The 53,958-nt window shown below is 39.4% G+C and overlaps 1 protein-coding gene across 1 annotated transcript; it reads left to right on the top strand.

Moving 5' to 3' along the window:
- The first annotated feature begins 12,515 nt into the window (after positions 1 to 12,515).
- On the top strand, positions 12,516 to 38,633 carry IL31RA (interleukin 31 receptor A). Its single transcript, XM_054398054.1, has 15 exons — positions 12,516 to 12,567; positions 13,785 to 14,081; positions 15,426 to 15,546; positions 17,581 to 17,744; positions 18,997 to 19,148; positions 22,473 to 22,638; positions 23,242 to 23,324; positions 23,885 to 24,101; positions 25,495 to 25,677; positions 28,064 to 28,165; positions 29,623 to 29,769; positions 34,122 to 34,262; positions 35,561 to 35,654; positions 37,161 to 37,239; positions 38,046 to 38,633. Exons 1-15 carry the CDS (start codon positions 12,516 to 12,518, stop codon positions 38,631 to 38,633), a joined length of 2,586 nt encoding a protein of 861 aa, XP_054254029.1.
- The last annotated feature ends 15,325 nt before the right edge of the window (positions 38,634 to 53,958 follow it).

The raw sequence follows: 53,958 nt of genomic DNA on the forward strand, positions 1-53,958 counted from the left end.
AGCTGAGGAGATAGCCATTGAGAGACATAAATGGGAAGAGGGGAGTATCTGTATGACAAATTCTTCTTCACCTACATTGCCTTTTTTTTTGTTGTTGTTGTTTTAAACTTTTGGTTTTGTTATAATGTAGGTTTGTGAAAAACTAGTTTTCAGTTCAGGGGGTTGTTACTATCATCTATTGTGACCCTCCTCATTAGAGGCTCTCCATTAGGAGTAACTCATGCTGGTTGTGGTCATTATCAGGAGTTTCTGCTTGGTCTTGGGAGGGAAGATTGGAGGAAATGGCATCTTGTAGTCCTGCTGTTAAAGCCACACCGAATTTTCAGTAATTCCCTTAGTCTGTTTGCACAAATGGGCTTAATCACGTTCCTCTGCCTTTTGAAATTGTGGTAAAAGTTTTTTGAAGAAGTTTTAAAAATTTCTGTATTAAACTTCGAAGGGCAGCACTCTGGGAATAAAGTGTCCCTTCTTTGCCAGAGTTCTACAAGATAGCAATTACAGCTGATATGATGTTGTAATACTGTGAAGGAAGATCTGAAGAAAGGGAAGGAAGTATTGCACAGTTCTGTTATTACGAAATGGATAACGGCTCTGTGGTCTTCTTAGGAAAACACCTGATTCTTTTCTTGAGGAATAATTCCTGTCAAAAACAGAGATTAAAAAGATTCACAAATAACTACACTTAGGTGTTAGAACCTTTATGTGTATATTAAACGTGGGCAGTTCCTCACTGAGCACTGTAGCGGTTGGCACATCTCTTATCCCTTCTGTTAGGTTAGGACAGTTTGTAGGTCTGCCTCTAAAACTGTGTGAAATTAGTGTGATAAAGTTGTTGCAAATTCAGTCTTAGGAAAGTCATATGCTTGGCTGTTGTATTGCATCAAAACTAAAACTGTATTCATGGCTTACTATTTTATACACACACAAGCCAGTTCAGTAGGGAATAGAAGGGTGCTCACGGTTTTCCTATGGTTCTGCAATGGCTTAAGGGCCTCCTGTTTACATTTTGGGGGAATAAGGTGGTTCAGGAAAATAAATCAACCTAACAAATTATATAGGACCAAGTTAGCTCCTACACAGTCTTGTGGGCACAAGCACTGGCACGAGGGATGAGCCAGGAATGTATGTGAGGTAATGGAGGGGCTGGAGTAGTGCTAGTTTTTAATTGGCTGGCATTGCTATAGAGTTGTACCTTTTATAAACTGATGACAATACATCTTTATAAACAGAAGAAAGTTTTGTCCTGCTGCTGACAGGAAAAAAAAATCCGTTATATGGTATACAGCCACACAACGAAATACAGCTATGTATTTGGTTGTGTACTGCTCATATTGCAATGAAACTGCAAATCCATGCTGCTCATTTGACATCACATTAACCTGCCAGATCTGGAGTCATAACAACTGTAAAGTTACTGTGCAAGGAAGCTGTAGGTTCTGAGGCAGTTAGAATTTCTAAATGTGAAAAACATACTTCCCCCCCTTTTTTTTCCTGCTGTTGTGTGTCTCAGGCAATCGTTTTTTTTTTCAAAGATAAGCTGCTGTTTGGAAGCTAGAACTGTAATATAGATACAATTTTAAAACTATGTTTCTGTGCAAATAATTAAAATAGTTAAATAGAAATTAAGTATGAAGTTGCAGACTTAACTACACAAATCTCTGTTCTGTGCTAAACTGCTAATTTACAGACATACTGTAATTGTACAGTTATGAGCATTTTTATATGTTTGGGAAGGGACTTTTTACAAGGGTTTGTAGAGATAGGGTGAGAGGGAATGGATTGGAGGGTAGATTTAGACTGGATAGCAGGAAGAAATTCTTTACAGTGAGGGTGGTGAGACACTGGAACAGGTTGCCCAGGGAGGCTGTGGATGCCTCCTCCGTGGAGCTGTTCAAGACTAGGCCTTGAGCAATCTGATCTAGTAGAAGGTGTCCCTCCCCGCGGCAGGATGGGAGATGGAATTTGATGATCTTTAAGATGAATCTATGAATCTATGGTGTGGTATGTGTAACACAGAAGACAAACATATTTTCTTTTCTTTTTTCTTTCCCCCCCTCTCCCCGCCCCCAAAAAATGAGCTATTGTAAGGTAACAAATGAATCATAGAATCATAGAATTGTTAGGGTTGGAAGGGACCTCAATGATCATCTAGTTCCAAACCCTCTGCCATGGGCAGGGTCACCTCACACTGCATCAGGTTGCCCAGGCTACTTCCAGCCCGACTTTAAAAACCTCCAGGGATGGGACTTCTACCACCTCCCTGGGCAACCTGTTCCAGTGTCTCACCACCCTCATGCTGAAGAACTTCTTCCTAACATCCAATCTGAATCTACCCATTTCTAGTTTTGCTCCATTCCCCTGTGTCCTGTCATGACCTGACACCCTAAAAAGTCCCTCCCCAGCTTTCTTGTAGGCCCCATTCATATACTGGAAGGCCACAATAAGGTCTCCTCTTCTCCAGACTGAATAGCCCCAGCTCTTTCAGTCTGTCTTCATAGGAGAGGTGCTCCATCCCTCTAATCCTCCTTGTGGCCCTTCTCTGGACACGTTCCAGCATGTCCAGATCCTTCTTGTAACAGGGGCTCCAGAACTGGACGCAGTACTCCAGGTGGGGTCTCACCAGAGCAGAGACGGGGAGAATCACCTCCCTTGACCTGCTGGCCACACTTCTCTTGATGCAGCCCAGGATCTGGTTGGCTTTCTGGGCTGAAAATGCACACTGGTGGCTCATGTTGAGCTTCTCATCCACCAGCACCCCCAAGTCCTGTGCAATGAGAGTTGTATTTTTAGCAGTAGTTTTGCAGTGGACTATCTCATCCTGCCACCAGAGAGAGCACAGCTGCCTCCCTTCAAGAAGGAGTAGCATCTGGGATCATCCAGTCCCTGGTTCACCAGTCAAGAGAACACTGGTGGGTAGGAAGAGGCAGTGAAACCAGAAAATCTTCTTTTTGAAGGCCCTTTCTTCCTCTGTGTTTCAGGAGTAGCAGCTTCACTTTCCTCCCACCCTCAAGACAACATTTTTTGTTCTTCTAGAGCATTCAAGTATAAACTGGATATAAGTGCAAGTGTAGACGTGAAAACACATTTTTGGCACAATTTCTATTATACTATAAAGATTTCCTGTTTTCTGTGGCAAACACTTTTGGTAAGTCACACCACCTTTTTCTGTAAGATGTTTTTCCCTTTACTAATCATTACGTGGTGGTAGCTGGAACAATTACTGACACTTTCATTAAGTAACCTCTGCATCCTGAAATCTCCTGAGTGTTACAAGCACAGTCCACACCAAAACATTTAAAACTATTGGAGCTTTAATTTAAGCATGTAAGTAGTCCTGAGGCCATCAGAAGGATGAGTCAAGGTTTTTAAAAGTTAAGCACTTGCTTATCTCCTTTGTTAGGTCCAGTGCAACTTTTAATCACTGAAAGATTGTGCAGCCATCTTTTAGTAATTCAATTAAAATAATGTATCCATCTGCCAGCACAGGCAACTATGAGATCAGATGCAAAATATATGTCCAAATAATTAAAAAAAACCCATAAGGGTCTAGCTCTGCCCTTTTCTTCATGCTCAGTAAAGAAGAAAATAAAACTTTTGGTATGTCAAGGAGAGTTTAGGTTGAAGTTTGGGTCTGCTTCTGTTGAATAACATTTTTTGTTCCATGTGTTATGTAGTAGTAGAAGTTTTCAAAATACAGTATGCATACAATGTATCACAATACTTTTAAATAGCAGAAGGAAATCTAAACATCAAAGCACTTCATAGTGCAGCCTTATACTGAGGTCATGGATGACAGAGAGGTGGCAGCATCATTATTAGCTTAAAGAGGGTGCAGGCTAATGAGTGCACTGAAAATTGGAGTGAGTGCTGAGTTTGTGTGTTCAAATGGCTGCTGTGAGGGGAAAAGGCATGCAAAAACACGATCTGGATGTCACAGCAGTAAGAACAAGTCAATGAAGTGGGTGTCAATCCCTCAACAGCTTGTCCTGAGCCATAGGGCTTAAGATGGGGAAATTTTGCCCTCACACAGCCTGAGATCCACAGGGAGACACTAGATTGGGTCATTATGGTAGGGGAAAAAATAACCAACCAAAGCCAAAACCAAAACCAACCAACCAACTGGAAAAAAAACCCCGAACAACACACCCAACAAACAAACAAAAACAAATGGAAAAGGAAAGGCTTAAATTGTGAATGTGGATTATAATTTCCACAGGTAATCATGGTGCAAGTATAGGGTGAGGCTGTGAAATGGAACCTTTGAAATCTTGAGTACAAACCTGATGCTTGCTATCTACCTGAACTAAACAGAAAGGGCATTTCCTGAGTCTATTAATGAATACGCATGAATTGGTAAGTAGGATGATAATGCTTTGTGCTTTTGCATGGGGAAGCCAGGGGCTTGGGGCTTGAAAAGAAGGTGAACATCCTGCAGGGAGGAAGGTCTTGGAAGTGAGGAGAGATCCTGGAGATGGGAGAGAGACATGGAGACTAACGTTGGGGCAGTGTGAGTACTCTGACTGGGGCTGCCACTTTACTCCGCTCTGGTAAGACCTCATCTGGAGTACTGCATGCAGCTCTGGAACCCTCAACACAGTAAGGACATGGACCTGATGGACCAGGTCCAGAGGAGGGCCACAAAAATGATGAAGGTGTTGGAACATCTCTCCTACAAGGGTAGGCTGAGGAAGCCGGAGTTGTTCAGCCTGGGGAATAGAAGGCTCCTGGGAGACCCAGGACTGGCCTCTCAGCACCTAAAGGGGGCCTATAAAAAGTCAGGAGAGGGACTGCTTGCAAAGACCTGAAGTGATAGGACGAGGGGCAATGGTTTGAAATTAGAGAAGAGTAGATTTAGATTTGATGTTAGGAACAGGTTTCTTACCATGAGGGTGGTGGAACACCGCAACAGGTTGCCCAGGGAGGCAGTTGAGGCCCCATCTCAGGAGATAGTCAGGCTCAACAAGGCTCAGAGCAGCCCAGTCTAGTGGAGAATAACCCTGCTCACTGCAAGGAGGATTGAACTAGATGATCTTTGGAGTCTGTTCCAACCCAAACCATTCTATGATTCTACAATGGTAAGCAGCTATGGAGCAGGGAGCCAGCACAACCATCCCAGACCTGTGGCATCTCCCTTATGTGGAGGTGAATGGGAGAGATACTTGATTAGGATGACAGCTCAGGAGTCACCAGTTTTAAAATAAACGTATGTTTTGAGACGTACAGCTTATCTTTCCTGTGGCACAAGTGTAGGATAAACACATTTATTTTCTGTTATGGATGTCTTCCTGAATTGGGGCCAAGACCTCTAGATGACATCTGTATTAAGATATTAAAATACAGTATATGTTCTCGGTGAGTGTGTGCTTAGAAAGGACTGTCAGTGCTTAGTAAGAGGCATATTATAGCGGACTTTGGATTCACACTTACTTATTTAACAGTATCTCTTTTAAATGCAACATCCCTTCTCATTCCCTTTATTCCTTTTCATGTTGCTGATTTCAGTTTTCTTCTAAGCCATTAATTAGAATACATTTGTTAGCTTTAAAAGGGATTGTGTTTCAGTTGTTTCTCTGGTAGTTAGAGGTATGAAATATGCAAGCGTCAGTGCCCCTCGGTGATGGCAATGACCTAAAGCGCTTGTTTCACTCTGCATGTTTATGCAACTTAAAGACGTTGTTCTATCTGTATCAAACGTCGCTGTGCACATCAGTGTACAGCAGACTTAATGCCCTCTAAAACTATTTGTGCCTAAACATCTGCAGCGCGGGAGCTGCACGCTGTCCCCAGGCTGGGACAGCGCTCGCGTCCGCCTGCCCACGGCTGCCTGTCTGCGCCCCACCTCCGCCCCAGGCCGCAGCCCCGCTCGGCAGGTGGGGGTCGCCGCGGCGGGGGACGGCCCCGCATCCCTCCCTCAGCTCGTCGCGGGTCCGGGCGCGGCGGGAGGCAGTGGTAAGAAGCCTGGTGAGTCGGAGAGACTTTGCCCTTTGGTCCCACGACCGTCCTCGGGGCGGTGACTTAGTGAGGCGGGTGTAACCGTGCCCCACGGCGCCGCCCCCTTTTAGGGAGCTCTCTCCGCCGGCAGCCTGCGGAAGCAGGGCTTTCGCGCTCGGCTACCCTACGGCGGCGTCTGTGCTCCCTCGGACAGCGGGACTTCGCGCCGGTGCGGAGGCAGCTGGAGTCGGTGCAGTCTGGCAACGCTCCCCGTGAGGCGGGGGCGGTGGTTTTTGTTTCTCAACAATTACTGGAAAATGTGTTGATAACGGTGAGCCTGCTAACTTCCTATTTTGTTGTATCTCTCGGCAGTTGCGGGACCGCAGAGGTCCCGGTGCTGCGAAACGCGCGTTCACCAACTGCGGTAAGTGAAAGGCAGTTTGTTCGTTTGTTTGGCTTTGGCGTGCCTGAGCAGAAGCCCCTATGCTTAGTTTTGTTAATATGGAGCAGGGCTAGTGTGATATTCAGCCCCGCAGATCCACTCGAGTGGATTCTGACCAGCAGTGATGCTTGGTTGCATTCACATCTCAGTCTCTCCAATTACCTGTTGGTCACAGATGTGAGGCAGTGCATGTTTCTGTCTCCTTTCAGTTTCTTTCTTTCCGTGAGACTGTGAAAGTTGAAACTTCCCGTTTAGCTCTTTGCATTCGTTTAGGGGAAGAATGTAATATAGATTCTTGACAGTGGGGTTTTTTGTGTGTGCAAGAGTAAGAGCTAGTTCTCAGAATGTTTGCAATGTATGCGGTCATCAAAGACAGAGGGAGAGCTCTTTCCTAACTGCTGGGTTCACCCCAGCTTTCTCAAAGTGACATATCAGCTTTATACACACTAGCCCCATGCTGCTTCTGTGCTCGAACAGTTTCTGCTGCCTGGGGAAACATAAGTTTATATTATGTTTGTATTATGTTATGTTCTACCTGTGAATTAAGAAACCGTGCAAGTGAATGTTTTCATGATTGAAGTAAGCTTCATGTATTGTGCAAAAGAATGGAAAGGCCAGTTCAAATCCTTCTGTCAAAAGTCTCATCAGTAAGAAAAGAAGTCTCAAAAGGGGTAGTAACAGGTTTAAGTTTAAATTTATGTCACAGAGGTAGCAGTACTGAATGTTAAACATCTTGATTTTTCTAATCATGTAAGTCTGGTAATCTTGCATTATTTGGTGCTTTGGGGAACATGCTCAATTGAAGAATGTTGTACCAGCAGCTCTCAAAATGCAGCTGTTCACAGTAGATTCTTTGAAGTATAGTTTCACACTACTAAGCTGCGTTTCAGCTGGCAATGTTGATTAACAGATACAAATACTGTTAATAAAATTTACCATGTAGGTAGCAAACAGAAGAAAAACAGGATACATAACATTTGCAAGACAATCTGAATTAGCAAGGTGATATGGCAGCTATCTTACTCTATTCAGCACCAAGATAAATACACTTGGGACCAAAGAATACAGAGCATGTTCAACAGACTCTTAGAAAGTAGTAACTTTCAATTTCAGATGAGTGCTGTTGGAGAAAAAAGGGCTAATGTTCTGCTTAGATGTAAGTAGCAGGTAAGTGTTTGATAGTGATCTGGTGTTCCTATAACAAGGTACGTGAAGTGTTAGCATCCATCAGTGAAAGGTCATAAGGAACACCTAAGCCCAAGGTTAGCTGTGCAAAGGCTTCCCTGTTACGTTATATGTTTGCTGCATTAATGCAGCAGAGGCTGTAGCTCACTTATGTAAATCTAGCTCTGACTGTTTAGATACTGTGTCTGCTCTTCAGGATGGATGCAAAATATTGGAGAACCTTCAAAAGAGAATATAAAAAATGTACCAAAAAAACCCCCCAAAACCCCAAACCAAACCCCCAAACTGTTTAAAGAGTAATTAGTTATCTCTCAGGTGGACTTCTGTGTCCAGAACAGACTTTGTAGTCTCTCATACACAGGGCCAAAAGAAGGCTCCAGCACCATACCCATGCATGAAGCCTGTTTATGCCCCAACTTGACCATTTTCTCTTTCTAGTGAAAAAAAGAATAAGGAATACAATGCCACTCCATGTGCTGCAATTCTCTCTGGTAGTGTCACCAAAATTCAGTTCTAGAATACAGATGTCTTGGCCTTTTTTTTAGTGACCATTATCAAATGGAATATAATCATGTAGTTAAAAAAGTGTCCAGTATGTAAAAATAAATTAAATCTTGTTTTGGGTTTGTACTTTTAAGCTTTCTCCCTGAAAATTGAGTTCTTATTATATGGTATAATATATTAATTAGCAAACAAATAATTGGTGTCATGGTTTGAATCAGGACAAAACGGGTCAAACCAAAGCAGCAGGTTAACCTGGCTATTTTCCCAACACAGAAGTGAGGGAAAGTAACACTCAAAAACTCAAGATTGAGACTAAAAAAAGTGAGGTAAGAATAGACTGAGTTGTGAAAATCAGATAAACATAGCATAAAGTGCGTAATTACCTTAGCCTATATTCAGAAAAGGCATGGAGCAAAGCAGCAGCAAGCAGAAGCAAGCAAGCCAAAAGCCGAAGGCAGAAAACTACCCCATCCCTCTTTGTCCCACTGCCATCTCAGCAGAAAAGACCGACACCCAGGCACCTGGAACCTAGATGCAGCAACTGGAACAGCAAGCTTCCCATGTTGCTATCTGAAGTTCAAGCCCCATAATAGTTTGCTCCAGTTAGCTCTTTCATCTTTTGAAGCTGGCATGGCTGCAGCATGGTGTGAGTAACAGCAGCAGGTTCAACTCAATCCATGACAGTTGGTTTGCAGCTTTTTTGTTGAGCTGAGCATTTTTTACATGGTATATTTAGAAGTTTATTTCTTATGCTTATTCAGAGGATTATGAATTATATTCTATTGATTAGATCCAAATTCATTATTTTTCACTATTAGAACATATCAAGATAAATCTAGGTAGAAACTGCATTTAAATTCCAATTTATAGTGTTTTATATGAAGAAGTATTAATAGTGAATATGCCGTTAAATACATGTCAACATGTTTGGCATCTTTAGGGTATACTAAGCAAAATAACTGTTATCAGCAGTTATTAACTGAACTGACCTTTCCCAGTCACTGTGTCCTTCAGAATTTTAGAACAAAAGTATCTTATTCTTTTGTGCCTATTTTTCAAATTCAGAGACAGAAAGAGGAAAGCAGCTTTCCTGCTTGTTCTGTTTCCAGTTAATTTGAAGCTTTTAAAATCTTTGAACTTGTTGAATACATTCATTGGGGGTTTTTGTTGTTGGTTTTGTTTTGTGGATGTTTTGTTTGTTGGTTGGTTTATTTGGTTTTGTTGTGTTTTTTGTTTTTTTTTTTTCCTGCTCTGGCATTTTTAGAATAAGCGTCTGTGGTCAAAAGTTGGCACAGTATTTCAAGGGGAAATGCTAGGGAGCTGGGAAAAGACATTAGCTGTCTCTCATGTTTACTGCTTCCAACTACATGTTTAAATGTCGTTCTTTTTTTTTTTTTTCTGATTTACATAGAGAAATCTCTATTTTCCTCTTCTGATTCTCACTGGTACTAAACCTTGATAGAATCCTGACCAAGACTGCAATCTGATGCTTCTACACCTTGTAGAAGTAGGAAGGAGACTGAAATTCCCGTTTGTGTCATTGGCCTGATAGTGTTCTCTTTCCCTCTAGGATTTGTGTCAAAACTAAGGGATTTGAATCTTGGAGCTGTGAAAACTGATGGTTGTGACTTTTGCAGTTTCATCTGTGAATAACATTGCAGCTGGGTGGTCCAGTGGGGCTCAGCAGAGGGCCATGCTCCTGACATTCAGCATTGGCTGATATTACATAGGGCAAGGTCTGTCTTGCCATGTGGTAGCTGTTGTGGCAGTGCTGTAGCAATTGCTGCTAAAAACTAAATAGAAGACAGCAGTAACTGTTCAGCTTCTTTCTTCTTGCATAGCTGTTAGAAAAGTGTCTGCCCTGTCAGGTTCCAGCAAAGATGTTGGAAATTCCAAACAATGACTGAGACTGTTTTATACAGATTAAAGGCATGTGATTAGGTTCTTTATTCACAGTATAACAACTACACTGCATGCAGAAGTACATGCTGGTGTAGTCAGAATTTGATCGAAATGGAAAAAAGCTTTCTTGTCCCAAAATGAGGGAGAATGGTGATTAGGAAATACTCCTAAATAGAGTTTGAAGAACAGTTTCTTTGGGTAATTCTTTTTCCTGACTTGCTTGAAATTTTTAAACCACAGCTCTTGCGAACAACACAGATTTCAAAATGAAAATGGAAAAGCCCTAGATGTTTTGGTATTAAGAAAGCCTTGTTTCATCAACTATGTTGCACAATTTTTTTTTATTCATTTAATACAACCTTCTGTGAGATTGACCCTGCCTGCAAGAAATCTGACTTCGGTGAATCAGCTGGTTTGTTTTTGTTGTTTGTTTATTAAATCACCGAAGATAGTTCTCTGCATGCTGTTTGTTTGATTATCAGCATTTAGCTTTCATAGAGTTCTTGAAGTGAAACATTTCTGAATTTGCCATGTGACTTTCACTCAGGAATGTTCTTTTGTTGCTTTTTGTGTGTGCAATCCCTTTAGCAAACATCAAAGAAGCTATTTAATCATATATCAGAGACAAGAGATGAGCAGGGTCCTAACCAGCTGAATTGCTACTCTGGTCTCTGATATGTAGGCATGTTGGTATGTCAAATAATTGACTGCTAATTGTTATTGGAGAAAGGGAGATGAAGCACTGAAGGACTGAACAAAATTAACAGTTTATGGCTGGGGAGAAATCACAATAGCACAGTATATCAGACGTTGGAAGGGACCTCAAGAGACCATCAGGTCCAACCCCCCTTCCAGAGCAGGATCACTTAGGATAGTCCACATAGGAATGCATCCAGGTGGGTTTTGAAAGCATCCAGAGAGGGAGACTCCACAACACTTTTTTATCTGTTTGGTGCTATTTTAGCAAGGGTAAGTGATTTACTGTGTGATGAACACTAGCAGAGCACAAGATGGGTACAGATAAGGGTATAGAACAAAGAGTGCTCTCTGAGCATGGATGGGATCTTTGACTGTTTAAGGTTTCTGGTGAGTATGTAGAACTAGAATTTTTAGAAGGTGTCGCAGCCAGATTTGCTGTGCCTTTTTTCCTAGTGCTGAACATTCCACTCGTGGAATATGGGCAGTGCTTATCTTGACATGCCACACAAAGGATGTGGTATTCTCATGAATAAATACATTCTCCAGTATTAATGCTGTATTCATAGAGATTTTGCTAGAACATTTTAATTGGGTAGTGATTTACCTTTTTTTTTTTTTTTAATGTTTATGCTAGTGTAGCATCTCCAAGTCATTACTGGTTTGTCTTTGGCTTTCCATTCTTCAGTTCTGTAGGGCAGTTTTGATTAGGCACCTTATCTTCTAGTACCCTTGGTTATTTTACTTGGATTTGTATCCCTCTATTGGAATCTATCCAGTAGTTCCCTCTCTCTCTTGAACTGGGGAGGCCAGAACTGCACACTGTACTCAGACACTAGGGCAGAGTAGAGAGGAAGGGGAGCCTTCCTTGACCTGGTGGTCACAGTTGTCTTAATGCACTCCAGAATACCACTGGCCTTCTTGGCCATAAGAACACACTACCTGCTTATGGTTATCTTGTTGTCCACCAATATTACCGGGTCCTTCCCCACGGAGCTGTTTTCTAGCAGCTCGACCTCTAACCTGTACTATTGGATGGGAAATTCATCATTACTGCTTTGTTCCTTTTTTGTATACATCCTGCTATTTTAGGAGTGTGTCACTGAACAAACTCCTCTCGCATTTGTCTTTTTATCCCATGTGTCCTTTTTTTCTCCTCTTTTTGTGCTGTCATAGCCTGAAAGTTTATAAAATACCTACTGAGACAGACTGAAAATATGTGTAAAGTAAGTTCTGGTATAAATCAAGCAAAAAGCATTTTTCCCCCCTATATTTTTCTCTCTCATTGCTCTATTTTGTAACAAAACTGCCTTGCCTTTGCAAGAGACACTTATCTAGGATAAACCCAGTGTTAATTCACCCCATATTTTGGGCTGGTGATGACCTGGGACTTTTGCCCGCTTCCTGAAAAATTGTTTTTTTAGGTGGTGATGCAGAACAGATGTGGATCGTTCCTTTTGCAACAGACTTCCTTTTCACTCTGCTAGGTAAATCTGCTCAGGGGAAGTGGAATTTTAAGTGGATGTAGATATGTGTTTACCAATTCTCTGTGGTCCTTGGAAGATAAATTACCTGGGTAGATTGGGTTGCCCTCAGAAAAAATTCAGGTGCACTTATCTCCCTCTTCTTTATAGGAAACACACATACTTATCATAAGGAAAACTGCATCAAGTTTTTCCCACTGTGCAGGAAAGTAACATGTAGACAAAGCAATCCTTCAGCACAAGTGAGAAACACTGAATACCTGTATTAAATCCTATGCAAATATTTATTATAGGGGCATCTTTACTTGAAGTGTATTATTTTCATTTTTATTTTATCACAGCATTTCCTGCCTATAGTTAATGGAAAGGAGATGTTCAACTATTTGATTTGGCTGTTTATCCTACTCTGCAGCTCTACAGCAGGTATGTTTCTTGCTATTAGCACCTATTCTACCATAAGAGAGTTTTCCAAAAGGTGAGTTCCTCCAAATGAAATATTAAAGGGTTTTGGGGAGAAAAAAAAAAAAAAAGAAATAGAAGTTAGTGTATACATATAAAAATAGCTAATTTATGGAGCTTTGGATGTCTTCTTTGTGGAATGTTAGTTGTGATTATGATAGCCTGGATTTTTTCTTTTTTTTATTTAAAGTATTAAAGTATTTAAAATATTAAAAAAAAAAACCCAAACAAACTTACTTTGTTAACTGTTTCCCTGTTGCACACAATATAAATGAGTAATTTGCATCTGGAAGACATATCATAATTCAGTTCTTGTTGGATTCTGAACTAATGTTTATGACTTTGGAACATGGTGAAATTGCTTTGAAACAACAAGGAAACAAAAAGAAACAGAAAGCAGTTTACAGTTAATATGCTCCAAAGGAGACAATTACAGGAAAACAAGGAAGTTTTATTTTTTGATTCCTTTTCATTCCTGTGTTCTAGCAAAGTAGTGCTACCTATAAAACAGGGTGGTGGTGGTAACAGATTTATTCATGAAATTTGGCATCAAGTAATAAGTAACAGAAAAAAAACCCAAACCAACAAAAAAAGCGAGCTCCTTGCAGGACTTTTAATTGGTGATACTTGAGCTGTTTGATAACTTGTTGCTGAATTGATTCATTCAGCCTGCTTCTGTGTATTTCTTTTACACACATATAACTCCTGCAATGTATCTGGAAATATAAATTCTGTAAGGGGTACAAGTACTAAGGGGATACTGAAATACATTGCAGCTTAGTTGTAAGTGTTAGGCTTACCAGTTCAATGTATTTTCTGATAGAGTAGTTAGTAATGATAACATCTCAATGGTATGCATACCTTTTACATATAGGAATGGTTTTAAAAAAATGAATGTAAGAGACAAAAGGCTCTCTTCATTTTCAGCTATTAAAAAGCATTAGAGCTGAAATTTTTCACTATTTCTATAATTATAGAAATACAATTTTTGCATGTGGTAATATTAATGCAAATTGAGTTTCCTTACAGCAATGTCTGATTTGAATGACTGAGCATTTTATCTGAACTCTATATGAAAAAAAATCTAATCAAATCGATGTGTAGAGAACAAAACAAATTATTGTTTTTCCACTGGCATTTTAATTAATTAGGTTATGTGATATCCTTGATTTTGTTTTTAGATGAAAACTCTGTCAGAGATGCTGACATCTTTCCTTCATCTCCTGAAATTGAAAGAGGATCCACCCTGAAACTCTATTGTTCTCTTGGAAAACGCTATACACCTCACAGAAATGCAAGCCACATAATCTGGAAATTGAATCATGAATTGATTGCTCAGGAAAACTATAACATTGTGAACGAGACTGTATCTAGTGTAACCATCCATAATTTCACTTACAGCAAAGCTCATGTGAAATGTTTCATGAAGTACCTGGACGAGGAACAACTTCTGGTTCACACGGAAGTAGAATCTGGCCGTAAGTAGAAAATTGTTTAAAAAAAAAAAATTTAACATCTTCTAATAACTTATTGTCAACTGCATACTTTTAAAACAGATTTTTTTTTTTTTTTAGCCTGTGGCATTGTAAGACACCTGTATTCATGTATCTCCTTTGTGTTTTTTTCCCTGAAATAAAGTATGAATTTGCAGACATTCTTTACTGACACTGGTTCATAATATCTTTCGCCCTGACTTTTGGATAGCTGAAGTGAGTGGAGGTTTTCCACTGAGTTGAAAGGATACTGGGTTTGTCCCTTTGGCTCTGTCTTCTATCTAGCCTAGAAAACTTCGGCTTTCTCCAGGGAGGTTTTCTTCTCTAATCCTCAATTCTGAAAAAATTGTAGTTACAATTTCTAATGAGAACATTATAGGATACATGTGTATGTGTACATATGCATATTCTCTAATTTATAGAACAGATTTAGTCCAGGTGATACTATCATATGCCCATGGGTCCCATCCTAGTAACAAAGGAATAAATGCAGAAATACATGGATGGAATAAAAAGCAGTAGAAGGTATTAGCTGTCCACATAGTTTAATGTATGCTAAGATTGTAAATAAAGGAAAGATATTATGAGTGTTATATTAGGTCTGACAGAAAAATTGTATTTTGGAGAAGGGACTTTTCCAACCAATTTATGTGCACTTGTTGCAATTCTCTTCCTTTCAAGTCTAATTTTTCTTATAGAGTGAAGAAGTCTGGCTTTTACAAAGAGGTCTTATAAAGCTGTTACACTTTTATGGATGACTTGAGACTGCAGAGTCAGAGATTGCAGAGTTGTTTCCTTTTTGCTACCTTGCTTATAAGAGAGGCTAGAATTAGTGATCTCTTCAAGGTCATATAGGTATGCTTCCTAGGAAGTTGTCTTCTGTACTCTGAGGTCCTGCAGGCTCCTCAGACTAGGGGTTTTCATGTGGTGAGTCGTTAGACATTCTGGAATTTCAGAGAATGCCTTTTCCTAAACTTTTGTCCTGTTTCTTTGTTTTCCTCTTACTCTCTGGAATGAACTTGAACTACAGGTGCATTGCAGGGTGTATACTTAGAGGTTCAGGACAATGCATGTAGCGGGTTTAGGTAATGATGTGCTGAAAATACGGTCAGGCTCACTCAGTTAAGTACTTCTGGGAAGTAGTTGGAGAAAAATCTCTCTGTCTCCCCAGGGGAAGAAAGTGTGGGTGTGTTTTGGTTTTATGAGGAATTTCGAGGGCAATAAGGAAATATAAAGTGAAGTAAGCTGTAATCTGTTTTTTGACCGAGAAAATCAGTTGTACATTAAAATGACTTATTTTGGATTCTTTTTTCTAAACTCTTGTTGTAGTTCCACCAGATACACCAAGAAATATTTCCTGCACTTTTTACTTTAATACTAAACTTACCTGCACCTGGAATTCAGGAAGAGAAACATATCTTATGACAAACTATACTCTTTACCGCAAAATGTAAGTACAGGATGTATTTGGAAATGGACTTCTGGGGTTAGACCACTAGTTCCTTTCCCTTCATATACTGACTTCTGTTTAAAAGAAACCTTGGAAGCATGGAGTTCAGAGTCATATGGTTTTGCCAGTAGTTGAAAGAAGTTTCGATCTGATACATTTTAAGTATGCTGTGTAATGGAAATTAGCATCTGAACCCAGTATTCAGTAGACAAATGTTTATGTCAGAATTGCTATTCACTTGAAGTAGCATTACTACTTAGATGAAAAGCTGTGTGAGTGTGGGTACAAATGGAGAATGGAGGCTCTTTGTGGAACTGTCAACCTGAAACTTTCTGTGTAACTAGCTATCTTCACTTTGGGTGAAAAAGATTATTTCCTCCTGTACTTTAAACAATTCCAAGTTAAAACTATTGAAATCTCTTATATTCTGCTTAAGACCTGTAGGATTTAGCATAGGGACCTTTGGAGTCATGGGGTTTCAGTGAAAGAATCCAGAGTTAGTTACCCATTTTGGATTGCCTCCATCCTGGGATTTGTATTTACAAACTACATAGTCTCCAGTTACAGAAACACAAATGCTTGATTCTTTCATGTCTGTTAACTTTTAAATACTTCTAAGGAGCTTACTTTTTCATAAGTTACTGTGAAAATGGTGAAATCAGTGTTGTTCTGTAGCAGATAGTTTTGAAGGTGATAGCACAGATTTTGTCCCAAACACGCTTTTCAGTCTGTTCTTCATAGTCATGTTGCTTGTTGTGCTCTTTAATAAAATTTTATGAAGAGTTTTCTAAAATGTCTAAAATTAATTTTGAGAACTGGAAGGAATTCACATTCTAAGAGATAGAGGCTTGTATTCTAATTATGCTAGCATATGATATATTTTTTAGTTAAAATGGTAGGTAGGGCAGGAAAACATCTTTAGTTTTATTGCCATTTTAGGCTTCTGTCTTCATTAGGTGGAGCATTCATACTGGTTTTAGTGTTGCTATATTTTACAACCTAGCTGAGTTTGTGAAACTACAAACTAGAACAGCTATTGAAAGTAAGTTTCAATACTGTTTCTTTCTGTACCAGCATAAATTCTTAATCAAGGACTGAAGTGGATTGCAAAACTATTTTCAGTAAAATCCAACCATTAATTTTAATCTAGATAACTCCCAAGATGAGTTCACCATATGACTACAAAAGCACTGGCACAAGGGAGGAGAGCTGTGGGTGGAAAACAAACCGGTGTTCGTGTTAGGGAAGGCAGAACTGCTTCTCTTGGCAGCAGTGCAGGCTTACACTAGCTTAAAAGTGTCCATGAAATACCAGCCTCAAACTGTTTATTACTTGCACAAATATCCATGTGCTTACTGCATGATATGAAATGTTTAACACAGGGTTCACATATGATTTTTTGTTTGTTTGATAGTTTCTCTGGGGCTTGGTAAAAAGAAATAAATGTTGTTAGTTTTGCATCCCACATACTTATTATGTAAGTATATGCTGTAAATACAGAATATTATCAATGTGTTCTTTCAGGAAAATCTGTCAAATTTCTGTTATCTTGGTAGTGGTACAGTTTGGCTTTATTTATTTAATACTAAAAAAGATTAACAAAAGCTTGTTTTCACATAAATCTGTGCCATGTGTTACTAGCTGTATCTACCCGCCTGTATTTTTAAAGAAGGTCTTCCATGGAGTGACATAATTTCACTACTTTCTGAGTTTTTAATCTAAAATAATAACAGCAGATGGACCCCCCATTAAGACATGTTTTTACTTTTCATTACTGGTTCTGGAAAGTCGTCTTAATAATTGCTGTTAGAACTAATTGAGTCTGTGCAGGCTATTCATACGCATTTACAGGAGCGGTGAAATTAAGAAAGAGTGTTTGTTTGCACAATCGTATTGTGTAAGGAGATGTTCACTGCTAAGAATTTCCTGAAACTTCAAAAACATACTGATAATGATTAAACAGTAGCCCAACAATCAATTGAAGTTATTAAAAAAGAATCCTGTAATTTATAATTATTTTCTTTTGGTTTTTAGGATGTCAGAAGGAGGGGTATTCTGCTGTGAAAGCAAAACAGAGTCATGTTCGTTTCATCATCCAGATACTCCATATAGTAGTTCGTCTTGTTTTCAGGTGAAAGCTGAAAACATTTTGGGTGAAGCCTTCTCAGACTGTGTTCCCATACGTATGGAAAACATAGGTAATTAATAGCAAGAGTTAAACAGATGTAAAGCATCATAGGTTGAGCTGACTGTGCCCTCTGCAATTCTTTTTTCCTCCTTACAAAATGCAGGTTAGAGAAATTTGAAACAAATTGTCTAATAAAAGTTGGTTTACATAGAATAAACTAAGGAAAAGATAAATTTTCAGTAGCATGGTTTTGAAACTATTATTCAGGCTTCATCTGGTTTTAAATTTGTTCCAGTTTTCAAGTGCTGTCTGATTTTAATTGTTAGTTAAAATTATGAAGTCTCTGAAATTATATTTAAGGTTAAATAAAATATTTCATCCTTCCCAATTATTTTGTCGTCAAAACTGGATGTTTCTAATTTGGTTGAAGCAAGTCTCTTTTTTACATGGTCTTTCACAGCTCTTTTCAGCAATTTCTTTTTAGAGTACTGTACACAGACTGTGAAATGTCTAACTACAACATGTTTATAAGATAATGTTTGACATATCCATTATAAATTACTAAGTTTTACATTATTAACAAGTACAGGTCATATACTGAAACTTTTTATTGAAACTTGGACTGGCTGTAAATGAGTATTGTAATTTCTCCATTCCTGGATAGGAATGTTAAAGAATTACCTGTACTGTGATTCTCAGGAGCTTGAACAGTTTTGTCTGCCTCTTGTCCCTTTGTACTGTGCTGCATTTTCTGCTGCTCATTTTAGTGTAGTTAATCAACAACCTTTTTCAGAGTTTTTTTGCTGCAGGACTTCATCTGCTCTTCAGCCATACACACTTTACTCCCTGTGTTCAGACGTGCTGTGCCTTCTCATTAATTTCCACATCCTCTGTACCAGCCATCTCTTTTCTCTGTGTTAGTCCATTCTTTTCCTATTGTCTGCTTCAAACTTCTATCTCCCTCTAATCCTTTTCAAGTGAGTTTGTCCCTCATGTGCAGTTTGGCATCCCAGCTCCTCTTTCTTTCTTTCCCCTGCTGTGCTGTCTGGGTAAAATTCTTCGGTGATGACCTGGATAAAAGAAACCTGCACATCAGTTTGAGAGCATGTTTGTCGGCATTTAAATAGGTTGTGTGTGCAATCTCTCATGTAGATAACTACCCATATATAGACTTGTGCCTATAAACTAGACTGTCATGTGTGTGGTCTGATAGGATGTATGTTATTGGAGAGTAATTTAACTTCGTGGAATACACAGGGGGAACAATTTTGAATTTTTGTAATGGGGAAAAACGCTTCTAATGTTTTTGTTTCTCCATTTAGTGAAATTAGACCCTCCTGAAATACTTTCAGTTAAAAGAATCACTGATATAAAGCAGTTGCTTACAGTAACCTGGAAAATGCCTGAGAAGATTATCTCTTCAAAAAAATTTTTTTGCCAAATTCAATACAGAAACTTATATTCAAACTCTTCGGTAAGCTATATATATATTTTCTTCTGAGTGTTAATTTCTAATTTTTTAATGTTATATAAGGCTAAATTAAAAAAAATACAAGAAATAGTTGGAAATAATGATTAAAACATTGTTATTTTAGTGGAGCATAGTTAAGTATACATGATATTAAGATAACTGTTGGCTAGGATTAATTGTTCTCTTCCTTTTAGTCAGTGACTGTTTTGGTACATACCATATTTCTGAATACATTTCTAAAGGATGACCTTAGGCTCAGGGATTACACACACAATCGTAATGTTTCATCTTTCCATTGCATTTTGGTGTTAAAACCTGCTTTTACTCTTGACCAGAATAGATGAATCAGATTAGGGTGCACTAATGATACACTGATTTTCATGTGAATTAAAGTATAAATTTTTCAGGATGGAAAGTAAAGGAAGTTGCTTTTCTGCGTTTGTCTTTCTGACACTTAAATGGAACTGTTAGAGAAGAAACAGCTTTTTAGCCATTTGCTCCTTTCAAGTGGCCTATTCCAATGCTCCTCAGTATGGAAGTGATTTTATTTGCAGTATTGCTATTTCTTCTTCCACATGTAAGAATGGGTCAGGTTGCTTGTCTTGTTCGTTGTTTTTTTTTTGTTTGTTTGTTTGTTTGTTTTGTTTTTAGTTCATTAAACTGAGATGTCTGCCCTGACCTCACTATCTTATACATTAAAAGCATAACTCTGAGAGAGGAGAGTTCTTAATACTGAAGGTGTTTCTAACTAGCATTCTCATCACGTCCTTACAGCAAGTCTCTTTGTGGTAAATATGGCATATTAGGCATTTTTTGTGATGTGATGGGTAGGCTGGCTCTGGTCCACCCAGAATCTAATATTTGATATTAATTGTGAGAAACAAGCTCACTACTAAAAATTTGTTGAGGGACAAAGTCTGTTAAAGAAGGTTTGTTTACAGCACTGGTTGCATACCTTCCTGCATCTACACCTTTCCTTCCCCCTCTGGGGGCTTTTATAACATAACTCTTCCCGTGCAACAACCTGATTGGTTTCAAGAACAAAGAACCTCTATGTCACAACAACAGTTCCCAGACTGCATGTCTGGTGGTGGTCTCTTCAGGGGTCAGTGAAATGCTTGAACTTCTGAACTCAAGTGTCCCAGACACACTGACCAGTACCTGACCTGGTGCGAAATTTACTTGGCTCCCGCCTTGGGGGCAGGATCCTCACATTCTTCCCACTTTCTCACCTATACCCTTAATTAGCTGAAGCAAAATTACTTCCCCTGTCTTTATCACATTAATAAATTAATATTGAAAAGGTCTTTTAACTATTAATTTATATGTTTATCCCTTTGGAGTCAAGACACTGGTGTTCTTGTGATGCTTACATACATAGGAGATCTTTCCTAAATGTTGAAAGCATTTAATTTTTTGCAAAGTTGCAGCATTATTGTGTATTGTGTCTATCAGCACCTGCATAAGAATTACTCCATCTACTTCTTTCACTATCAAGTGCAGTCTACACCTGTTGTCTTCCTCAGAACATATTTACATTTTTCCACAGACATTCTAGAGAAAAAGTTGTTGGTTGTGATCAATAAAAACAAAAATTTCCTGAGTTTAGTTCCGCAGGATCTTATTCAGGCATGATTTGTATTTCTGCCTGTAGCCAGCCAAATGGCAGTGGCTAAGAAAGACAGCCTTGAACCATCAGTTAGATACAGGAGCTGTTCTTCTCTCAGCACATACATGGAAAGGACAGATACTTCCTTGACCTGTTAAGCTTTCCTACCAAAATGATCCAAATAGTTTGCTCTGAGCCATTTTTGTGCTGAATGAAAAGCAGATGACCTCAGTTTGGGCTTGCATTTAGTAAGTTTCTTATTACAATTAAATACACTTAACAGCCTTTTGTCGAGAAAGTAAAAGCTAGTTTGAAGTGTCTGTAATTCATTGTGAAGTTCTGCGGGAGGCTGATAATAGTTTTGAAGCCCTTTTTATTTCAGGTTGGCTAAAGGGTCTGTCAACAAGCAGTGCTTTGTAGATCCCTGAATACACACTCATAGAATCAGTCTTCTGGTTTTGACAGTTTCTTGAGATCAGAATGGACTGAAATTTTCAGTTTTATTAGGCAGTGCACTTCCCATTGTGGTGTTCAAAGGAGTGGGTGTCTGCATTTTGTCATGTTACTGTTTGGTTCACTTTTCATTGGAAGGTTCAGCTGATGGAAAATAAGAATTCCTCAGAGGTTTTTGGCCTTGATGTAAATATCTGTGATATTACTACTTCAGCTTAGCTCCCAAGAAAGAATTCCTTATTCTGAAACTTACCCGTGCTGACCTTGTTAGAATTTAGCTAGCTTCAACATTTATTTTAGTACCTTTTTGTTTCAGTCATCTGAAATTCGAGAGGCGTTGTTAATTTTTATTTTCTGCAGTTCTAAAGAGAAGACATTAATGTTGATGTACTTATTATATCAGTTCTTCTGTAAGGAAATATTTAAATCTTTCTATGGTTATTGTTGTTTTCTTTGATTTTTCCATTGTCAGTTCAGTTGAGTTGATGCATCACCTTCAGTTCCTGGTTTTCCTGTCTTCCTTCACCTTTTGTTAGAAGCTTCTGACTCCCATCAGTGAGATGCAAACGGGCTTCTTTTAAGATGAGGAAATTACCTTGTCATTCCTTTTCCAAGAAGATACTGCATCAATTATTTCTCATACTCTTCCTTTAACATCTAAAGGCTACATCTTCCTTTTTTCTCTTAGTAACAGAATTTCCTGTGGTTTTGTTAGTCCTTTCATTTTAATTATATGCTAATGATCTCTGAGATGTAGTCTAGCCACACTGATACATGGCTGAGAGCTAGGAGACCTTTTAACCCAGAAAAGAAAAAGAAAAGAAACAAGTACCACAATCTCACAAGAAGGAGGTGATCATGGCTTCCCCAGGGATGCTTCTACTGTGAGGTGGAGCTGTGTCCAGGACATTACAGTGATACCAGTTTTAGCAACAACCAGTTACTTCCCACCAGTGGGAATTCCAGTCATCCAGCAGTTCCTGTGTCAGCACAGCTGTTCCAGAATCATGTGTGAGCTGCCCCCAGTTCATGCCATAGGCCAGTCTGTACAGACCTAGTTTTGGCTCAAGTTTTTCAAACCTATAGTTTTACAGGAAGAATGAAGAATGCTATACGGAAAAATTAGGTATTAACTAAGTAATTTTTAGTTTCGGAGGAGTGAGCTGGGAAACATAAGAACTGCATTATTTGTAGTTTTTTTAGAAACTGTCTTATCTGCATGCAATTTTATAGCAAATAGTTTTTGCCATCATATCTGCTTTCAGGAAATTGTCACAGTCCCACTGAATTCTGGAGAGAAAACAGGATCGTGTAATCTCACAGGTCTGTGGGACTCCACAGAGTATTCAGTTGCAGTTCGGTGTATCAGTGTTGGGTCAATGTTCTGGAGTGAATGGAGTAGAAGGAAAAGTGCAAGCACAGAAGAGAAAGGTAGGCTAACTATTCAGTAAGTTTTTATTTGGTTATACTTCAGGGAATCAGAATGTATTAATGGAAAACTATATTTTCAGAGTACTATCAGTTTATTGAATTTGGAATTCTGCTGTTTAAACAGAATGTGTGCATTTTGTTTAAATATAGAAAGAGGGAAAACTGAAAGACAAGAAGAAGTGGAGGAGATTTGAAAAGGGATACAACACAGGGCTAAGGAAAAAAATGGGTGAATAAACAGTGAATAGAGGGAAATTGAAAGGGTTCTGGTGGAGACTGAACATTATGAAGTATGACTAGCAGAAATGTAGTACAGCAATTATGTCCAATAACATTAATTTTAAGTAGAGAAACTAAATTGACATTTATAAAAGAAGACTAGAAAATCTCCTCTAGAACTCAACAAATAAAAGAACACAGAAGCAAACTTAGAGAAAGAGAGAAACCGTATTCCTTAGGGAAAAAAGGCACAGCATTAGGCAAGGGAAAACTTTAATAAGTTGCTCTCTGACTCTATTTTTTTAAAACCTTCTGATTGGTTTTATCATATTACACTTTTGAACATAACAAAAATGTTAAAGATATTTTTGTATCTTTAAATAGCTCCTTCAGAAAAAGTGGATTTTTGGAGGGTAATTGAGTCTTCACCCTCAGCTGAAAGTAGATTTGTACATCTTCTGTGGAAGGTATATATACATTTTGTGAATTAATAATCATGTTAGTATCCTGCAGCTGATATTCCATTTAAGTATTTCAGTGTTGTAGGATGTATAGCTGCCAGAGAGTTTTACTGTCATCAGAAAAAAACCTCATTGAACTAAAGCAGAATTAAAAAGATTTTCATTCACTAAATGGGCCATGAATAGAGTTTTTGTAATCCTATGCAGAAACAAAGGGTTTAATTATGCTCAGATCTCTAGAAAATCCAATTGAAAGTCTTGGCAACAGCTCTTAAATGATACGGCTTACCAAAACTGTGTTTAATTTCACTTTGCATTCAAATTTCAGTATTTGACTTTTAAGCCTTACTTTCAATGAAATTGTTGCAGCTCACTGTCCTGAAAATAGGTCTGAAGAAAGTATTTTGCTTTTCTAAACAGAGTGTAATAACTTTGTGATTTGATCTGGACTCTTTAGTACAGTACATACTTTAGATTATACAAATAAGACTGTGAAATACTTATTACTGCATTTAATTTTTTTAAATGTATGTATGTATTTATTTTTATTTATTTATTTTTAATAGCCATTAAATGACTTCCCACCTTCTGGAAGAATTCTAGGTTACAAAATACAGTATTTTCCAGAAAATGATGCTGCACTTAAAAGGACAAACTTCTCTATGAGTAAGAATATTAGTTTACTGTTAAATGAAGAGGCATACATAATATCTGTTACTGCTTATAACTCTGCTGGATATTCTCCTGAAGCTGTTTTGAGGATTCCATCCACTAATGAAAAAAGTAAGAATTCTCAGTGCCATGACATTTTTCTCATTAGAAAAACTTACTTTCCTGACATTTGTGTTCTGTTAGAGTGGAAGCAAAAATGTGTTAGGACTTCTGTCCTTGATGTGTTTATATACCTGTGTTATGTACAAAAGCTGTGTATTCCATTGCTTTTAACTTGAACAATAATATTTGATTGATTTATTGGTTTTGGTATAAACCATTATTGGGGGGGGGGGGGTTGTTTTGAGATACCAGCGCTTTAGGATGTTGTGTTAGAATTTCTGTTACTACTTTCTGAGGGGTTTTCTGGGCTTATTTTATAACTTTAGACCTCCCTTATCAAGTCCCACACCATTCTGTCTCATATCCCTACTAGATTGAGAAATAGAGTACCACAGCCCTCTATTGCAGTGTTCTTCAAAGGGGTGCTTAACAGCTGTCCCTCAAATGAGTCAGTGGAAGCAGCAAGAGAAACATTTTTTATTCTCCTTTTGTATGTATTCCCACATTGCCCAGGACGCTGGTGTGCTCCGCCACAACTGTTGTGTTTTTGGCTCTTATTTTACTATTGCTCTCTCTCTGACACTTGTGTGACAGCTTTCTATTGCCCACCTGTGATTTGAAAGAAACACTCCACTTAACGCTCTTGAATCACTTCTGTATCAGTTGTTGGGGAAGTAATTGGAAATGCCTCCCTGGAACTGCTCAAAGTTCACTTCTCAGCAGAAAGCTGAATATGCAGACCTGATGTTATCATGTCCTGGAGGTTGCTGACTATCTTTTCTATCTACTTCTGCATTCCACAAGAAAATGTTTTCCTGATTTTTCCATACTGTGACATGCCTTTTTTTTTTTTCTTTTTTCCTTTACATACATTTTCCCCCATCTGTTTCACCAGCTCTTTTTTTCCTTCTGCTTTGCCACCCTGGGTTTTCATTCAGGCTTTCATTGCCTCTGTTCTACAGGTTGATAATTTACTGTCATTCATGACCTTTCTTGTTTTACTGGTTTCCTATTGCCTTTTATCACCTCAATTAAAACCTGCTTATCTGCACTACTTGTAAAACTGGTTGTAAATTGGTAATTGTAAATTTTATAAACTTAAACTATAAAATTTAGATACTAAGAGACTGGTCTTTGAATCAGTATGTGTAAACCCCCTTGAGGATTTTCTCCTCAGTCCCCCCACTCCTGCCCCTTTTCATTGTGACAATTCTTATATGCTTAATTAAAAATTATTTAGAGAATGTGAACATAAAGTAAGTTTTTAAGCTTCTTTTTTTAACCTTCACTAAGTTTCATGCTTTTCTAAAGATGCAATATCAGTTTGCTATAATCAAATTATTTGCTTGCTGTGGTTTTTATGGAGATAGAATTGCTGACATTTCTTGTGTGAAACTTCTAGCTTCTCAGATTATTGAAACAGTGAGGACCTTCACAACAAAGGAAGAAGTGGTTGTGGAATGGACAGCCTCTGAAGCAGAAGTAACTCAGTACATAGTTGAGTGGTATGAGGAACTGGAGGCAAATCCTTTTGATAGATCTTGGCAATATGTAACAAATTCTACAGTCTGGAAAACTAAAAAAAGTATGTTCATTTATCAGTTACAGCCATAACGATATACATATATGTTTGTATTTATGTATATTTATTTATAAGCAGAGCAGAAAAGACAAGCAAGGCTGAACATTTTTTTTTAGAAATAGATTTCAAAAGAGCATTATGAAAACCCAACAGTATTTTCACATGCTTTTATTGAAATCTTTGCATGTAATTTAATACCAAATCCAAGTCTCTCAACTATTCACACAACGTGCAAGAGAGTGCAAGACCCATATAAGATTAGGGTCCAGATTTCTTGTTTAAGTACTTTTGTGGCTTGATCTTATGCCATGAATCTTTCAGTAAGGAAGCTTGTGACAGTTGTATGCTATTTTAGCAGAGAAATCTGAAAAAAAACAAATTAATTCAAAGATGGGGAAAAATTATATGCCTGTATGTGTGTTAGAGATAGCACAAGAAACCGGAAAGAGTTTTTGAGGGAGAATTCTGCTTTAAAATAAGCAAGTGGAGTGATTAGTCAATCTAGCTTATTAAATATCATTCAGGATTGTATAATGACCCAAGGTATTTCTGAGAGGCACTGACGAGTTCTGCTCACTTTCTTGTTTTAGAGGCTGATTGTGTTTTTTAACAAATAGTCTCTCTAGGTAGTAAAGTTTTGGTTATTTGTACATAGTTTTAATGAAGATCAAGAGATATGTGTGTAAACAACAGAATAAAACATCACAGAATCGTCAGGGTTGGAAGAGTCCCCAAGGGTTGTCTAGTTCCAACCCCCCTTCGATGTGCAAGGGACACCTCACACTAGATCAGGTTGCCCAGAACCACATCCAGCCTGGCCTTAAAAACCTCCAGGGATGGGACTTCTACCACCTCCTTGGGCAAATCTGTTCCAGTGTCTCATCGCCCTTGGGGTGAAGAACTGACGTTTAATCTGAATCTCCCCTCCTCTAGCTTGCATCCATTCCCCCTAGTCCTATCGCTACCTGACACCCCAAAGAGTCCCTCCTGGGCTTTCTTGTAGGCCCCATTCAGAAGGCCACAATAAGGTCTCCTCAGAGCCTTCTCTTCTTCAAACTGAACAACCCCAAAACTCTCATCCTGTCCTCACAGGAGAGGAGCTCCAGGCATGGAATGTTGATGTTGATGTGAATATCCCATGCACATTACCTTTAGCTGATGAAATTAATTTGCCTGTCTTTATACCTTTGGTGTTTTTTTGTTGGGTTTTGTTTTGGTTTTTACAAACAGGAATAATGGTGAAAATATATAATAAATGTGATCTATTTGATAAGTGAATTTTGTATTAGTTATTCTCTGGTTCTTTATCAATGACTTACGATTTTATCACATCTGAAAACAGTTCCTGTGCATACAAGCATCTTTCTGAATCCTACATGAAAAGGAATTTCCAGATTTTGGAAAACAAGTACCTTGTGCTTTTTAAAGTGAAATGGAATGTTTGCTTCATTAATATTGAACATAGCCAGCTTGCCCATGAAATTTATTTTACCGGCTTAGACAACAGTGTTTTAAATACTATTTCTGTGCTACAATAAAACAAATTAATAAAAAATCTGCTTGAAGTAGAATTCAAGAGCAGCAGTTTATTAGGCATTGAATTGAGATAGGTGACTCTTGAGTTTTACACTGAAAATTGCCTTATTTAATCAATTTACTGTGAGAAATAAATGCTAGTTATTGCTGTTCTCCAAGTATGTTAAAAACCCCATCTTTCCTCCTCTGCCTTATTAGGAGGGCTCTGTTTACCCTAAGCACAAGTGACATTAGAAATGTCAAAGCAAATTCAGACTTACTGCTTTTCAGGCCTGATTCTGGCATTCTTTTTGGAGAATCATTTCTAAGGACAGTATGTGGGCCATCACAATTTTTATGGGGTTGCGGTAGGTATAAGGGATTGAAAAAGTATCAGAGAGCTGATAATGGAGGGATCTGTGGATAGCCATTATTCCTGATGAACAAGGTGCAGATCTTAAGGAAACCCTTTACACTGTTTTAATCCCATGGGGTATAAAGCCACAAAGGTTTTGCTCAGAGGTGGGTGTTAATTACTTGGCTGCTGGATTGTTCACAGTTCAAAACTTCATTTCCAGAAGCCTTAATTGGGTCAGCTGTATAAGGCTGCAGTATAGTTACCTATTCAAAGTATTTCTGTTGAAAAGTGAGTCAAGAACCAAGTGCTTTTATGAATACTACTGAATAAAATTCATTGTGTTTAGGGCAATTTGAGCATTTCAGGCTTGCTAAAAAGTTGAAGAAAATAGATATCTGTAACAATATATTTAGAGCTGCCTTGTAATTTATTTTACTTTCATAGTATTAGTCTTGCATACAGAATTGTATGCAAAGATATGTAGGTAAATATTCTTTTTTTTTTTCTCCTTTACAGAAAACTTTAAACCATTTATATGCTACAACATCTCAGTGTATCCTCTCTATGGAAATACAGTAGTGGCTCCATATTCCATACAAACTTATGTTCAAGAAAAAAGTAAGTATCTTAAACTAGTAATGTTGTGTAAGGTATGTCATAGTCTGTGTCTCAGAGTGTAACATCCGTGAGCAATTTGGAGGACAGATATAGATGCTGAAAAAAATCAGGATTTGGGCTTCCTGATTTCTGTTCATGGATCAGCTACTCTTCAGTAAAGAAAATGTGTACCTTTTGATACAAGTACAGTGCTGCTTGAATCCATTAATTTGCTGTAAGATTTACTCGCTGTGTAAATCTTTCCAAAAAGCATTTGGAAAGAGTATTGCTACAAGCTCAAAACAGGTTTTTGAACTGTCTCTTAAATGTTACAGCTCGTTTAGATACATAGTTAGACTGCATAGTAATTTTAATTTTTGGCTGTGTTTATCAATCTTAATATATGAGGAAATTCTACTCACAGAATAAAATAGATAGCTCAGAAAAGCTTGCCTTAAATAGTAAGATAACCAAGTTAATAAGTTAAATAATAAGATAACCAAATTGTTACAGCTTTGTACATAACAAACATGGTGAGAAGCCATGATGGTTGCCCTTGGATAGAAATTGTGGATGAAATAGTTTCTTTTTAGAAAGGTGGGAAGGAAGGTTTCTTTATTTGTAGAAGTTTAATGTGAATTCAGTGATTCATATAGCCAGCCATAGGAATGTAGGTTATTGGTAACTTTAAGACATGAGGTGAAAATACCCATTTCTGTGTCTGTGTGATGTATATAGGTCTGTGTAAGTGTGGATGCACACATAGCACAGTGCATCCAATGCACTACTAAATAGCATTAAACACGAGGCAGGGGTAAAGCAGTATTTATTTTCTGAGAACTACTAGCACAATTAGAACTTTATTTTAAGTGCTTTCCTGTTCATAGGGATCTGTGACTGTACTAAAGCTTGCCAGAGAATGGTAAGGAAAACAATCGCTTTGAATAAATATGTATTCAAATTATTTATAAATATTTGTAAATAAATAATTGAAGCACGGAGAACTCTTGCTTCGAAGCTAAGAGCAATGCATGTGTGGTTATACTGTGTCAGCAGAAAGACTTTGTCTAATGTACTGGACAACGACTAGGTGTGCTGGAGACCCTCAGCCAGAGATGTTCTGCATGTACCCACTTTGCACTTGAGTTCCCACATGAGTGCATAAGGATGTTTTATCTCTTGACCTCTCTGATGTTATGCAGATAGAGCCTTTTAACAATCCTGAGGTATTCAAATGCGAAAACACTGAAAACTATGCAAATGCCAGACTAGATGAGGGGGGAAGTATGATCAGAAGAAATCACACATTAAAGAGGCTGAGAAAAGTTAAGGACTGTGTCAGAGCACTAAGGTGACATACTTACTTGTACATTTGTTGCCCCTAATGCCACCGGTATGTGTGACATAATGCAGATGGATAACATTGCCATATTTAGACTATTTTACGACTTTTTCTAATTTATAATGATTCTGTGTAGAACCATCGGAAGGACCTGTGGCTGACACAGGTATTCCAGGGAAAAATGAAGTTACAATAAAATGGAAGGAGATTTCAAAGGATAAAAGAAATGGATTTCTCAGTAACTATACAATATTTTATAAGCCTGAAGATGGAAAAGAATTGAGTAAGTATACAGTAAATATCCATGCTTTCAACAGGGTTATGACAATCTGCTGCCTGAAGATAGTTATTTCCACTGCTAATAGCACACTTTGTTGTGGTATGGTATAGATATACCTGAAAATACTGGTACTAAAATGCAGTTTACATAAAGATTAAAACTTTTTTTAGGTTTAATTGAAATGATGGGGTGTTCCAGTAAATAATGCTTTAATACTACACGTGTATTTGTGCTTAGTTTCTTTGTACTGAATTTATTTTGTACAACACTGCTTGTTCTCAATTAAGCTTTCTAACTATTAGTATTGTAATACCCATGGTAGTACAGCCAGTGAATGCCTTTGTCATAGTATCAAAGAATGTCAGTGGTTGGAAGGGACCTCCAGAGATCACCTAGTCCAGGTTTGCCTAGATCAGGCTGCACAGGAGTGTGTCCAGGCAGGTTTTGAAAGTCCTCAAGGTGATAAATTAAGTTAATATAGGGCAGCATTATCATTCCTCTTCCCTTTTTAGACCAGAAAGGAAATTCACATACGAGAGGCTTTTTGCAGAATGTTCTCCATTAACAGTGAAAAGACAAAATGTGCAGAATTATACCAAATTAGAGTATTATTTGTCAGATACTTGCTATTTTCCCTTTTCACACATGTACTGGTGTTGCTCCATACTCAAAACTCTCTTCAGCTGTGACATACCTGTGAAGCCAATGGAAAAATCATGACAAAGTAGAGGAACTAAAGTATGGACATGAGCAGGCAGTGTGTGCTTGCAGCCCAGAAGGCCAATCACATCCTGGGCTGCATCAAAAGATGTGTTGCCAGCAGATCCAGAGAGGTGATTCTGCCACTTTGCTCTGGTAAGACCTCACCTGGAGTACTGTGTGCAGGTCTGGAGCCTTCAACACAGGAAGGACATGGACCTGATGGAGAGGGTCCAGAGGAGGGCCATGCAAATGATCAGGAGGTTAGACCACTTCTGCTATGGGTACAGGCAGAGGGAGCTGGGGTTGTTCAGCCTGGAAAAGAGAAGGCTCCAGGGAGACCTAATATCAGCCTTACATTGCCTGAAGAGGGACTATAGGAAGGATGGGGAGAGACTGTTTACAAGGGCCTGTGGTGACAGGACACGGGACAATGGCTTCAATCTGGAGAAGGGCAGATTTAGATTGGATATGAGGAACAAGGTCGTCACTATGAGGGTGGTGGAACACTGTAAGGGGTTGCCTGGGGAGGTGGTGAGGCCCCTTCCCTGGAGATATTCAAGGTGAGGCTTGACGAGGCCCTGGGCAGCCTGGTCTAGTTGGGGATGTCCCTGCTGACTGGGGGGAGGTCAGACTAGATGACCTTCGGAGGGCCCTTCTGGCCCGGACCATTCTATGATTCTATATTGGAGGAGAATATTTATGTGCAGATTCATGAGTTTGAACCTTGTGAGGGTTCAGTGAGTTTGCAAGTCACATGCATGTCCTTGGAAGGGTACCTTTTCAGCTTCTAGAACAGCATGGTGGAAATTTTCTGGTAAAAATGTTTTTACGGTCAGTTTTGTAATAAAAATGAAACAGCACATGACAATCAAGAAATTAAAATAAGCTGCCAAGAAATAGTTTATTTGGACATAGTTTTTAGATTAATTTCCTAACATTTCTTAACATGTGACTGGTTTTCTTTTGCTTGGTATTGCTTTTCTGCTCTGGAGGCTGATAGCATAACTCTTGAGCACATTCTTAATCTTCTACCTCAGGAGCAGTACTGATACAAGGTGCTGGTATAATCCTATGTATTCAGAACTTCTGCACCCTAAATTTCAGCAGAATCCTTTGCAAGAGTGTTTTGGCCACCTAAATTTGTTCTTCCTGTAGAGTTTATGAGAGTGCCGTTCGATCATTCAGTTCTTCAGAAGTCATTCTTTACCTCCCCCCATCTTTATTTAGACATCACTGTTGGCAGAAACCTAACAATTTTTTTTTTTTTTTTAAATATCTTAAATCTTGTGATGTCTTCAGTTGCTTCTGGATATCCAGTTCATAGCCATGGCAAAATTATTCTTGTTAAATTTTAAATCAGAAAGAGGAATTTGTTATTTATGTCAGATTCAGTCCTCTATATTCAATTTTCCCTGCCATGCTGGTTTCTGAGCAATTTCATGCTGACTGCTTTGTGTGGCAGCATCCTCAAGACATGCAGCCTCATGTTATGGAGTTATGTCTCTATATTACACCTAATGTAAAGCAGCCTCTGCCCATTTTAGGGGTTCAGATTACTTTCTTTAGGAAATTAATTTTAAATAGCAAGTCAAGGGTGTTAAATTTAAATGGCAAAGCCATACTGTATTGGTGGGGTTTTTGAGGCTTCTCTGATATCAGGTCTTTTTGATAAGAATAGAATGGGGGTTTATTCCAAGGTGACTTCATTGATGGCCTTTTAGTTCTAGAATTTCACTTTCCCCTTGATTTAAGAGAAACTCTGTTTATTTAATAATCTCTGGGCATACTGCAGTATATCTGTTTCCTGAGTGATTCTAGCCTAAACTGAATGATGACGTGCTTTGACTTTTACTTTGTGCAAATATTTTAGTGACTTTAATTTCATAGATTGAACATGCTTTTAATACTGTTTGTAGACTGTCACGAAGGGGATGTTTATTAATTACCCTTACAACGATAATAACCGATGTGGCAAACTGGTGTTAATAAAATATTAGTAACACTTTATTAATGAAAGTTGCCAAATTCGTTAAGCAGGATCGTTGTACAGTTGAAATATATATTTACAACGGGAATATGCAGTCTTAGGGCAAATATAAACAATTTTATGCAAACTAGGAGGCAATAACTTGGAAAGAGAAAGTCCCCGAGAGCAGATAGCGCTCAATTACAGTGGGGGGGAGGCTCGATAAGAACCTTTAAACCCAAAGGGCAGTGAATTAATTACTCACAGCTGGTTTTACCCACGTGAGGGATGCTGCTGCTGTGTTAGCTTTGGGGTGCTCTCGTACAGCACTGGCGTGGCAGATTGCTGGCAAGGAGAGTTTACTGCATGGTCCCAGGCTGATCTGGTTTCAGCAGATGGCGGGCAGTTAACAACACTCTTCACAATGGGTGCTTGCTTGGTTCCTGGGTAAACTGAGGCACAGCACAATTCTGGTGGCAAGGGAAAGCAGGCTAGGCGGATCCGGCTTCTAGGCTCCTGGCTTCTCCGGCTTGCTGTATACAGCTCATGGCTTTATCCAGGCTCTGGACTAGGCACTCGAGGCAGGGCAGGGCAACTCGAGGCAGCTTCCATGAGATGGGTCCAAGTAGGCTTGAAGCAAGGCTTGAGCAAGGCTTGAAGCAAGGAAAAGGTGACTACCAGGTCAAGCTCTATATACATCTGGCCAGAGATCGGTTGGTCCAATGGGGCACTGAAGCTAACGTGTAGCTGCCCAGTGGAAAGGTGTTCTCCTAGGCTATAACCATAAAAGGCAGAAACAAAGACCTTGTGTCTGGGGAAGCAGTGGTCAACTTACGTGCTCTCACTCCAGATAAACAGCTTGTTTACCAGACAGGCAGGAGTCCTGTCCCCTTTGTTCTTTTTCCCACGTTGCCCTGTTTCTCTGCAGGAAGGAGGGGAGAGAAAGGGACCGTGTCTAGGCCTGTCTGGGTTTGTACTGGGCTGTGTCATGGCCCTACCAAAACATAGACACAGAACATTATAGTACATACCATTATTATTTCAAATTATTTATAATTTAAAATAATTTAAGAGTGAAGCACTTCATGCTGTTTTCAGTACTGGAAAAGATATTGAAAACATTGAGTTCTATTCAGCAAAGCATTTTGAAACTGTGAAAAAACTTCCTGTTGATTTTTACTTTCTTCTTTTCTTGGGGTCATATCCAAGTGCTGGTAAGTTGCATCTATTGCAACTGTTTTAAGCTATTAATTTCTGAGCCTAAGTTCCTGGAAATTAATTTCTCAATACACTGTTTTTAATGATAAAATAAACTCCAGGAGGTAAAAATTTGCTTATCTGGTAATAATAGCTTAAAAAAAAAAAAAGAAAAAGTGTATTTATTTTAAAACACAAATACATAATGGGTTTTTTTTTTAGTTTATTGCTGGTTTTATTTTGTTATGTTTAGTGGGGTCTTTTTGTTTGGTTGGTTGTGGTAGTGGTGGTGTGTTTATTTTTTTCCCCACAAGAGTTTTAAGAAGCATTGAAAAATGTTGGGTAGTTTACATTTTCTTTAAGGACTGATAAGGTTGCTTTGTATTTCAAGTTGTATTTAAAATACGTTGTGATCTGCCATTATAAAAGAATGCTATGTAAGTATTCAATGCCTTTCTCTGTTTATTGACAAAAATCTTCTCTGAAAAAGATGAAACAGTGAACTCTGATGTTCTGCAATACCGATTGAAGTCCTTAAAGTCTGATACGCAATATACTGTCTATATCATGGCAAGCAATGAAGCTGGTGGAACCAGTGGAGAGCCAAAAACCTTCAAGACTTTGAAATTTGGTAATAATATTCCATATTAGTTATTACTATTTTAAAAATAGCTTTGGGACTAAGAAACAGGTCATTTTTGTTAGGCATTTATTAATTTTTTTTTTAAAGTGTTAAGCCAAACAAGGAGGAAAAATTACCCAAACTAGCTGATTGTAACTCAATTTCACTGATCATTTCACAGGCTAAAACCTCAAGATTAGACAGTAAAACCCTAAAACCTTTACTTTGCAGTCAATATGGCTGTGGAATACTATGGATATTTGTGGGAGAAGCACTTTGTATGCTGTTGATTGTCGGACGGGGTGCCTAACAGCTTACTAAAAAGCAGATATTTCCATCTGAGATCCTAGTTTCAGAATACATGTGCACTGCATTGCATATCTTCTGCTACGTAAGTTTTAAGTAATAGATGAGTTGTGGTTGTGGCCATTTTGTGTGGGGGAAGTACCTCTTCCTATTTCCTTACTATTTGTTTTAGCTAGAGGTTAACAAGATGTCTGCAGGTCAGAAGTTCAGACACTTCCTAATTTCTGCTTCTGTAAGAATGTTTTCAATGTATACATAACTTGTTATAGTAGCCAGACTGAAATGCAATGTGTGCATGATCTACGCTTAAATTTGTCATGGGAATCAAAGCAAATTTAATTTTTGCTAGTCAAATGCAAGGGAAGTTAGACTATACTGAGGTCTGGTCTTTGTGGCTTAGTGCCTGCCTCTGGTAGGTAGTTGGAAGGTAGCACTGATTCAGTCAGAGTAAGTGTAATTTTTTTGTGTATTTAAAACCTATCTCCTAGTTGAATTTACTGTTTATTTTGTAGTAACAGGTACAAATGCCACTATATGGCAGTTTTAGGTGACTACAGTAGGTATCCAGAGAGGTAGTAGACTTTCATCCTAGATGATTTTCAAAGGTTGGTTTGGTATCATCCTAAGCAGCCTCATTCTAATTTCAGAGTAGGATGAGGTAACCTACAGATGTCCCTTCCAATCTTAATTATTGTGTTCCTTAATAAAGGAAATTTTGAACCGCAGTGCATCTGTTCCTGAGATATCTTGAGAAGCCTCATCATGAGCTGCCTTTCTGGCTGAGTACCTGACTTGTAGGACTCAAAATACTTGTATTTTGCTGCATCATGCAATGAGTGCCATGCAGTATTTTGAGTAATTTTGGCTAGTTTTGACAGAGTTCTTTAGAACTGTGCTGTCTGGATGAGTTAGATGTTGAAATTTAGCTGTCTTAAGGGAAAACATGAAGCAAGTGTAAACATCTGTGTTGTTGTGTTGTTTTTTTCTTTTTCCCTCTAAAGATAAAGAAGATATTCTTTTCATTGCTCTACCCATTGGATTAAGCATGTTGTCTCTGTTAGGCATTTGGATAATGTGCATTTTGAAAAAAAACATGTGAGTACTTTTCTGCCTTTCGAAACTGAATACAGTGAATTATTTTTAACTTGTAAAAGGCAAATTTTTATAAATCTTTCTTTTTGCTGAATTCCAAACCAATGTCACCTTAAGAAAATAAAATAAGCAATAGGATTAATAAATAACTAAGTGTACAGGTTATTTTGTAATTGCAGTTATTGTGCTGTTGTGCAAAAAAAAAAAAAGTATTAATTTTATGAAGTGCAGTAAATAAGAACAAAAGAAATAAGAGAATCAGATTTGCCTATCACCTGTGCCTGGTGGTAAATGCTATGTGCCATTTACAGTTGCATGGTCTATCAAGTGAGAGGAGCATTCTTTAAGTCAGTTACCGAAAACTTCATAATCCCCAAAGTAAAGTTCCTCAAAAGCTCTCAGTGTATCTGCTACTACACCACTAGAACACATTTCATGTAACCCTTGCTGCTTAACTTAGCTTAACATCTGTTAATTGGTGAGACTTCCCTTGTGCTCCAAAGAAGTCCTGAACAAACTAGAAATTACATCACGTGAGAGCATACGAGAGTACATACGTGAGTATGGATCCATATCTATACATGGTTCATAGTCTTTTTCTTTGCCAGCTCTTAAACTGCTTTCTCACAGCATGGGGATATGCTAACATCACAAAGATGGCTGTGAAGGTGCTTTTAGGTTATAAAGTGTGCTTTTCTTCAGTGTGAAAGGTTGTTGGCTGAAGCCTAATAATAAGGTTAAAAATCTTAACTATTTGGGGGTGTTACAAGTTATCGGAACAAAGATTATTATTATGTGAAGCATCAGGTAGTAAATATACCTGAAGCAGTGAATGTAATTTCCACCTCATTTACATCTTAATCTGTGTTGTATATTCTGAATTTTTACAGCAGTAAGAAGCTATGTCGTGCTTCTATAGAATATTTTGAGATGTAGTTGAGCATTTATCATCTTCTTGAGTAGGCCAAATTGGAATGTGAGAAGTCAGGCTATGGCCTGGTTTTCATTCACTTGCATATGTACCCAGTATCAAAGAGTCATTAATATTGTTTCCTGTTTACTACTCCGCCGGGCAATCATAAGGCACAGTTAGCATCATTTATCTGCTGTTAGCATAACAACTCTAGAGTGGTGTAGTGCTAGGGACACTTTCCTAGAGCAAAGTTATCTGAGGTGGCTTTTTGCCAAAGAACAACCCTGAAACATAATCACCAGTGATTTTGTGTTCAGCCTTGGTTTCGTGTGCCATTATTTGACCTACTGTACAATTAAAAAAAATAAATTACTTTTTTGCTTTAGTAAATCTTCTGCAATGTCTCTGAAACCTAAGATTTAGTTGTTATGATATTTTGTAATAAAAAATAATACAAGGGGAAAATATTTTAATGTACTAATATAGGAAAGATTTCCTTTTTGAAAGCTTGATATTCTAGCAGTATTTGGGTTTTCTGAAGATTTGTTCATTCTATTTCTCTCACCATTTAACTAAAGTTCCTTTCTCAATGATAGGTTTAAAAAGGTTTGCTGGCCTGATATACCCAATCCTGTGGGAAGCATTGCAGTGGGATGGCCTCTTGATAGATCTATGGTAATAACTGCAATTTTATGTATTAAAAAAAAGGATCAAATGGAGAGAAGTCCTTCTCTGACAGCCAGTTTATGACTAAAAAAACAAAAAAAAAATGTTAATCAATTCTTCTGTTTAACTGCTATAAAATGCTCTTCCTTGTATTTCAAACTAAAGATGATGCATCTTTATAAAGTATATTAATTTGATTCTTAAGTGATATCTAAACATAATAATTTGGAGTTATAAAGTGATTGGTGAGTGGTTAGAAGGATAGCTTATTAAATGAAGCCTGTTAAACGTGCTCAGGTTATTGAGTCTACTGAGGTCAGATTCCCACATCTGGGTATCTCCTCCCTCCTCTGCAAAAAAGGTAGGGTAACATATAATAATATTTGGTATAGTATTGTGTAAACATTTCCATGTTTTTTACTATTGGATATTTATTCCTTATTAAAGTCATTAAGTTTATTTGAATGAACTGGATTTGATCAGGTTTACACTGAAAGTGTAATCTGTGGAGAATGGGTTTTAAACTTTCATCTTGAAAATGACTGGTTAGAGCAGAAAAGATAGAAACCATCTGAGGCTGATTCTGAGCCTTCAGTGACGTGTCACAGAAAACCTAATATGAAATTGTTTAACAAATGGGCGGAATAACATTGTCTTTTTTAGTACTCATTCATGTATCTTTGCATTCCAGCTGGAATGCATATGAACTATTTATTAGTACACTTAAGGGTTGAAACAAATGGCAATATCTTTAAATATATATATATAAATGAGTATGTTATATCACTTTCTGATTTATCCCTTTGTACTGACAGAATAATTCATTTTTGGAGAAAGGAATACCTGAGGACAAACCCATAGACTCTGAAGACCTAAGTGTTTTGGAATATTATTTTCCTGAAGGAAGCCAGGAAGGATCTCTGCTTATCAATTGTGAAAGGCATGTTTCTGAATATACTGATATTAATACAAAAGTCATGGTTATTGGAGATAGAAAGAGACTGTATAATGAAGAAAATGAAGTTGCTAAATGTTTTTCATCTTCCATGCCTTATATAATTACTGATCAAGATAACAGAAGTCAAATGCATTCAGCTTTGATACCAGTGAAGGAAAGCCAACCTACAGAAATGCTGGAGGATGATTTGTGTGAGTCCCAAGAGACTTCAATTACAAAAGAAGAAAATGATAATGAAGAAGTGTTAAAGCTGGAAGATTCCAGTGAAAGAGCACCGTTCAATCCATACCTTAAAAATTCTGTTAAAACAAGGGAATTTCTTATCTCCGAACACAGCAAGAAGGAAATCAACAGCCAGTCAACTGTCTTACCTCCTTTTCAACAAGATGTTGCAGGACAGTCCTATGTGACACTGGACATGTTCAGGCCAGCCACAGCTCATTAGTATGAGAAGACTTTCCTTCATAAAGGCCCCCTGTGAAATAGATCTCGTCACTGTTGCTCACATGTACTTGTACCTGGTTGATTTCACTTAATTTGGGCTAAAGAAAGCCCTTATCTTTGAACAGATGTTAAGTGATAATTTTGCACTGCGTTTATGGCTGCAAGGGTTCACTTTTACTGTGGTGTGGTTTTATTGTTTGGTTTTGGTTTCTTTCCAGATAGATGTGCCAGTACTGAGGCAAAGGAGGGTTTTCTTGTTTCAGCTTAGTTCTCTCATATCAGTCTGCTAGACCAAGCTGGCCTTTACTGTTGGAGATCCAGCAGTGCAGGCAGCTCACTAATTTTCTCCCAAGCAACCAGTTCCTGCATGGACTAACCTGAACAGAGCCAGTATCTTCCTTAAGTTACATGGAGTAGAACTACTTTCCTGTTCTTACTTCCCTTGATTGTTTTACACCTGGCTTAATGTATAGTGTTCCCCCTGTTTTACAAATGCTTGGTAGATTTCAGTAATTGTATTTTTGCATCCTGACTCTTGAATCAGTGCTTTGGCTCATAGTTTCCCTGTCTTTAGTGAGAGGATATTTGCTAATGAGTTATGTACGTTTTGACTCATGCTGGCTTTGCTGTTTCCTGCCCTTTCTCTTGTGTTTTTAATTGTCCTCTGCATTTTGTGCTGCTTTTGTCTCTCCTATTTGTTGCATTTCAAAACTCTTTACTGCAGGATATCTTCTTATCTTTTTCATTTTTCTCTAATTTCTCCCAGTGTAACACTGTGTTTCCCAGATGAGGTTTTGATACTGTAAAATGAAAAAAAAAATCTAACTAAATTCAGTGTCTTGCGTTGGAATAAGCACAGAGCTTATATTTAGGAAATTATTTTTCTAGAAGGTATTGAAAAAACACTAAGTCGGTAAAATACCCCCAGATATCCTCTGGTAACTGATTTAGGGTTAGAGATTTCTACATGAAGGCTGTAACTTTTGTCATTTGTTTAATGATTTTGGTAAATCATAAAACTACTTGTGGTTTCTATTTTATGCCGCAATAATTAAGCACGACATTCCATCATACTTGTTTTGTTTTCTTCAGCATGAGAGAGACTTACTGTGGATCTCTTGTTGAAATATTTACTCTGTTAAGTGAGAGGTTTTAAAAAAAAAACAGTTATGGAGAATCAAATCTTAAGTAAAATGTGCTAAAAGGGAGTGTTCAGTATGACACGTGTGGCACATACCATTTTAAGAGTTCAGGTTATTTTCACAGAATTTGAAGACCTGAGATCACCAGTCTTGTTTGCACATGACTAGTTATGTGTGCATGTAACTACTGCTTCATCCTTTAGCTTTAAAGATGAAAAAGATACAGGAGTCATGGGGATAGAAAGAGAAGAGACAAGTATGCATAGGAATAAAAAGTCTTTCCTTTCTGTGGAGAAAGAGAAGTGGGAGAATGAATAATATATTGTCCAGCATGAATGAGGAGGCTGAGTCTTAGCCTGGGTGTATTTGCCATTGGCATTGTGTTGGGGAAGATGGGGTAAAGTGTGCATTTAAGCATTCAATCCAATGTTTGGAAGCTGCTTATAACAGTTTGTTTAGATTCCAATAAAGATGAGAAAACAATTTCTGCGAATGTTCGTTGTACAGCAATATCGATTTCCACCTTGCTAGGTTTGTTGGATCACTTTCCTAGCCACTCTGCTATTAGTCAAAATGTATATAAGTTTGCTCTTAAAAGCCATTGCTTGCTGAGATAAATCATGCTCTGAAATGCAATGAGACACAGCTTTGGCTGGGTGCAGAATTCTCATGCAGAGCTGCATTGCTGTTTCCTAGGGTTCAGAAGTCACTGATGGTCACAGCAGGATTTGTTGGTTGGTTGGTTGGTTGAATTTTTTTTCCTCCCTTTTCAATCTCGGTATTTATTTTAATATCACAAGATATAAAATAGATACAGAGACATTTGGGGCCCTGTCTAGCAGTTGTTTATCAGCCATATGAAAGATACATTCTCTTGGGTTCTGCCATTTAGTCAGGGAAAAAAATGCTGCTATTAAGGGATCATTAGAAAGGGGAGGTTCTTTCTTGGCGGTTTGCGTAGGGTTTCCCTGTAACATCTCCATGTTTCTGGAGGTTGAAGAATGACCTGCTTTTCTTTCTCATGTTTGTTCCTTCTCTATTGATATTCTGCCTTTTGCTCCCTACTTCTGGTTACCTTGTCTGTTATTTTCTCTGAAATAGAGTAATGCATGTGAGTGGGCTCAGAATATCTCAGATATTAGGGCTGCCTTTTACCTGTGCTTTAGAACACCAGCTTCTTGGGCCTGGTGGTTTAGCATTCAGAGTTCGTCCTCCTGACCTTTTACATTTTGCCCTTCAAACTAAACTGAACCGTGAAGAAAAAACATAAGACATAAAACTGAGAGCACATGAAAAACTCATTATCAATGCATACTAAATAATACACTGTTTAGACATTTTAGATTTTCATATTAATTTAGAAATAACAGAATCACAGAAAGCTAGGGGTTGGAAGGGACCTCCAGAGATCATCCAGTCCAACCCCCCTGCCAAAGCAGAATCACCTAGGGCAGGCCACACAGGAAAGCATCTATGCAGGTTTTGAAATTCTCCAGAGGAGGAGACTCCACCAGTCCCCTGGGCAGCCTATTCCAGTGTTCCATGACCCTCACTGTAAAGAAGTATCTCCTTGTGTTGAGATGGAACTATCATATATATGTAGACACTAATAGGATCTCCCCTCAGCCTTCTCCACTCAAGACTAAGCAGCCCCAGTTCTCTCAGTCTTTCTTCACAGGAGAGGTGTTCAGGTCCCCCAGACATCTTTGTAGCTCTCCATTGGTCTCTCCAGCAGATCCCTGTCTCTCTTGACCTGGGGAGCCAAAACTGGATAGGGTATTCCAGGTGTGGTCTTACCAGGGCACAGTCGAGGCGTAGAAGAACCTCCCTAGACCTGCTGGACACACTTTTCTTGATGCGATCTAGGATGCCATTCGCCGCCTTGGCCACAAGGGCTCATAGCTGTCTTAGCAATAGCTTGCTGTCCACTAGGACTCCAAGGTCTTTGTCCATGGAGCTGCTCTCCAGCAGGACAACCTGTAGCCTGTACTGGTGCCAAGTGTTGTGTCTCCCCAGACGCAGGACTCTACACTTCTCCTTAATGAACCTCACAAGGTTCACCTTTGACCATCTCTCCAGCCTGTCCAGATCTCGTTGGATGGCAGCACAGCCTGATGGGATCTCAGCCACTGCACCCAGTTTTGTGTCATCAGTGAACTTGCTGGGAGCACTCTCAATCCTCTCATCCAGGTCATAGATGAAGATATTGAACCAAACCAGACCCAGTACTGATCCCCAAGGACCACCACTGCCCACAGGCTTCCAGATGAACTCCATGTTAATGATCACAACTCTCTGAACTCTGTTGTTGAACCAGTTACCAATGCACTTCATTGGTTCAATCATGTAACCCACTCATCTTGGGGATGTTATGGGAGATGGTATCAAGAGCCTCGCTGAAGTCATGTTGTCCTGTTTTGAGAGGGATCCACAAATAGACTGGGTATTTGAGCAGGTATTCCATTTTAAAATTTCAAATGGCAATGGCAGGTTGGACATTACAATACTTCTAACAATTTTTGGTACATGTTTTAGTAGAATACCTGGTGTCATTATTTCTAGAGAGCAGTTTTTCTAGATTTCATTTAATTTCACCATCACTGGTCTGAAAATGCCCATTTCTACCCCTCTGTAATGAAAATTTAATTTCTCAGGTGTAGGGGTCTTTGCAAGGTTAATAGATATCAGCTCGTGGCATAATTTCTAGATGGTATTGAGACATTGTCACATTTCTATGTACCATGCAAATAATTATTTTCCGACCTTTAGGCGAATTATTAATAGGTCACATCTTGCACTTTCCCAGATCTTTAGTGTTTTGCTACCTGAATTTACCCTTAGTTCCCAGAATTTTGAATTCTTTGAGCAAGAATCCCACAAACTCTTTGATGTAACAGAGTAATATATTTTCCATACTATGTAACCTACAATATTTCTGTATTCCTCATACCCTTTACAACTGCCTAAATAGGGGGTGGTGGGGCGGGGAGGGAAGCCTTATGGTGTGCTTGTGGTAGGCCTATTTATCAGAAAAGGTGCTGCCCTTGGCCATACCTGAAGCACTTGTTTTGTTCTGTATACAAATGTTGACGCTTGGAGCTGACAAGAACATTAAGCATTCCGCTTGTAGTATGAACTGTTCTTAGTCATAACATTTACTAGACATATTTATTACAGATTATTCACCGTACCTTTTTTGTGTACATGTGCTTTCCAGTATAATAGCTTAGGGGGAAGGTTCTAAGCAAAATACTTCCAGTATAATAGCTTAGGGGGAAGGTTCTAAGCAAAATACTGTCTTTTTAATTTTTAAATTTTTTACTTTCTTCCCATTTTCCATACTTATCTGAAGTTATTTTTTTTCAGTATTTGACAGAAATGTAGCGATTCTAGTGAACTTGGATTAATTTGCCTGCCTTTTCATGGGCTTTCCTCTGATTATTTTGTTTACCCCTTTTTTTTTTTCCCAAGAGTAGATAGTCTCTTCACTGCCACCTCAATACATAATTCAAAGCTCTGTTGTATCCAGGTATTTTGAACTCAGAAAATTAGCATGAAGACTGACAATCCAAAAGTTGCAGCAGATGTTCAACTAACACCTTCTTCCATGAAATTAGAAGTTTTAATAGAGAATCAAAACAGGAACAGTTGTGAATACCTATGGTGTAGGTTTCTTGTCCTAACTCAGTTTAAGCCAGGATACTTGAAAGGCAAACAGACTATTTCATGCTGCCCATTCCTATGTTCTACTCTCTCCAACTCTTGAGAGACAAAAGCATCTGTAGAAAATGTTCTCCCCAGTCAGAAAGGGGAGTAGTTTCAAACCAGTCATGTATTCCATCTTATCTGAGAGATGTTTCAGGGTGCAGGCTATAGCTTGATAACGTCTCTGCTCAGGTCCTGAGTTATCTGAGTGAGCATAGAGCAGGGTGGAGGGTCTGCGCTGCACTCATTTGCTGTGGCATGAGAATGCTGGGAGAGTTCCTGAAGCCCAGTGGGTGCTCAATAACAGAACAGTCCATCTAAGCCTGAAGTGGGCTTTTGTTTCCTAGTTCAAGCAAGTCAAAGAAACTACACTAAAACACGGTGATTTGTATTTCAAAAGTGGGTTTTTGTTGTTTTGTTTTTTTTCTTAAACATTGACTACTCCTATTGAGTAATGAGGTCAACACTTTCAAGTTTTAATGTCTGCCGTCAGCATTTTTCTCAAACTCTCACACAGTCTTGATTTCCAGGTATTGCTGAGCCTCACACTGATGAGCTACAAGTGCTTTATCATTCCTGAAAGCCTGCTAAGCCAGTTTTATGTTATCTAGACGTCAGTGCCTAATTCAGTAGAACTGAAGCTTTGAAATGAGTGCATGCTTCTCAGAAAAGCAGCCTTACTTAGATTTCCTGAGTCTGTCATTGGTATCCATAAAATGCAGGACTGACCTAGCCAAGGGTAACTTCTGCAGAATTTTCACTGTTACATGAGTAACTGTTATGTCTAATGGATCTTAATGCAGAAGCAACACGTTTTATAATCATGGAAAGATTGTGCAATAGGAAACCAGAAAAAATAAGCATAAGATTATAATCAGAGCAAATACTCTGGTATTCCCACTTAGAAGATTGCAATGGGGATTTTCTTCTTATCCTTAATTCTGCCAAATGAGCACAGCACATAGTATCCACAAAGTCTGGGAATGGCCTCTAGGCTGTATTTCTGCTGCTGTCTATAACTCAAGCAGTTAGCTGAGGCGGTGGTGGTGGGGTGGAGTTAGGAGAAATCTTAGGTATTGTTTCCTTTCCCCGTTTGCTTTGTTTTGTTTTTTTGTTTTGCTTTGTTTTGTTTCTTTCCCCCATTTTAGGAGCAGGAATTTATGCTAGCATCAGTAGTTTATGAGCTACAGATGGTTTTATTTACAAAATATGTTTTAACATCCCTTGAAGACAGGAAGAATTAAGCAGTGGGAAATAGTCCCTTTGCTTTTAATGTAAAACTTTTTCATAAGTGGCATACTGCCCACAAATGTTTATGTCCAGATGCCTTCATGGCTTTCTGGCTTTGCTGTCTGCTTCTCTCTCCCATGAACTTACAGCTTCTCCAAACATGCTCCTGCATTTGCTTTCACCTTCAGTGACTTTTTAATAATTTTATAGTTGGGCTGATAAATAGGCTCTGAGTTTTGCTTGTCTCTAGGGACAGCATCTCTCTTCTGTTTTTTATTTTCAGAAGGGTTTAATTGCTTTTACAATTCTGATGAAAGGTATCTGCAATTTAGGAGACTACCAAGGTTTCACACCATCTGAGCAGTGAGAAGAAGGAAGCAGGGCAGTGTTGAATCATCTTGGGTGAGAATGGACACACAGGAGTTTAGATTTTGCTGGTTTTTGTGTTTCTTCTAGCACACAGGTCTGGTTCTTTGTCTAGAAGCGTAGGAGATTGACCAGAGTCAGGACACGGACTCAATATGAGTTGAAATCCTTCTCAGCCAGAGTGAAGACACAGACCCAATATGAGTTCAGGATCTTGCCCATTTATTGCTAAAAGGCACAGGCTTTTATAGTATTATGTGCTGTCCACGCGAACAACATTAGCTCACTACTGGCTAAAATACATTGTTCACGTGCCCGTTACTGTACGCTGATTGGAATATGATACCAGCAATGTTTTCCTGCCTTGCAGCTTCAACACCTGGCTTCATCTCCTGTTTATTGCTTTGCCAAGCTTTCTCTTATCAGCCCCTCAAGGACATGTCAGCCTGTTTATAGCTAAAGGCTGGTTTGTGCAGCTCATGGCCTTTTATCTTCTAGCCATTTCTCTACATAGAAGTACTCTGTTTATAAAGTAAAAGATGATCCTGAGATGTGCACTACATTTCTTGATACACTGGGATACAGCAGGAGAGATGACCTTGAATGGAGATAACCCCATCTGTTGCCCTCATCCCTCTTCATCATTCTTGTGAACATTCCCACTTTCTCGGTCCCATGCCCCTAAGTACTTAAAATTTCCTTATGCCATTAGTTTGTACAACTATCTCAGTGCAAAACTACTGTGTAAGTTGCTGCAGCGTTGCCTCAGCCTTGGACTAGCTTGTAGCTCTGCTAGACTGCATATGCAGCCCAGGTTCCTGATATGAGTTTAAGGTAGGAGTGAAGGTAGCTCACTGAAATTGAGCTGGCAGTGCTGCATAGGTGTGCAGAGAAAATCCCTCATGTACCCCTGCTTGCTTTGAGGTGAGTGGGTTTTGTTGCCATGTCCTCAGATAAATTCTTGGATGCACTGTCTCCAGCTTGTGGCTGTTCTATTCCCCCACACTGAGGTTCATCCTTCTAAGGACTGACTTCTTTAATTCAGTGATGTTGCTGGCTAACTCAAGTTTCTCTCTGGACAGAAACATGTTGAGTGACATAAGTCAGAGAGTTGTGGTCAATGGGATGGAGTCTAGTTGGAGGCCTGTGTCAAGTGGAGTCCCTCAGGGGTCAGTACTGGGACCAGTGCTATTCAATATATTCATCGGTGACCTGGGAGAGGGCACAGAGTGCACTGTCAGCAAGTCTGCTGATTACACCAAACTGGGTGGAGTGCTGCCATTCAGCAGGACTTGGACAGGCTGGAGAGTCGGGCAGGGAGAAATTTAGCAAAGGTCAACAAGGGCACCTGGGAAAGAACAATCCCTTGGACCAGTATAGATTGGGGACTGACCTCCTGGAGAGCAGTGAAGGGGGAAAGGACCTGGGGGTCCTGGTGGATGGAAGGTTGACCATGAGCCAGCAATGTTCTCTTGTGGCCAAGAAGGCCAATGGTATCCTAGGTTGTATTAGAATTAGAATCTGACCTTTTTCCTGCATTGCAGTCAGGCTTATTTTAAAGGCTTACTTGAGTTCTTTTAATTTTCATACTTATGTAATTATTCATAGAGTCATAGAATTGTTTTGGTTGGAAAAGACCTCTAAGATCAAGTTAAGCTGTTAAGACAGCCATGGCCATTAAACCATTTGCTGAAGTGCCATGTCTACATGTTTCTTGAATACTTCCAGGGACAGTGACTCCACTGGCTCCATGGACAACCTATTCCAATGCCTGATCACTTTCAGTAAAGAAATTTTTCCTATTATCTAATCTAAACTTCTGCTGGCACACTTTCAGGCCATTTCATCTTATTCCATCATCTGATACTAGGGAGAAGAGACTGACCCTGACCTCCCTACAATCTCCTTTCAGGTATTTGTAGAAACCAGGGAGGTGTGCTTTCAGTCTCCTCCTCTTCACTAGCTTTGTGAAAGAACCAATTTGCTTTCATTTATAGTTGTGTATCTATGCATTATCTATCTGAATGGCATTAATTTATATTAATAATTAAAATGACGAGTCTCTCAGACACACAGGAGTGTTACCGGTTTCCCTTCAAAAAGGAAGATATCTAGCAAACAGGTGAGTGAAAACGCATGCAGCAAATTTAGAGTTACAAGCACCTGCTGAAAGAGCCGGGCCCTGAAGCAGGCTCTGAAAGCACCTGCTTTTGTCCTAAGGCTATCAGCAAGTGCTTGTCTAGACAAACGTCTGGGAGAGGAAGACAGGAGGCCTTCCTGTCTGACTCAACACAGGCTCAACATCACATAATCCATGATAAATGGCAGCTAGGTTAATGCTTTACAGGTTGTAACAGCACCCCCACTGGTTTTAGCACATATGTAGCAGCCTGGCATCGCCCATAACTGAGTCCTGCAGGGGTGGCAGAGAGGGAGGACGTGCATGCTGAGGTGGTCCCTGTAACCCTTCAGCCCACACAGTTCTTTCTTCAGTGCTGCACCTCCTCAAAGCAGGGGGAAAAACTTCTTCTCTTCAAGCAGGAAGAGCTTTGCTGCCCACATCTGATTTAGAAATGCTTTTCAAAAGTCCCACGCTTGTTCCCAAAGTGCTCAGAAATACATGGGGGTAACAAAGTCAGTGGTGATTACTTACTTGGATGGTGGAGTGCAGTGCGTCATCACGCAGCAATGCATGAGAACTGGCTTCCTCTTAGCAAATCCTATTACATTAACCCTCAGGGACAAGGAATCGACAATCCAGGCCTGCTCTGTGTGGATTGGCTGTTGTGCGGCTCCAGCTGATGAAAATATGTGTCAGATAGCACTGCGAGGCCGACCCACATGACTGCAAGTCAGGACTCAATGACCCAATTAGGATCGCAGGTGATGGAGGCATGAAACAAGGGTCACAGCTTTTGCTGACAGAGAGGCAAGAGAGAAGCAAAGGGGACTTGTTAAACTTCCAGAAAAGAAATACTGAAAAACCACTGTGAGTAATTTGGCCACGGGTATGACTTGCTGCTGAAGCAGTCAGCCCATTCAGCTGCAAAAGGTGACATGCTACTGCCATCTTCTGGAATGGTCCCAGTGGGCTGAATGGATCCTGGGGTGCTGGTGGCAGTCTGGACTGCCCAGGGCCGCCTAGAAAAGCTCCTAAGATGCTACAAGTGAGGCCGTATTGTGCTGCCGAGAGCTGAAAATGGCAGCACTCTATGTTCCCAGATGGTGCCCAAGCTCCTGCCCGCAGCCCCAGACCTCTTCACTAGTTATTTTAGCCAGCATGTGTCTGCTGCCTAGCTGCATCCCAGAGGTGCTCCAGACCTCACAATCCTGAAGAGCATTTGCTGAGGAGATTCGGGATTTTGGTTCCCAGAACTTGTTGCATGTGTGCTCAGGATAACAAGCTGAGCGATGGTGGATGGCTTCTGCAGGGCTGGCCTCACTGTAACCTGTCTGCCCCCTGACCAGGCTCAGCACCCAAGCTCACAGCATGACTTAAATGTTACCTTAAAAGGAAAGACAGTGTAATGCCTAGCACACTAGTACAGAGTATATTTCCATTTTGCAAGCAAGCCTGGCATCAGATTACTTACTCTGAGTTTAGTCTGTCAACTCCCAGTTGCTCATTTGTGCTCAGAGCCTTCCTGGTTGAGCCAGGAATTTCCCAGCTATTTGTAAGGGGGGATGGGAGGGCTATTTTGGCTCTGGTAGGTAGAGATTGCTGGGAAGAATGAAGGCACTGGGTCACTCTACCATGAACACCACAAATGACTTGAAAATACATGTCAGGTGCTTTTGCAGAGAGCTTCCGTGTTACAGTGATGACCAGTGGCCAAAACTGGGTCATAATCACCCAGCAGCCTCCAAACACATCACAGGGAGATGCTCAGGGCTGGCACGGCTCCAATGTCTGTTGCCCAGAGGTTGTTTTGCTGTGTTGCTGCTGAGCCTTTTCTGGCTGGACAAACCTGTGCTGGCCCTGGGTGAGCACACCCTCAGGCATGGCCCCAGCTCCTCTGAGGGATATGCTTGCTCATGGCTATGAGGAATTAAGTGCTGCTCCTGGAAACCCAGAAGAATATGCACTCTGTGCAACTATGCATTTCCTGTGGAAAGCAGGGCACTCCTGCCACTTCCTGTCCAGGCTTCCTTTAAGTTACGGGAACCAATGCTGCTCTCCCAGAAGTGAGGCAGTCAATAAAAACAAAGCTGTTGCCTATTCTGTCTTTGCCCTGCAGTTGCAGAAGTGTGCTGATGCTCAGCATCATGGAGCTCAGATGAGGACACACAAAAGTCATGCTCCTATAGCAGCTTCAGAGGTTTTATGTGAAGCAGTGATAAGTGAACTAACGTTTTGAAATAGGAGTCTAGTGTAACATTTTCACCCAATTTAACACCAAAGTGTTAACTGGCATGATGTATCTAGGATGCCTGTTCTGTGGCAAGGACAAACATGACTTTCAATGCTGGATGTGGCATAAAATAGAACACCCCATCCCCTGCCCCTCTGAGTTTTACCTGGATCTGAGTCTGACTACAGAGATCAGAAGTTCAGACAGAACGTTGTCCTTCGTCAGGTGCTACTCTTGAAGCCTTTTGTAGATGTGACTGTCCTTTGAAGACACATCTCAGTACTTAAAAAGCACAGCTGGAAGTTCACTGAAGGCCTGTGAGAGTCCTCCACGCATTAGAAACAGAAGTCTCAAACCCAGGCAAGACTGAGACCAGGTCTGTCACTTCTTCCTTGAAAATGAGTCTATGCAACCAGACAGCATTATACTCAGGTCCTCACTGCCACACTGTTCTTTAGAATTGGATTCTTGGACACTCCAATAACAATTTTGAACAGTCTTAAAGAAGCCTGCCTGAAGCACCAGTCCTATAGCTTTAGTGCATGTAGCTGGAGGCAGACATAGCTAACCCTTCCCTGGCAAGACCCCCAAGCACAAAAAAGTACATGCCCACGGTTAGCAGTGGGAACAGAACCAGTCCCCCATAAACAGGGACCTGTCAGCATCACAGTCAGCCAGTCACAACCAACACCTATTCAGAGAGGCTCAAAGAGAGGACTAAGAGCATGTACCTACTGCTGAACTTGCCCATATGCTCACCTAGGCAGTTTTTTGTCCTAGTGTATCACAGCCCTGGCTCTCCCTTTCTTGACTGTTAAGTAGTGCCCATATTCTTCTCTGACTACTACAGTCAGCCTTACAAAACACCAACTCCAGTACACACAGTAAGCATGGAATTTTGTTTTGTTTTCATGTATTATGTACTAGACAAATGCAACATTCAGGTTAACAAGGTTGGGTAACAAGAAGAAAGACATTCAAAACTGACTGCAAAGTAAATTGTAGAAAGCAGAGTTTATATGACAATAAACATGCAGCTTGCAAAAGAATGAAGATAGTATACTGGTATTAAAACACATTTCCATATTCAGACAGCTTATGCAGCAATTTACAAGTTTGACCTCTGGCTGGAGTATGCAAGCCCTTTAAAGCTGGCACTCAAATAACCAGTAGCTTAATCAGCCATACATGAAGTACATAGTAAAAACTGACTCAATGTTTACATTCACCAGCCATCCACCCAGCATCAAGGCACTTCCGTTGTTAGCATGTCTCTCTCTGTGTTCCACGCCTCCTCCGCTTACATAGAGACAGGTATTGGCACAGCAGGGCTCAGTGACCAGTAACCTTAACGACAGGCTCCTTAACCCCAGATGAAAGCACTTGGTTATTGGACAATCCATCGCTGCATCAGTGTCAGGCTAGATGTGACACTGCAAACACAAGTGGTGAGCTGACCAGGTCCATTAACGACTGTGCTTTGATGTGAAGAAGAGCGATGTGTTACCAGTTTCAGCGCTGCAGAGAGCTGCTCCTCTACTGCGCCTGCAGTCGCTGGAGAGCAGCCAGTGAGGGGTGCAGATGTTTCAGTCCAAGCAGGAGGAGGTGCAGCTTTCCAGCCATCTGTTGACAGTTGTGCCATATGTATTTTTCATCTGTTGTAACAGAAATGTGCTTCTGCAGAGTATCAATGACTATTGCGTAGATGCATATATCCCCAAAAAGGTTGTCTTTGCAAATAAAAACAAGTACTGGCTAAGGCTGCATTCTAGCAGGTACTTACTGCCCACCCTCCCTCTGCACTGACACTAAGAGGGTGTGGGAGAAGCAGGCAATTGCTGAGATCTGGCCTTTAAGTCATTAGATTTTACATTTGTTTGTATCAAATCTTGTGGCCTTAAAAATGCACCCTTGTGCATGACATCAGCACTGCTTTCATTCTTAGGACTGGCTCAGATTGCACAAGTACAAAGAAAACAATGATGAAAGCAAATGTGTTTTAGCTTTTTTGTTGTTGTTGTTGTTAACTGATCCTTTCACTTTTAAAGATGCAAAATGGAAATTTGTGAGTCCAGTGCAAGATAATTAATTTTACCCACCTCCAGATTTTTGCATTTACACCTCCACATTACTGTACTTTTTGGAACAAGAGCTAAGCTGAAGACTGTGGGGTTGGCTGTAATTCCTAAATGGCTGTTTCATGACAAAAGACCCAACATTTTTGTTATAAACTGGTTCTAACTAACATTAAAACCAACTGTCAGAATTTAAAATAGCTACATGTATCCATCCTAGCAAACAGACAAGAGGTTATTTGGGATTAATAAAATTTTACAATCCATTTTAGTCAGTAGAACCTTTTAACGTATTTAAAGGAATGTATCCAAACAACAGATACCCTTAATTACAACTCTGTTTCAAGGAAAATAAACCAGCATATATAGTCCCATTTAATGTACACAAATGACAATTTAAAATGTGTATGTCCTGGAGTGGGGCTGACTATTAGCAATTTGAGTCTCCGGAATTTCAGATCTGTGACATCAATACTGTGACAGCAGTACATACTGATGTGGGTCTCGAACATCCAAGACCTGGCACAAATCAAAACAAGTTCAATTACTAGAGTTAAATAAGCATGGTGAGTCCCACTGGGACAGCACTGGGCACACTAATGTAAGTTTTAACCACATGGCAGTGCACCTCATTTAGGGAAAGCTGAAACTCTGCACCCCACCTCAAGCCATAGGTGCCCAAGAACGTGACAGCCTTTGCATACAAACTCCCTCCTCATCCTTAGGCCAAAGTGTTTTCCAGTCCTGACAACCAGCATGTTATTAGGCTGCTGTAGCACAGATAAGCAGCACATGCTTGTCACAAACACTACAGAACAAAGCTTAGAAAGATTTTCGCTCTGCTGTGGTTTGTGCTGCCAAGTTAAGGCAGTTTTGTTTTCTTTACTACAATAGGGCACATGAAACAATCCCAAGATTTTCACTAGAGTGGGAGAAGAGATTCCCAGAGTAACTGCCTTGAAAGTGGGCCAAGAGACCCCAGACACAACTCCAATAACCCTCTCTTCTAAAATAACCATCACAACTACAGAGACAAATATACTCCCTTTTCGTGTAAAGAGAGGCACTGTTAGCCAGCATGCACTTAAGAAAGATGTTTCACACATGCTAATACTGGAAAAATATTTTGTATTTCTACTAGTCTCCCTTTCCTGCCACCAAAGTAACAAGGTCTTTACCTAAAAAATTCCACTCTAGGAAATGAAGATGGACATGAGTGTCCATACTGAAGAGTGATTTGATTTTAACAATGTCTTTGTTTTGTAAAGTGCACCATAGTATTGAGAGGGAGGGAACAGGGGGAACAACAGGACAGACAAAAAAGTCTTTTCAATTGCTATATTAGGTCCAAGTTCAGAGAATTTCAGTGGATGGCTGTAACTACATTTGAGACATTCTTAAAAGCCTGTATGCAACTGTTTGATACAATCAGCTTGTTATGATCCGAAGTACAAAATCAAGTTAAACCCTGAACACTCCATGATATAATATTTGGCACATAAGTTTATGAACAAGATGTAAACCGGCTGTTTATATGCACTGTAGCTTCTATAGCTTATTCACCCACCAGTATCCCCTGCTTAGTCTTTAGTGGGGTTTAGTGCTTTAGCAGGGTAGGGTTAGACTAGATGATCTCCAGGGGTCCCTTCCAACTCCTACCATTCTGTGATTTCAGCCCTAGATAAATGTGCAAGCCTGAAAGATAAGACTGCCACACAGCCAGAACTCTCTTTAGCATGCACTCCTGTACAGTTACTACAGCTGGCCCATAAACAAAGCAAGATGGCAGAGGTGGCAGTCCTGAACAGTTGTTACAACAGACCTTTAAAAATGAGAATCTCTTGATGATGTTCAACACTGAAAATGTTGATTAGCAGCAACTGAGAACAAAATCCCTTCCTTTTACACAACAGAAAGGCAAACTGCAACTTCAGGAATAACATGATACATGCTGTCAAAAGTTAGTATCACTGGATCACAAAACACCATTGAAAAAAAAATACCAGAAATCATCAGCATGTTTTTGAAAACACCCAGGCCTTTAAAGCAGTATTCAGATTAAGTATCCAGATGGTGGCTCACATTGCAGAGAAGAGCAGGAGCTGGATTAGATGCACATGGCTGTAGGGCATGCACTGAGCAGGCACATTGCTCAGTGGAGACTTTCCCTTTTACTTGTGATCTCTACAGTCACTATGAGGTTTGCATAGAGAAGACAATCCATCCCCAGTAACGTACCTGCTATTACTTTCCAATAGGAATGTATTCTGAGAAAGGAACTTCTGAAAAATCAGAAGTCTCTATTTGCTGTCTTGTGACAGCACAGCTTTCATTATGCTTTTGCCCTCTAGGAGGGAGTTTGAAGGTGCTGAGGTGGAATGGGAAGAAAAGGAAGGGGACTGATTTCAAGAAAGGTGTAATTATAGTAAGCTGCAACATAGCCTTTTGGTTTAAAA

Source organism: Indicator indicator, chromosome Z (genome assembly GCF_027791375.1).
Source record: "Indicator indicator isolate 239-I01 chromosome Z, UM_Iind_1.1, whole genome shotgun sequence".
Classification (NCBI taxonomy): domain Eukaryota; kingdom Metazoa; phylum Chordata; class Aves; order Piciformes; family Indicatoridae; genus Indicator; species Indicator indicator.

Coding starts and splice junctions, on each gene's coding strand:
- IL31RA (XM_054398054.1), top strand. CDS start 12,516: ATGTTCAACTATTTGATTTGGCTGTTTATCCTACTCTGCAGCTCTACA. Junction 17,745..18,996: donor CATACGTATGGAAAACATAG/GTAATTAATAGC, acceptor TTCTCCATTTAG/TGAAATTAGACCCTCCTGAA. Junction 19,149..22,472: donor ACTTATATTCAAACTCTTCG/GTAAGCTATATA, acceptor ATCTGCTTTCAG/GAAATTGTCACAGTCCCACT.